The sequence below is a fragment of the Bidens hawaiensis genome, unplaced genomic scaffold, assembly GCF_021521415.1.
Source record: "Bidens hawaiensis isolate Kalapana, Puna unplaced genomic scaffold, B.hawaiensis_p1.1 tig00019689_1, whole genome shotgun sequence".
Classification (NCBI taxonomy): domain Eukaryota; kingdom Viridiplantae; phylum Streptophyta; class Magnoliopsida; order Asterales; family Asteraceae; genus Bidens; species Bidens hawaiensis.
Genome location: NW_027492991.1, coordinates 288,107 through 357,798, shown reverse-complemented (window position 1 = coordinate 357,798; position 69,692 = coordinate 288,107). Strand labels below are relative to the sequence as shown.

Below are 69,692 nucleotides of genomic sequence, written 5' to 3'. Positions count from 1 at the left end.
TGTCGGAGACTACATACTGCGTAACAACGAGGCTTCGAACCAAGAGCGAACAGGAAAGCTGGCCCCGGTCTGGGAAGGGCCATACATTATCAAAGAAGTTTTGGGAAAGGGCACATACCGGCTCGAAAGGCTCGATGGCACCCCCATCCCAAGAACATGGAATGGAGTTCAATTACGCAAATGTTACATGTAGATCAATTCCAAACTTGTAAAGAAAAGGCCTAGAGCCACTTCTAATGGAAATGATTCTCCCTTATCACATTGTGTTGATAGCCTTACCTTTATACTTATGAACTTTCCACACTGATATGCCGGTATTCACCGCATAAATAAGTGTGCAAAGAAGTAAGTCGTTGCGTGTGGAAGGCGGCAAAACCCGCATAAACATAAAAACGGCAAAAATTTCTAAGGAAAAGATGAGAAAAACCTTCACGCAGGTCAGATATAGGTAAAGTTTGGCCATCCTAAGTGAAAGTGACGGTTTTACCCGCACAATCATGATAGGGGAAGCAAAACTTTAACTTATTATCTACCACGTTGAAAGGTTAACCCATCCAAAGTACTTAGGAAATTGCTAAGTTAAACTAGAATATGCATGAGCAAAACATATAAGGTTTACAAGGCAAGGCATTAATAAAATATTTATATTCCATAAAAATTCAAGTATTACAAGAATGGCTGGGCACATACCCGCATACAAGAATATAAATCTATACAAAAATAATAAGAATATATTCCAACGGTGGAAATGGATCTAAAGGATCAAGCTTCAGGACCACTCCCACTTGAACCCGCACCATCAGTTGAGTGTGGCGGTTCAAGGAAAGCCTTGAGAATAGCTAGCCCATCATCAGCAGCAGCAATCTCATTCACCTTCTCCACCACCGGATGTGGGAATGCAGCATACTGGTTCACTGCTTGGTCATAAGCAGCTTCAGTATCCACGTCATATAGAGGGAAGTTGGAAGGCGGGATGCCCTTCTCAACAAACCCTAGACCAAGCAGGAAGCCAGCCTTTTCCCCATCCTCATGAGAAGCGTTGAGGGCTGCGCTCATGGCATCGTCATAAGATGTGTTCGTGAGAACCCGATGCACAACCTACAAAACAGAAATATATCAAAAACTTCTAAGTGTAAGGAAAAGCGTAAAGAAATTATGAAGATGCGCATACCCGCGACAACGCTTCTCGAAAAAGCCATTCCTTGGTGACCAGAGCTTCCTGGAGGGCAGCTTGAGCTTCATCACGGGCGCGTTCGGCTTCGTTTTTAGTAAGGTTGGCAAGCAACACATCTTTAGCTGCAGCCTCTTCAACGCCCTTCAGCTTACGCTCAGTGTGGTCAAGCATGCCCCTCTGGTCCAAGATCTCTTGGAGCTTCTTGTCGTCTTCTATGGCCAAGGCATCATGAGCCTGCTGGAACTTCTCTAATTTGGCTTTAAGTTCTTCAACTTCAGTGCGTAGAGGCTCAGCAACAGCTTCAGCCTTGGTGGCCCTCTCAGTTGCGTTTCGTGCAGTTTCCTTAGCCAACCGAAGCTGTTCGTTAACAGCTTGGGTAGCCTTGGAACGGGCCTCGAGCCAGGCCTGAACTTCAACCTCGAGGGCCTTGAAGGCCTTCTCCTTTTCCGCAGCAATGGCGGCAAACCTCTTATTCTCCTCCCGGATAGCCCGCGCCTGAGCCACTTCCAGGCTACGCGCCGTCTTTAACTTGTCGTTTTCACGACAAAGCAACTCGACGCGCGGCTGCATCCGAGCAGGGAGAATCCGAAGCTCATTCATCAGCCTACCCTCCTGGTAGCTAGACATGGCTTCCCCCAGCGCACCACTTGGGGCGGCGTGGCGTGCCCACTCGACACAATCCGCAGCAGTCCGGAGGGTCGTTCCCCGGCGGATACTCCACCGAGGAGCGTACACCTCGTTGGAATCACGAACTGCAATAAAACAAAAAACAGTTAAAAAAATGATAAAAGGGATATAAGGCCAAGATAACCCCACGCACCCGTAGGGTCGACAACAGGCCGGTAGCCACCAAACCCATCACCTGAACCTAAGGGATATCCATCCAAAAGGTCAAGGAGACGGGAAGGAGGCAAAGATTGGCTAGAAGCCCCAACCCTGAACATACCTGAAGGACCGGCCGTAGTCACCGGCGCCGGAGGAGGCATGGTGGAGGCCGCCGCGGTAGAAACCAACGGAGGTGAACTCACTGGAGGTGAACTCACAACCGTGGCCGTCGCTGCGGAAGAACCCGCAGGAAAAACCACCACCGGCTCAGTGAAGGATTCCGTGAAGATGGCACTGACAGCCGGCGGGGATGATGTTACAGTTGGAACAGTTGCCTCAACGGGATGAGCAACTGAACCAATACTGCAAACAGGCGTAGCCGCCTGGGTCATCGCCTCGGGTAGGTTGACCAAACCTACCGTCATGGGTCCAGAGCTGCTCATTCCCGCTCCACTCTGGAATGCGGTTGCATCCACGCCTACATGAAGACACGATATTTAAATATAATGGCGGAAAGATATGCAGTTAAAGTAAATGAAATTTATACTTACGAGTTTTCTTGAGCTTGAAGGTTCGGACAGGCGAGGACGAACCCGATGGAGCCGGCCTCTTCATGCCGGTCACCGTCGTCGTACTGGGCTGCTCGGAGGTGACAGCTATCTCAACCTCCGAAACAGTGGTCTCACCATCACCAGGGTTCCCCACCGCCTCCTCGCTTTCGGTCTCCGAGTCAGACCGGTTCCCCTGATCGGCAGTGGAGGCAACCTTCGCCTTAACCTTCCCACCAGCAGCCTTCTTCTTCCTCGCGAAAAAAGGACCATCTGCGGATTCCTCATCAGAAGATGACAAAATTAGAGGAATTCCAGCAGAGGTTTGAGCATTGAGAGGGCGAGGGTTAAAGAATCCCTTACCTGGCCGCGTGGCGCTCAGAATCTCGTGGCCCGGCGGGTAGAACTCCACAAACCGATCCGCCGTTTGATCCAGGATGGGCAACTCGTTCTCGTCAAGATCACGAGTACCCAACCGAGCGGGACCACCGCTCTCCCGCGGCTGCAGAAGAGACTGCAAGTTGTTTCCCTCTGAAAATAAAAAGAAAGAAATTGTTAGAACAAAAACCCTAAATTAGCAAATAATATGAAGCATACTGTAAGGGATATAGTTCAAACCGTATTCGAGGACGATGGGAATCTGTGGCGCCTCTGCCCCAGCATCTTTCCACACCCGGCTCATACCGAGCATCACCATCCCAGACTCCGCAAAGCGGTAAACCGGAGTCTGGATCCGGGAGATCTTGGTAAACCATTCCGCCTCCTGTTAGTTGAAGGCGTGAAGGTTGGGGAGTGCTCTCCCGTTCTTGAATGTCATCGCAATAGGGACGACACGGGCAGAGATATAAAAGAACTCCCGCTTCCAAGACTGAAGACTGCGCTCGGTAGCACAGATTTTCAAACCCTTGATCCGAGTGACCAAGGTGTACCAGCCTTGGATGCACCTCCAGTAGAAGGTCATCAGGCGGTCGACGCAGGGCTCCACACCCAGAATGAGGCACACCCATTCAAAATGGCGGATCTTGGCGATCGCCATTGGGTATACCTCCGTCAAGTGCACACCGTGTTTCTCCAAAACACGGTATACAAACTTCGTCAATGGGAACCTGAGATTCCCATAGATGAAGAATGCAGCATATACCCCTATCTTGCCTTTGGGGGCATCGTACACCGTCTGGTGAGGCTCAGGAAACTCAGGCTCGAAGGACTCGAGCATGAACTTCTTGACGATGTACAGATAAAGGTCGACGGAAAGAGCACACTGGCACTCGCCAGCAGTACTCTTATCGTCCTTATCAGACGTGGACGTCGGGTTCTCGGAATACACGTCGGACTCTTCAGCAGTAACTTCAGGATCGTGAATGGAAGACATGTTTTAGATGTAAAGAAGGAACGATTTCAGGAGAATGCTCGACAAAAGTTAGAGTATTCGCCGGAAATCACTTAGAAGAAGAAGAAGTGAAAGTGAGTTGAGATGCATCCTCTCCCCCCTTTATATACTCATCGCAATGAATGCGATGAATTTAATGCGTGGGAGAGAGAGAAAAGCGCAGGAACAATGAGACGACGACACGTGGAAAGCAAGCTGGCAACAGCTGTCGACAGAACGCGTGCCGTAAAATTCGCGCCCACGCGCCCTAAAACTCGCGCCCACGCGCCTGAAAAAACGTCTGGATTGACCATATACTGTCACGTCGCCATAACTTCCTGCACGTCCTGAAACTGTCAGAAGAAACCGTCGGAAGACGCTAACGTCCCTTCAACAGTTTGGACTGTTCTTATCCTTTCACCAACTCTTCTAATTTCAAACAGATTCAAAAAAGATTCAAAAATAAGATGGAATATACCCCCTCACCTTGGGAAGCAAAAAACCATAAGACAAGCGCGGGTACAGTGTCAAGGCGAAACCCTTCACATACTTAGCACTTGCAGGGAATTGAAGCCAAGAAGGATCTTATGGGCCATGCTTGCGGAAAGGGTAATAACACCTTCGCATGGCGGGAACGTTGAGAACCAGCTTGTGTGAAACTTCAAGGCGGAATTGGTGGTTTAACATAACTGATCACTATGTCCAAAACTACAAAAACCTCGTGAAGAGCCTACACAAATAAAACTCAACGCTCCCGACTTGCGAAGAGGTTAAACACCTACCCGCATCATAACCAAAGATCAGGCAGAAAAGTCGGGAATTTCTGCAAGTGACATTAGGAAAACTGCGGGAAGAATCCCCACGGAAAACCTTAAAAAACAAAAACCTCTTTAAAAACCCCTTGCTTAAAGTCCAAATGTTCACCTCATTAACAATTCATGAGAAGAACAAAGGACTGGGGGGACTTGAAGAGGTAGGTCCCCGCAAAGCCCAGTTGGACCCGCAAGACACAACTTGATGAGGTACGTCTGCGCAAAGACCAACTGGTTCCGCAGGACCCACCATGCTCAGAGAGATGAAGACCTTACACGCAGTAAGCCAGCTGTTCACGCAGGAAAGCCTCCCTTGGTACAGGACCCGGCCTGTTTCCGCAGCTATGGGTACAAGCCAAGAAGGAAGGCTACCCGCACTAACAGTAAGGCTACACGCATAAGGCACTAACTCTTATACTTCAGCAATATCACCTGAAGAAGGAATGAGTAAGGCGGGAATATTCCCGCCCAAAAGAGCTAGTCCGTACGCTTCTGGAAGATCTTTTGTACTATACCTGCCAAGGTATGGACAAAATAGACAAGATCTGACCAAAGCAGCCCATGAACCAATCACAGGGTGACAGCTCACTGACAATAGTACGAGGAGGAGCACGCTCCAGTACAAAATGTCACTATCAGCCGCTGCCTACCCACCAACTCCCATCGTGGCACGTACATAGCCTGTAGTTGGTGGAAAAGGAATATTATACAGCTGGCCGTACCTGCTTGGAAACCTACCTTCGGCTATAAATACTCCAACACCTTGGAACGGTATCATCATCATATATCATCTGATATTATCTTATCTTCTCTAGCTATTTCTCTTAATATACACTTATATTCAGAGCAACCTAGTCTGATTCTCACGCCGGAGGGTGGTCACAAGGAGGAACCCCCCCCCCTTCTCAGTGACGAGCTCACGGTGTCTGTTTTGCAGGACATCAGAAGAATAACCATCTTTGCCGGACCTAACCCTCGTGGGAAACATCTATTTAACCCTAAGATTATCCGTAATCTGCCGGGGTCACTTAGTGTTTCTTCAGTGGGGTTTCGTACGCTGCAAGTTCTTTTTTGTCTGCTGATTTTGATTCCGAGGTTGTTTTGGAATTGAATGATAATGTGGTGGAAGAAGAAGGGGTTTCGGGTTCGAGGCGTGAGTATGCGTTGGTTTCGGAATGGATGTTTTATCGGGCGCTTAAATGGTTAGCAGCTTATATTATTGATTTAATTGATTCGGGGTTTATTTATTATGCTAAACTTGCTACGCACTAGTCGGGCGGTGGGGTAGGGATTAGTGATTATCGAGATTAATCGGATTGGAATTGATATGCAATTGATATACCAAATTTTGTATATCAAATTTTTTATTTTGACCGATTTTGACCAAATAGCGATTAATCGGCATCTAGTCGGGATTTTTAAAATAATGCATGTACTTGGTTGCATTAGTATTAGCAAATATAACTAAATTTGAAAAAATGAATTAGGGTTTATATTATTGTCAACGGTTACAGTCTGTTATTTGATTGTGTGATGATTGGTATTGCTGTTTATAAAGATTATGTTTTTTTGCAGGCATTATGATTTGGAGAAAGTTGATAATTTAGTATCTATAAAAGATAACAATAAGGCGGACTTGTTTTCTTTACAAGTCAAGCTTTCGATTTCTGAAACAAACAATTCATTGGTTGTTAGGATTAGCGAAAAGGTATAAACTTGTGTGCTATTTTCCCCTCAAGATTAAAAACATTTAATAGTTTCGATATGTGTTGTTCAGGAAAATGAAGTTGGAGCCTTTAATAAATCTTGCAATATATTTATAGTCAACACTGGTTCCGTGAGTGATTTTTAAACTTTTTTTTTTTAATTTATTTTCTTCCTAATGTGTAACCGCCATTTGAGCTTTTATTGAATGATTCCATGTGTTTTGCAGTTGAAGATTTGGGATTTTTCAGGGCAAATTACGAAGCTTTTTGTACAAGGTAGAATGTTACCTGAAAATCTTGGACTAGTGAACGATGAGGTAGTTCTGTGTAAATATTACTTGCCTATTGTTTTGATATTTATAGAACGAGATTTTAAAACTTTTAGTAAGTTAATGCAGATTTCTTTGGAGTTACAAATATATGGTTTATCTAATGATATCATCGTCAAAGAAAATGGGATGGAAGTCGACTCGGAAACTGAACTGAAGGTGAATGGCCACACTGACAAAGTCAAACTCGGTCAACCACAACTTACTGGTAGCTTCAATGAAGCTTGGGTTTGACCGGATTATACAATCTCGGAAACACGTGTTTTATGAATAGTGCAATCCAATGTTTGGTGCATACTCCACATCTTGTTGATTATTTTCTAGGGGATTTCAGAAAAGATCTAAATTGGGAATGAATGTATGTATTTTACATTTTGTTTATGATTATGTTTATTATTGAAGGTGTATGAAATTACCTTTTTGTCCAGGGTAAGCTTGCTTTAGCGTTTGGAGACCTGCTTAGACAAAATTATGGACACCTGGTGTTACTTTCAGATCAAGATTAATCGATTTTGCACCTCAATTTGACTGTTATAATCAGCATGATTCTCAAGTTGGTGATCTCAATTTTTTTAATTACGATACTTGTTAGTATTATTTTTTAATCGACATTTACTTTAAATACAGGAATTTCTTGCTTTCTTGTTGGATGGACTTCATGAAGATTTAAATCGTGTAAAAATTAAACCGTATAATGAGATAAAAGACGTGGATGGAATTTCAGATCAAGAAGTAGCGGATGAACACTGGAAAAACCATTTAGCTCGCAACGATTCCGTAATAGTTGACATGTGCCAGGTCAGCACACTAAAAGAATCTATCAAGATTTAAACTTTAGTCTTTATTATATATTATTATCTTTATTTAAGTTATTTTACAGGGGCAGTATCGATCAACTTTGATATGTCCACTTTGCAAGAAACATTCGGTTACATTTGATCCATTTCTATATCTATCTCTACCTTTACCTTCCTCAACAATGAGGACTATGACGTTGACCACTGACGGGTCAACTCCACCAGTTCCGGTAACCGTCACTGTCCCAAAGTTTGGGAAGTTTAAGGATCTTATTCAGGCTTTGAGCATCGCCTGTTCTTTGCGAGATGATGAAACTTTGCTTGTGGCTGAGGTATGTGTCGTTAAATTTTATTCATAGTTACAAAAACTATATTAGTAAAGTATTAATTTTGATGTCTGGCAGATATACAATAATCGCATTCTTCATTTCTTGGATAAACCGGGTGATTCTCTAGAGCTCGTTAGAGATCACGATCTGATAGTTGCTTATAGGCTACCGAAGGATCAAGATTCGTTACCATTGCTCGTGTTTACACATTGCCATTATGAAGGGTAAGTTTTCAGTAATCATGTTTTTTAAACTTATAATATTCTTAACGCGATAAGTTATTGGGCTTCAGGTCAGACAGTCAAACGGGCTCACCTTCAAAAAGGTTTGGTATTCCTCTAGTGGCACGGATTCCCGAGTGTAGTAACGGGTTCGACGTACAAAACAAATTTCTTCAATTATTAAATCCACTTATCGTGCCCGAAGAATCTTCTTCAGACTCTTTGGATGATTGTTCGGTAAACATTACCGATCAAGACACCAAAATAGATGACGTGGCGGATGATGTGGCGATTGTTGATGAAAACTTACACTTCTCACTGGAAAAACAAGGGGTATATTCGGCAAGATCAAAGGTTGTGATGGATGAACCGATATTAATCCCAGAAACGCGTAAAGTTTCGGTTACCGTGTCGTGGCCCGATGAAATGTTGAAATGGTACGATACTCGTATTTTAAACCTTTTACCAGAAACGGGTGGGCTTCCGATGTCTACAAACGACCCGCCAGAATCAGTTTCTTTATATAAATGTCTTGAAGCTTTCTTGAAGGAAGAACCATTGGGACCTGAAGACATGTGGTATGTTATTAACTTATTATGTTATATGCAAATTTCATATTTTTAATATTAAATGATTTAATGTTGAAAATTCAGGTACTGTCCTAAATGCAAAGAACATCGACAAGCTAGCAAAAAGTTGGATCTTTGGAGATTACCAGAAGTTCTGATTATTCATTTAAAAAGATTTTCGTACAACCGTTTTTTGAAAGACAAGTTGGAGACTTTTGTTGACTTTCCGATTGTTGACTTTGATCTTTCGAACTACACCGTTCACAAAGATTGTGAGACGTCCATTCATTACAAATTGTATGCAGTGAGTAACCATTATGGTGGCATGGGTGGGGGCCACTACACTGCTTTTGCCCAAGTAAGTAATTAGAAAGTGATATAAAGGGTAAAATGGTCATTTGATAAACGTTTAACACGAGTTTTTTTGTGTTTGTTTGTTGATGCAGTGTGGTGAGAAGTGGTATGAGTTTAATGATAGTCAGGTTTTCCCCATTAGTGAAGACCAAATCAAGACATCTGCAGCTTATGTTCTGTTTTACAAGAGGGTTTGACTTAAAAAGGTCAAACGTTATGGCCCAATGTTGATTTGGGGCTATTTATACTTTTACATCTGATGATACAAATAGGTTATGAGAGGCTGTAAATTGTGACTTTGATTTAGACTTATTTTAAGTTTTTGACAGTGGCCACCTCAACTCAACTTCACCTTCTTTTAGTTTTTGTACTCATTTTGTTTTCTTTTTCTTTTTATATTCATGATTTCATTCCTTATTGTTCTTAGTAGATTTTGGGGTTTCATAAACCGTTAAAACCGATGACTGTACCGTCCAAATCAAACCACATTTGGTCATTTTGAGATTTATACGGTTTGACAGTTCATCTGAAGATGCCGGTCAGACATTGAATGTTTTTTTTGTAATGAAACCAAGTCAACGTGTGTCACAAGGTATGAGAGATTTTAGTCACGCATTTTGAACAGACAAAATAATAATAATAATAATAATAATAATAATAATAATAATAATAATAATAATAATAATAATAATGTATTGTAGTTTACTATTGGACATACCTAGAAACATTACAACGTGCTTAGAAAAAATCAATCTAAAATCCAATTTGAACTGAAGGGCCAATCTTGTAAATACCCAAAAGTTATATCTTTTACAAATTTACATGATATCCATAATAGGCCACTCCCAGTCAATAAACATAACCTCTCTTCAGTTCATTTATAAAACATTAAATTCCAATGCTACCACAGTTTTATTTATAAAGCAAACACCCTGTATAAATTCATGTATAGAATGTTAAAACCAATCATCTTTCAAGCAGGTAGTGGTCCAGAACCGAAATTGAGACAGCAAAATCTATGTTTTTTTCTCTTTTTCTGTGTCAAACAACTTTCACCACTGTCCTTAACTTCTACATTATTAACATCATTGTTTTCGGCTAATGTTGATGGTACACCCTCATTTATGGCAACAAACGAGAAGGAACTCTGGTGGGTCCCACGTGAACTCGACGTGTCATCTTCTTTTTCTTTGTGTCTGAATAAACCAAAAAAAAATGTGACATGTTAGCATCACGTTATAAAATGATAACTTTTCCAAACTTCTTGGAGATTTTATGTACCTTGAGCGACGGCTTGAAAAACTGTTTCTTGATTCTTGTGAGTTTCTTATCTCGTTTACGAAATGTTTAGAGCCGTTTGATTTGTTGTCTTCAAGATCAGTAAACACGTCGTTGATGAACCAAGAGAAAGATAATGAACTTGGATTGAATCCAAATTCTCTAAAGACGGAAATGACCTTTTCAAGTGTTCCTAAAGCTTGACTCACTTCAGGACTTATAATAATTTCCTTTTTACCGACGATAAATAATCTGTCATTATTATTGTTGTTGTCGTCATCATCTTCATGTGAACTTTCAGTTTCTTCAATTTCTTCAATTTCACTAACTGACCTATGATCTTTGACTTCTTTTTTGTTTGAGGTACAATGCTTTTCCGGTTGACCAATGTTGACTGTTTCTTGTTCCGAAACCTCACCAAGAATCTTGATTTCTTTTGGAAATTTATCATTTTGTAAATTGTTTTCAGAGTAGAGTGCCTCGCGAATTAGACCATAAAATGGGTCCTCTAAAACTTTGTCGAAATCTGCATCGCCATCGGTCACAGAGGCCACTTTCTGTTGTTTAATGTACAATTAGCATAAAAGAAATGCATTTTGACCTTTAAGGTTAAACCAGATTCTTTTTAAATACAATACTGGTAATGTGTTTTTTTACAAGCTTGTATGTAATAGCAAATTATGAAAAAACAGTTCTAGAACTGAATTATTCTGAGCTTGGAAATAATGCATTTGACCATAAAAAGTCAAATGTATGATGTGTGTGCTATTAGCATGAAAGAAATGCATTTTGACCTTTGAGGTCAAATCAAATAGTTTTTTAATACAAAACTGAGACATGTTTGTATGTAATTCATTTCGTTTAGCGAATCACGACAAAAGGGTTCTAAAATATGCCATTTTTTAGCTCAGAAATAACACTTGACCAAAAAAAAGTCAAATGTATAATGAGTGTGCATGCTTTCTGTTTTGAAGTGACCAAGATGTACACCTTTTTATAGAGCTTGAAGCCGCTACCTATAAGTTGTCTTGAAACAAAGTTGATAATCGCCGGGGGAACAAAATCAAGTTTTACATCGATGTTTGCAATCGCCCTGCAAATATTGAACTTATTAAACTTTTCTAAAAGTTCCTCAAATAAATTATTTTTTTCCACAATTAAAAAAATCTTTTACCTGAAGTAGCTTCGGTTGGCACTCACTTTTTGTAAAGCAAGGCCTCCCACAACATCGATCCTTGTCACATTTTCCACATCGGGTATGCCGTCTCTCGTGAATCCGTGGGTGCTCATATCGATGTTTTCTGTCTCAGGAATCTGACACAAGGTCGTCATCGTCTTACTTTTCATTCCCAAAAGGGTATTTTAGACTTTTCACATGTACCCAAATAAGGAATATGTATAGACAACATACTGAAAATTTTTCTTGAAAAAAGTTTGAATTTTTTATAAAGAGGCTAAATCTTGAAAGTTTTCTTGAAAAAAGGTAAATTTTAGACAGGACCATCTTACTTCTTGTTCCCAAAAGGATATTTTAGACATTTCACATAAACAACATATTTAAAATTTCCTTGAAAAAAAGATTAAAAATTTTCAAAAAGATATATAATCTTGAAAGTTTTATTAGGGAAAGATAAAAATTTTAGACACGAGACCGTCCTTACTTCTGATTCCCGAAAGGGTATTTATGATGTTTCACATATACCCAATCAAACAAAATGTATAGGCAACATATTGAAACTTTTCTTAAATAAAAATATAATTTTTGAAAAATATACTAAATATTGAAAGTTTTCATGAAAAAGATTGAATTGCACAATAATTAGTTTTATCATTTTTTACCGTGTTCAAAAGAACTATAATCAGATCATCTTGGAAGTAGTCGAGGCTAACAAAATGAACTAGCGCCTCTCTTGCGGATACGGGCCATGAAAGCTTCATCCTTTCTTCCACATGTGTAAAAATGTAGATATCAACATCCATAATAACACTCTTATACAAGGTTTAATCATTGATGTGATTTAACAAATTACAAACCTCACTAAAGATATTTGTTCGCCCATCCTAACCTTCTTCACACATTCCGAAGAAATAATCCTAAATGTTGGGATATTAAATTGCGGCCACCTGTAATAAACAATAATCATAACGGTACTTTTAAAAAGTGCAGCGGGTTGGGTACTTGGGTTGATTTGCACACACTTTTTGCCATTTCTGAAACATGTTTGTTACAACTTTTGAAATAATTCAGAAGGTCGATAAGTCAAGAATTTCCTAACCATTTTTGGAAAAGTCCGGCCTCCCACGATAAGCACATGCCTGTATTCAAACATATTATTTAAACGAAAACGTGTGAACAAACGCAAAAAATAATATTGATTGAACTTACAAACATCTAGAGGCCCGTCGACATATCCTTCCACAAGTAATGTATGAAAGGGGGTACCACTTGGTCCCTCCCTATACATAACACGAAAATCTTGATTATCATGTTTTATCTATAAAACACAATTAACAAGCATAAGCACCATATAAATATTATTACAAACAAACTAGGAATATTAAATGGATGAAACAAATCACGAAAAATATATACATAATTGTGTGACATACTTTCCAACCACTATGTGGTGTTTCATTAGTTGTTGACCCTTCAACCGCGTTCCCGGAAGCACTTCTAAGCATGCTTAGAGAATTAGCAACTTCCTTTGTTCTTTTCTGAACCAAATTATCCAAAATCTCTGCGAGATCCAAAATATCGTAATTAATATATATATTAGAAATCATAATCATAATAAAAATCAAAACTTTATGCTGCATTATATCAAGAAATGGAAAATTTTTAAATTAAGAAACTAAACAACCTTGATCTTCACATTGTCTTGACTCTGACATTTGACTTTCAACCAGGACTTTTAAGGACTCCACATTAACAAGATCATGAGACATTAAAGTTTTGTCAAGTTTATCTCGGTACTGACGTATATCCTCTTTTTCATCCTCCATTTCTAAAATTCACAGCTCCAATATAACCAACCTGCTCCTCTTTAAAACTCTACAGTTTAAACAATAACTAACCTTGAAATCATCAAGAAAACTCATGTGATACCACATTCATGAAATATGAACCAAAAAAGTATAAATTTTGTGTCTTTAATCAGACCCATATGCCAAAATCCATAATTTCAATCAATCAACACAAGGGTCATCCTAAAAATGACAAGAAATCAAGAAATAATAAAATGATTAAAATTCAATATATCCAATTAGCAAAGTTTAAATTTTTAATCAATGTATACCCTTATAAAGCTAAATAACACAATACCCATAATCTGTAATCTCAAAAATCATCCAAAAAAGTGAAAAAAAAAGCATGAGAAAACGAACTTACAGATTGGGTTTGTTCAGATAAACTGTAAGCAGGCAAATCAGAAGGTTTTTATGAGGAAACAAGATTGAAAATCTCAAAAAAAGAGTGAATTATTTGGGCAGATGAAAAGGAGACAAGATTGATGGAGTTTAGATTGCCAAGATGGATGGGTTATTATTTTCTTGAATTAATCGATGATGATCAGATGGTTGAATTGGTAATGGTTTGAATAATAATAATAATAGTAATAGTAATAGAATGCGTGCTTGTCAACTTAGAGAATATGGGATTGTGGCTGGTTACAGTTAATATTCGCAGCTGTTATAAAACACAACCCCATATATTCAAATAGTTATGACTTGTGAGCCGTTGTTTACTATTTATATCAGTCAATAAAAGAATCTCCAAAAATGTTTTTTTTTTATTTTTTATTTTTTATTTTTTACATAAGATGTAATAATACATTGTTATTAAGTTATATTATTAAATATGTAATTTGTGGTGTGCAAATCATTTATTTCATATTTATATACAAGTCAAACAAGAAACTTTTATGTGGTTGATCTTGATATTTTTCTGTGCTGGGTATGTTCAAGTTGACTAATTGTAACGTTTTATTTAAAATAGATTTAACGTCGTGTTGAAACCTATTAAACTAGTGTCTAATGTATAACGGTGCTTTCAAATTGACTAGGCTTGACGCGTTAATAGTCTGTGTTGTGTGAACATATTGATTAGTACAAACTTTTGCAACGAAGTATATGAAATAGATGAACAAGATATAATGTCTATAGCTCTCATAAAGTGTACACACTTTCTGATAACTTACCAAAAAAAGAAAAAGAAAATCACCATTTATTTGTTATACAGTATGATATTTTGCAAACTTTGAAAAAATTTATATCGAATTCACAATAATTTTAGTGGATATGATTGAACATAAAAGGTCACATTTGACTTATTTTATTGAAAAAAAGTTGCTCCTATTTAATGATTATGGGTGGTGAAATTATTAGATATAATAAATTGATTTAATTATTGATCAGATGAAATGATTATGTGTAGGCTACACCTATTTACTTCGAGTCCCACATTTGTAAATAAATGGAGTATTTGAGAAAAGAATTTTAAAGGCAGATAAATATGTCATTTTTAGCTAGGTTTAATACTTATTTTCGTGTATATTTGGGAAAAGTATAAATTTTGCTTAAGCTTTTACAATTATGATATATTGATTTATGCTGACCAAATTAAATAATCACACGACCAAATTAATACAAAAATTATATATCATTTTAAGTGAATACAATAATACTCGTGTAATTTTGTTACATACTTATTTTTTTTTTGTTAAACGGTCAATCATTCAAATAGATTACTGGCTAAATTCACCACATCGAGATACATCAAGTATGATCACAGAAAATTCATCTAATTCTTTTGTTAAAAACGGTTAGCCTTGAGCTCCACATATTAACTGAGCTTTAGTTTACTATATGTTCAATATTAGATCCAGGTTCGTTTATTAGACAAAACTTCAATCTAAGCTTGATTTCTGACTTGAGCCTATTTAATCTCTGTCCGTTTTAAACTTTTAACAAGTTTATTCTTGAGTAGATCACGAGCGGGCAAGTATGAAGCCACCCGAAGTTAGATAATAGCCAGTTGCGTGGATTTTTATAGGAATAATCATGTTTTAGGTTTTACCCGAATCACGCAAACTCTTACGTGTAAATGAGAATAACTATAGAGGCGTATAATTCAAATAAACGAATATTTCATTATATTTCATCATCGCTTAAAATCACGGGCCAATGACGAAACTCATCCTAACAAATACATTGCAATATTGTCCATTGACGAAAGCAGTTGTTTAACAAAACTTAGGATATGTCGTGTGCTACACAACAGAAAGTTTGGTCATGCAAATCATGTGTGCCATTCATTCATATTACTTTCCTTATACGTAATACCTTTATTTTTTCAACTTTCCTTATTTTTCTAAATCAGTATAGCTTTGTTAAAATTATAATTAACCTTATCTGTAATCAATTCTTATCATTTTTAACAACCCAAAGTTAAAAAATATACTCTACTCGAAGTCTCAAACCACATGATGAACAAACCTCGCAGAGGTCTTGAGTTCAAATCCAACTTTTACTGGTTTTTTTTGTCATTAACCCCTTACATGTCACCTGTTATATAGTATCAGTGGGGTTATTATAAAGGTTGCGGGCGGTATGCAAATTGACATAGGGTCTGCATGGTAAAATCTACAGAACATACAATCTTAAATGGGCATATCGGTGCTTCGATATCTCATAATCTCGACACCCAAATAGTCCAGAGGGCCAGGAACCGCAACATGAGGCTTTCCAACAACAACGCGAACAGCAGTGATTTGTGAGTGATTGTTTAAGGTTGCTGTTGCAATCAGCTGAGCCACCGATTCTAGTAGGTTTTGAGATGGACCCTCTACAACGCTTTTCGCAATGCTGTGACCCAACAAATGAAACATAAATTACTTCACTTTATTATAGACAATAACCGCTTTTAAAATACCCTTTAAACCTTGCAAAGTAAAAGCACAATTGCAATTTGGTCAAATCTAAAGTCAATAACTAAAATATAGAGAGTGGTAAATAAAGGAAGATCGGAAAAGGTGGAGAGCTCGAGCTAGCTCGTTTCAAGCTCTGCTTCAAAAACTAGAGCTCACTTCATGAATAGTTTTTCAAGCTCAAGCTCGGCTCATTTACTATTTATTAATTTATATAGGTTTATAACTATTTTATAAATATAAGTTAAAATTTTTATATATAACATCAGCATATATATTATTTAGTCATTTTTATCATAATTTATATATTATTATAGTTGTTATTATTATTTAAATATATACATTTAATATATTAAAGAATCATACAAATAATAGGCTCGTTTATTAAATAAGCTTATTTTCAAGAGCTCGAGCACTTGCCTAGTTTACACCCCACCAAAATTTTGGGTTTATTGAGTTTTCGAAAACGGTTCGGTTTTGCCATATGGGCTTGAAAATGGCATCAACAGTATTACCCATTAACTAATTTTCAAGCCAAAATAATATGTGCCTGTTACCTGATTTTCAGTTTGAAAGGACACAAAAAGACCTACAAAGTATGTGTGTTTCTTGCAAGTTTCTGCCTAAAACTAAACGTTTTACGGATTACCCCATTGCAGATTCCATGTATCCCAAGGCATTGACACGATAGAGATACTTTTTAAAATATTCATCCAACATTGATTATAGAGAAAATTGCTAAATGAGTCCATGTGGTCTTTCTACGGAGTCACAATTAGTCCCTGCTAAGAATTATGAACTTCTTACATCCCCATGGTTTACAAACTGAACTATATGAGTCCCCCAGTCTAAAAGTACATTAAGTTTTCCATCCAATTAAGGGTAGTTATGTAATATTGCCCTAAAACTATTTACCCTAAAATTATTTACCTGATCAATCAATATTACATCTTTTTCATAGCCGTTCTTCAATATTACAGTCAATATTACATCGACGATCCAAAAAATCCCGGCGACCACTAACTGAATCCGGTTCATTACTTCAGCTGTGTTCCGATGGATTTTGCAGCCCCGGTCGTTGATGTGACGGATTTAAGACAAATAGGTGTTCCGATAGCGAGAAAAACAAAACCTCTGACTCTAAAACCTTCAACCGAATACAACTTTGAACTGATCGTAGGTGTAGAGAACTGATCGTGGCTGTAAGGGTTTGAGGGTGAGAGAAGAAGAATTAGGGTAGAGGACTATTGGAGTGGAGCGTGGAAGAAAAGGGGCAAGAAGATCGTGGCTGCTGTAGGATTGCTTGACGGGGCTGTGAACAAGAATGGTTGTTAGGGTTCCATATTTGAACAACCAGATAGATCAGTGGACAAGAAAGGGGCAAAATTTATTTGTTATAATCAGTCAAGGGTAGGAGAGTAATTTCATGCTTATTTGGATGGAAAACTTAACAGATGTTAGACTGAGGGACTCATATAGTTCAGTTTGTAAACCATGGGGATGTAAGAAGTTCATAATTCTTAGCAGGGACTAATTGTGACTCCGTAGAAAGACCACAGGGACTCATTTGGCAATTTTCTCTTGATTATAATTACACATTGCTCAAAATTTCTGATGTTTACGTGACTAAAAGTTCATATATGATTGAAAAAGAAAGTTGTACAACAATAATACTTTGGTTGGGATTTTGGTGTAATGAACTCTTAATTTAACTCGGGTACTTTTTTAACTTTAAAAAAATATTATGCGGATAAATGTGGCAAATTAGCTGGTATTGACTTTGAAGTTGACTTGAAATTAAAAAAGTCAAAGAAAGTATTACCGGTAAATGTCGGCGTAGCTGACTGTATCAGACATGCTGTCAGATTGACCAGGTGTCCTAAGATCCATCCAAGCATCTACATCAACCAAGAACTTTTGACCAAGTTTTTTTTCCTCTTGTTTCACTCCATGATAACCATGAAAAATTAGCCCCCTTAGTACCAATTTGTCTCCTAACTTTAACAAATCTGACGCCATTGCTCTCACAGAAACCTGCACCAATGTTCAAGTTGTTTATGCATACGTTGTTCCTATGTTCAATGGTGCATTATATGTGTGTACTAAGAATAACTAGAGTACTAGACATTTAGTCACACAGTCATAAAAGATTATAAAGCTGCTATCCATGTGGCCCATCTTAATTATATATTAGGTTCCATTAGTAATCAGTTTTGATATTCGCTAGCTAACCAAGCAAATGGAGAGAAGTCACATAAATGAAACTATAACTAACAAATAAAAATAACCTGGACTAGCTAAGTACAGATCTAAGTTATAATATTTATGAGTTAGACACTTAAATGAACAGAAACACATTAGTATTGTGTAAACTTTAGCACACGTCAAAATGATCGAGTTGAGCTACCCACAAACACTTCTATTGAATGTTATTAAAAACTAATGTGCCGAATATGATAACAAAAGTATATTAAGTCAAAAAGAATATAAACTTTTTTGCTAAAGCAATTTACATAAGCTTTATGCATTTCAAGACCATTCTGGATGACTTGCAGCCTGCTTGACCAGATTGACTCACTTCCTTTGTTAGTTATATCTTTTAGCATGCTAAGTAATCAAAGAACAAATTCCAAACGGTTTTGTATTTCACACAACTTGCATTGTACAAGCGTGTATATGTATAGCGAGGAACCAACTACTTAGTAAGCTAAGCTCTAAGCCCATTGAGCTACATATGACATAAACGAAACATATAATCTAACAATAAGCATATAACATGAAGTATTTCTTATTAACATGAGTAAGCACTAGCCCCTGATTCATCGACTATAACCCCCATATTCAAAAATCTAACAGAAACATCAAGCACAGCAGACGGTCACCACCGATTGCATCTCAATTATCAAGTACAAGAAAGATAAACTTACAATTAGAACGGTAATCAAAATCAATAACAGGAAATGATGTGTTAGTTAATATAAACTAACTAACCCTAGGACCACTACTAACAAAAATATCAATAAACCTAAGGAGATAGTGATATGACAAATCAATCAGCAACCACATCTTGGATTCAGTTAATAATATACTAATGATTTCATTGGAGACTTTTATCGAACACCTGGTGCTCACAGCAGTAATATGCTAACAACTTACAAACTGAACACGAAAAATAGCAAATGAGTCGCGAAGAACTTGCAAATTAACCGAAGATAGGAACGTACCAGAAGAAAAGAAAGTGTCGCCTCTCGATTTGAGGCGTCAATAGAAACAGTGGAGACTAGTGATAAAAGCTACTATTTTCCTTGATTTACCATATGGATATTGTTATTTTTCACCGTGCTAAACTGACCTCTGTCCTGCAAGGGTCATGCCACAAGACTCGTGTTGATATTGACACGAAAGATATGACCCGTACATAGCTAGGTTAAATTTTTTAGAATATAAATAAATTACTTGGTCTAGCTAGTCATGTGACACCTTATTAAACGTTAATGATAGATTTCTGGTCATTAAACACGTGATTAAATATTTACCAACGTCAGTCCTACAAAGGTCATATCACAAGGCTCGCCTAGCCTATATGACTACCTAAAAATTTTGATAAAATCATTTAGGGTCATTTGACACATGATTAGAAGTTTTGATAATTAAATTTTACATGATTATAGGATAATTTGAATAGTCGAACCCTTCCGGTCATTATCACATCATATTTTAAAACTTCATGATAATTCATGGATATTATTAGGGGTGTATGAAGACTATGGAGATTTAAAACCAACCAATTGCAACATGCACAATTCATTCATTTTAACCGGTTCGGGTAATGAAACCTATGGAGAATGATAGTGGTGTCTTGGAGATCATTGCGTATCCACTCGATTGACCAACCCGATCGTTCCCCCGATACCCTTGTATGTGTTAAGACTTAAGAGATAATCTCTAACCCTTACACATTTATATTTGTGTAACATAAGAATTATCAACTTAGATTTCTTATATTTATTATTGTTACAAATTAATATGTGTTTACTAAGTTCCAGAGAAGTTATATCTATTATAATTTCACAAAACCTTTTACAAGTTAGTACCAGATACATAGGTGTATTGCAAAGAGTTCAATAAAATGTAACTTTATCCTACAAAGTGTTTGGACAACTACAAGCATTACTTAGGTCGTGACTTGATGGTTTCTAGCCTATTTCTATCCTATTAAACCTAACCTTGTCACTTTTATCCAAGCAGTCCAACTCTCGAACATGGGATTGTATAAGGCATGCTCATAATCATAATGCAACGTAAGAATAATAAATAGTTAGCATACACTATATCAACACCCATAAATGAACGCTGCCAAATGAAAAGGCAACTGCATATTGATGTAATATTCCCGCTCATGTTGCGGAAAATGCAATACACAAAACCAAATTTGGTTTGCCAAAGTTTATATAACATTAATTATTCACTACATGACGAATGAGTAATGTCATGTATCTTTATGTAATTATAATGTTTTTCTGAAAACATATCATACAAAAATAAGAGGCTATTGGGAACTTTTGTCCTTAAGATCAAGGACAATGAAATCGACTACATCTCGTAACATCACTTGCATGATTTCTTTTACAAACAAACCGTTACATCAATCCTAGAGAAATCTGATATGTTTGAAAGTGAGACCACATTTGTGATCCCTTTGTATGTTTTCAGTTGACTTATGACTTAGCGATACTCTTGCTATCTAATCTTAATGCCATTAATAGTAAACTCAAGGATCTTGTTGTATGTCCACCTCCCAAATGCTAAGAAAAGCAAATGCACAAACTGTGTTGTCCATGTGGTGATGATAAGTTCATGTCATATACGTATTGAATTCCTATGATGATGATGATGATGATGATGATGCACTTAGGACGTGATTTTTGATCTGAAATAATATGGGTGTCGGCCTTCCCATGTGGCACCTCACTTACGCCTTAACACTGCTACGGATGTTGCCCACAAGGGGCATTTTTTGCCTCTTTTTTCATCTGGTTGTTTCCTCCACGACTGCATTTGGGCACAAAGAAAATAGGCCCCACCATATATTCAACCAACCTCAATTACCCACGTCACCCCACTTCTTTAAATTAATGTATTATTTATATATATAATTAAAAAGTTATCCAAATATTACAGGGAGTTTTAATCATCACGCATAAAACTTGAAATAGTCTCATGCCTAGGTGGCATAAAAAATGTTTTTAGACTGTCCACGTCCTGATAAAAGAATAGAAAGGTGTAGCATTTTTTGAAATTAGGGATGAGATCGGTACAATACTCGTACAGAAAATTAGTAAATGAGTACCCGTACCGAATTTTATAGTAGGGGTACGAGTACTATGGGTACAATACTCGCTTTGGTACCACTTTATTCTTTTTTAAAACAAATCTTCACTAAACTAGGTATTGGTACGGGTACGATACTGACAATCAATTATCAATAATACCAACCCGTAATACCACTATCAAAACTGTAATAACATAACCAAAACATAATGCCAAAATTAAAAATGAAACAAATCAACCATAATATAAAATTCATATATAATCGACTAGAACTAGGGATGAGATTTTTCTATCGATCGATCGGAAGATTGGAAGACACAAGACAATTAGATTTTGAATAGCCCACTTGAAACATTGAACCTTGAACCGCCTTATGATAAAAAAAACATGGGCAGTTAAGTCATGAATGTTAAAAACCCAATAAAAACCCCTACAAATTTTAAACGGTAACCAGTTACCCATAATACCCGTACCAAATACTGAACAAGTGCATTATCATCCGTGCTTATAATTAGGGTTGTCATTTTTATCCGAAACTCAACCCGAAAACCCGTGAAAGATTCGGGTCAAGATTTAAAACTTTGAAACCTTTCATAGAACCCGAAACCCGACAAACGAACCCAAAGAACACCCCAGCTTGAAACTGCGAAGTAGAAACTAGAACCTGCATCATCTCTTACCGCTTTTGGCATGTAGAAGACCTGCTTTGCTTTACAATCAATTTCACAAAATGTGGAAAACACCAATTAGAACACCATTATCAACCTTCACTCGCAAAACCCTAACTCTTAACTCAATCAATTACCCTCCAATTGCTCCAACAATCCATCCATCAATCACAAAATCAACCTCATTTCTCTACTCTCTACACCTTCAACACCACCGAACAACCTAGGGTTTCCAAAAACCCCCAATTCCATTCCATTCGGACCTCCGAACTCACCGGAACCAGTTACGGCTTCTGTTCTTCAGTACCCGTTAACCAAACCAGCTGCTGCTGGAATTGTAACGCTCAGAAGCCGTTTTTGATCTGTCAATCATGTGGAAGCGTTCAGCCTGTTGATCATTCAGTTGATTACTTCATGATTTTTGGTTTGTGAGTGTTGTTTTGAAACCCTAGTTATAAAATATGTTAGGGTTTTGTGTTTTTTTAATTGTGATTGATTATGGTTTTATGTAACAGAGAGAGGAGGTTTGATATTGAAGATGGGAGTTTAGAGGGGATGTATAAAAACTGGCAGAAGAAGCTGCATCCTGATTTGGTGCATACAAAGTCTAAGGTTTGTGAGTGTTTGATTATTAATATAGTGTTAATTGAATTTATGTTTTTGTTAGTAGCTTAGTTCATATGAGTGTTGTTATGTAGGAAGAAAGAGAGTATGCTGCTGACCAGTCTGCTAAGGTTATTGATGAAGAGAAGTCACGAAAAAAACTAACAAATAAAAATAGCCTGGACTAGCTAAGTTCAAATCTAAGTTATAATATTTATGAGTTATACACTTAAATGAACAAAAACACATTAGTATTGTGTAAACTTTAGTACACATCAAATGATCGAGTTGAGCTACCCACAAACACTTCTATTTAATGTTATTAGAAACTAATGTGTCGAATAGGATAACAAAAGTATATTAAGACAATAATCACCTGTATTTTTAGTAAAGCGGTTTAGAAGGCTTTATGCATTTCAAGACATTCCGGATGATTTGCAGCCTGTTTGACCAGATTGACTCACTTCCTTTTTAGTTAAATCTGTTAGCATGATAAGTGTAATCAGAGAACAAATTCTGAATGGTTTTGTATTTCACACAACTTACACTGTACAAGCGTGTATATGTGCGAGGAACCAACTATTTCTAAGCTAAACCCTAAGCCCATTGAGCTACATATGACAAAAACGAAACATATAATCTAACAATAAGCATATAACATAAATTAATATATATATTAAAAAGAGGATTCAATCCTCCTCACTATTTTACTATTCATTATTTTAATATTTTATACTAAATCACTAGCCATAATCCATAAATAAAAATGAGGGTTTTTATTTCCTTTATTTTATTTTTTGTTTAACTAACTAAAATATTTAACAAACAATATTTTTAACACTAAACTTGAACAAGTATCGGTTTTATATGTTTTTTTTGCCGGTTAAACAATTTTCTTAAACTGTACTTTATATATTTTATAATTCGTCTTTACAATGACCAAAACGTTTTTCATGATTTAAACATATCCCATTGTCACATGGTTTTATATTTCGCGTTTCAACGTTTGATACCTCACCTTTAAAATATTTTTGGCTTACTAATTTTATGTTTACGAATTTGTGTTGGTACCGCTGATATTAACTGAATTAGTGTTGGTTCACAGCTGTAACGTGCCAGTTTTTTGGTTCTACATATGATAATTTGTTGTATTTTGACATTGACTGATTTATTTCTTTTGTTTTTGATGTCGTAACTTGATACAGACTGACTTCGCATCAATATGCATCGAGTTTATGGTTTAACGTTTTTTCTTATGTTTTTTTGTTCGATTTAACGGTCCCGTCGCGAAGCGCGGGGACCTAAATCCTAGTTATTTATTTATAATATGACTAAGCACTAGGCACTGATTCGTCGACTATAATCAGTCTCATGCCCACGTATTCAACTAAGTAAAAGAAACATCAAGTTGACTAATTATAACATTCCAACTATTTCTAAGCTAAACCCTAAGCCTATTGAGCTACATATGACAAAAACGAAACATATAATCTAATAACAATAAGCACAAAACATAAAGTGTTCCTTTATAATAATATAATTTAACTTAAATGGATATACTCTTTCTCGACTAAGCACTAGGCACTGAGATTCATTGACTAAAATCAGTCTAATGCCCTCATTTTCAAAAAATCTAACAGAAACATCAAGCACAGCAGGACGGTCTTCGATGGAATCTCAATTATCAAGTAAAATTAAGACAAACTTACAACTAGAACGGTAATTAAAATAACAGAAAATGATGTGTTAGTTAATATAAACAATACACATCAAGCTCATTGAATTGAATACAGAGTTCAAAGTTCAAACCCTAGGAGCAGTACTAACACAGTATCAATAAACCTAAGGAGATAGTGATATAATAATTAATAAGTCATTCAGCAACCACAGCTTGGATTCAGTTAGTAATATACTAATGCTTTCATTGGAGACTTTTTATCAAACACCTGGTGTTCACAGCATCAACATAAACATAAATGATGCAGATCTATTCAGAAACAAGTAACACGCTAACAACTTACAAATTGAACACGGAAAGTAGCATACGAATCGCGAAGAACTTGCAAATAATCTGAAATGGAACGTACCAGAAAGTATCGCCTCTCGATTTGAGGCGTCAATAGAAACACTGGAGACTACCGATAAAAGCTATTTTCTTTCCTTGATATTTTTCACCGTGCTAAAAATTAACTGACATCAGTCCTACAAGGGTCATGCCACAAGACTCGTGTTGATATTCACAAAATTATCGCTAGGTTAAACTTATAATATAAATTGTTTGTCCACGTTATTAAAAGTTAATGATTTGATTTCTTTGTATGTTTTTAGTTAACTTATGACAAAATATAGTGTTTTCCTGAATGCAAATCCTACAAAAATAAGAGGCAATTGGAAAAACTTATCCTTAAGATAAAGGACAATGAAATCAACTACGGGCTGTTTGGTTCATTCAGATCTGAATGAGTCAAATCTGAATTCTGTCTCATTCAGCAACAACACCAAATCTGAATGATTCAGGCCTAAGTTTAACCATTCAGATGTTTTTCTGTTTGGAACCAAACAGTCTGAAGTCTGAATGAATCAGATGTTTACATCTGAATGATTCCATTCAGATATAAACAAATAGCTCTTACATCTCATAACACCACTTGCATGATTTCTTTTACAAACAAGCCATTACATTAATTCTATAGATTTTTTATATGTTTGAAAGAGACCACATTTGTTATCCCTTTGTATGTTTTTAGTTAACTTGTGACTTAATACTTTTGTTATATAATCTTAATGTTATTAGTACCTAATAGTAACCTCAAGTATTTTGTTGTATGTCCACCTCCCAAATGTAAAAAAGCAAATGCACAAGTAGTGTTGTCCGTGTGGTGATGATTAGTTCATGTCCTATACCTATTGAATTCTTATGTTTGTGACGATGATGGTAATATGGGAACAAAAGTTGATACACAAATTGTGATTCCGCTTAGCACACAATATTTAGCCTGAAATAATAAGAGTGTTGTCCTTCCCATATGGCACCTCACTAACGTCTAAACACCACTACGGATGTTGCCCACAAAGGGCATTTTTGCCTCTTTTTTCCACGCTTTCATTTGGCGCAAAGAAGATAGGTCCCATAATTTATTCAACCAACCTCCGTTACCCACGTCACCTCACTTTATTTAACTTATTTATTTATTTATATAATTAAAAAGTTATCTAATTATTACAATGAGTTTGAATAATCACACATAAAACTTGAGATAGCCCCATGTCTAAGTGGCATAAAAAACGTTTTTAGCCCGTCCACACTTTGATAAAAGAATAGAAAGGTGTAGCATTTCTTGAAATTAGGAATAAGATCAGTATAATACTCATACTTGTACCCTAAAGTACTTGTACCGAAAATCAGTAAATCTAGGTACTCATACCGAATTTTATGGTAGGGTACGGTACAGTACTCACTTTGGTACCACTTTGTTCTTTAAAAAAAATATCCACTAAACTTGGTATTCAATTATCTAGAATACCAAAACCGTAATAACATAACCAAAACAAAATACTAAAATAAAAAATGAAACAAATCAACCATAATATTAAATCCATTTATAATCGAATGGAACTAGGGATCATATTTTTCTCGATGGGAAGATTGGAAGATACAAGGCAATTAGATTTTGGATAGCCCGCTTGAAACCTTGAACTGCCTGATGATAAAAGCATGGGTAGTTAAATCATAAATGTTAAAAACCGAATAAAAGTCTCTACATGTTTTAAACGGTAAACAGGTACCAGGTATTTGTAATACCCGTATCTAAAATAAGTAAATATCCATATCCATACAGAATAGACGGATACGAGTACATATACAGAGAATGGTATAAGAATAGATAGATACGGGTACAAATACTAGAACCAAAAGCTCTTAGTCTGTGTTCCCGAGTCTCATTTAAAGTGAGGAGGGGAAGGAAATGAGAAGAAAATGGAAAGGAATCATGTTCCAGAGATTTTTTTAGAAGGGGAGGGGAGAGAAAATGCTAGAAAACTTAAGTCCATACCCATCCTTCCAAATTGGAGAGATTATGAGAGAAAATGTGTGTTTATAACATGATCCATATATTAACTCCTACATTTTCTTTCCTATTCTTTTATTAAACTCGAGAACATGAAACGGAGTGAAACAGTTTCTTCCACCTCTCTTTCCTTTCTTTTTCAGTTCTTCTTAAATACGGAAAGACAGTGTTACCGCTTTCGGCATGTAGAAGACCTGCTTTGCTTTAGATCAATCTCAGAAAATGTGGAAAGCCCTAATTAGAACACCATTATCAGCCTTCACTCGCAAAACCCTAACTCGATCAATTACCCTCCAATTACTCCAACAATCCATCCATCAATCACAAAATCAACCTCATTTCTCTACTCTCTACACCTTCAACACCAACCAACCACCTAGGGTTTCCAAAAACCCCCAATTCCATTCCATTCGGACCTCCGAACTCACCGGAAACAGTTACGGCATCTGTTCATCAGCACCTGTTAACCAAACCAGCTTTTGTTGGAAGTGTAATGCTCAGAAGCCGTTTCTGATATGTCAATCATGCGGAAGCGTTCAGCCTGTTGATCATTCAGTTGATTACTTCATGATTTTTGGTTTGTGAGTGTTGTTTTAAAACCCTAATTATAAATTTGTTTTTTTTTATTGTGATTGATTATGGTTTTATGTAACAGAGAGAGGAAGTTTGATATTGAAGATGGGAGTTTAGAGGGGATGTATAAAAACTGGCAGAAGAAGCTGCATCCTGATTTGGTGAATACAAAATCTAAGGTTTGTGAGTGTTTTATTATTAATATGGTATTGATTCAATTTCTAGTTTTGTTAGTTGATGTATATGCTGTTGATGAGTTGATGTTATGTAGGAGGAAAGAGAGTATGCTGCTGACCAGTCTGCTAAGGTTATTGATGCTTATACTACGCTGCGTAAACCGTTGTCAAGAGCGATTTATCTAGTAAGTGCGAGCATTATTTTCATGTCTTGTAGATCAAAATGGGGTGTAGAAAATAGTTATTGAATTTACTTGTGCTGTTTGAAGTTGTGATTATTATATATAATCAGCTGTTTTCAGTAGTTTGAGTTTAGGAAAGTTCTGATTGTTTATGATGAATATACATTTGTGATACAACTTGTGGTCTTGTACCATAACTCTATTAACATTTCTATATTTAAGATATATGGTGTGACAGACTATACAAGTAATCGTTTTGTTATTACAAACATTCTTACAGTCAGTGGCGAAGCTTGGGCATATACGTCGAGGGGGCCGACCTCAATATGTATAAAAAATTTCATAAACTAGAGGGGGCGGGCTCAAAATTTCGGTCGGAAACGGGTAAATTTACACTATGTATAACAATTTTCGGCCGAAAAAGGATAAATTTACACTACCGAGTGAAAAAAACGGAGGGTCCGGGCTCAAACTTTTGGTCGGAAACGAGTAAATTTACACTGTATAAAAATTTTCGGCCGAAAAAGGATAAATTTACACCATCAAGTGAAAAAACAGAGGGCGCCGGGGCCACACCTGGCCCCAACTAAGCTACGCCTCTGCTTACTGTCAATACTTGCTATTTGTACATTTTTTGAAATATTTTGGTGTTTATGAGTTGTGTTTCTACCATCTCAGATGAGGCTTGAAGGTGTTGAAGTAGATGAAGAACAAACTGTCTCAGAACCGGAATTGTTAGGCGAGGTATTATATTCTCATCGTGGGGCTTTTTTTTTGTATCATCACATCAAGCCCATAGTCAAATTTACATTTTTTTCTCAAACCATACTGATTATACATTATTCTTGCAGATCATGGAAATTAGGGAAGCTGTGGAAGAAGCCGCTGATTCTCAAGCACTAAAAAAGATCCAATCGCAGGTACGATAGACACGCTTATGCATCCAAATTTGTGTAAAAAGAATGAAAAAGATTGGTTCTTGGGGTTAAAGATGATTAATTTGTGATGGCTAAGTAACTAGTGAATATGTTGTGAAACTGTATTTCTTGCAGATGGAAGAAAAACTGAGGCATTGGTCCAACTGCTTTGCAAATGCTTTTGGAAGTAAAAATTTTGATGAAGCCGTAAAATCAATACAGAGAATGACATATTATCATCGTGTGAACGAAGAGATTGTTAGGAAGCTATGAACCTGTTACACCTTGACATGTAACTTCCATTTTAATTTATTTTTTATATTCTTGATTTATATAAACCAATTGAAGGCAATAACATGGATGTTGTAGCCTGTTGCTGGAAGTGATTTAAGTGAATAAAGAAAATGTTTGTGTAATTCTTTTTGGTTTAGACTTATTGTTTGGGAAGTTGGTCACTTGTTTGGTTGGTTATTTAATTATTCTTTATTTGGTTATTAAATTAAGCTATTTATACAAGGGATTATAATTGCAAATTTAAGCCTAGTCAAATTTAAGCTAGGACTCAGATACGTTTCTTAAATGATGTCACTGTTAGGTTTAACCTTGTTTAAGCTTGGCTTAATATAAATTTTTAGAGAGTCGATCCCAAGTAGCAAACGAGTGCCTTTACTTGTTTACATCCAACTTTTTAGAGACATTTGGGTCTTTCCACCGTCTTGAAACACTATTTAGTTTTTACACTTCAAAAGTACATGATTAAAGTAGTATATGTGGTAAGATATCCTCAATACGTAGTTAGGCGCAAGACTCTTTCTCCGGTTAATGCCATACCGTTTGCCATTATAAGCCGTGACTAAGCATAAAATGCTGCAAACAAGGGCAATGTCGAACCCCATCATGCACCTTAAGTTATGTAATGTCCAATTTATGTACTCAAGGACTTAAAAAGGAAAAGTTTTGAAAAAGAGGATTTGAAGGTTCAAAAACTCAACACGCTTCGTGTAAACCCCGATCTATGGCCTTACAAGCAATTGGAAGTATGATATGTATTATCTACTAATCTCGAATCAAAATCCAGTGGTACCCAATACTTCATGTTCATTGTGGGAACTTCTTTACGAATGCACATTAGATATATCGGTGATGCTTTAAAAAGAAAAAAAGGATTAAAAGACGTACAACACAAGCATAACAATCAAATTTTATTTCTGATTTGACGATTACAAACTAGAGTGGCTGGCTTCAAAATGACTTTCCCTCTAGCAAATATAGGGAAACTGGAAATATACCCAATAATGACTTCTTTCAATTAGATGTGGACAACTCACATAGGATACGTCTTAAGCCGGTGAATTGCCTAGATGTTTCACGTTTCCCTTCATAAATAAAGTAATGTCATGTTTCCAAAATCGACCATTCAAGCATATGTGGCTTGACCCAACTCATGCCAGAGTAAAAACTGACTACGGGCATGCCACTTAAGAATAATCACAATATAACACTCTCAAGTCTCAATTACCTAGCACAGAACATGGCAATCTAAATAGATAGCTGTGATCTGATACAACACATGATACTCCAGATCAACCACCATGATCCGATGCCATGAAAAATCTAACACAACTTATCCACTTACCCTGCGTAATCAATGTTCATATTGAGTAGGTAAAACACGAACAACATTGATGTATGGTAACAACTACCATTTATTACTATTAATACTATATAACAACCAGGTTTATGGCATTCAATCATCGTTTGTCCAGGATGTACAACTAGGGGTGGCAATATGAATAAGTTGGGTTGGATTGGGTGATGAGTCAAAATGAGTTCTATATAAAAAAGGGTTAGGATGGAGCTTGTTTTAGTTATTCTAAATTTCTAACTCGTAACCAAACGTCATTAGCATTTTCTCAACCCATCTTGACCTCCTTGAAAAATTCTTTTGATCCATCCGAACTCATTTCAATTTTAAAAGTTATTCGTATTGACCAAAACAACCCATTTGGATTTGTTTTGCCACCCCTATCAGCAGGGTTGCAAAAATCCCGACTAGGCGCAGATTAATCCCCACTTAATCGCTAGTCCTCACTTCAAGATTAATTTTGGGCTAATCGGTCAATTTCAAATCTGGCCAAAATTAGGATTAATCGGAGTTGATAAACCTTTTCCCCGATGAGGTTCCGACAAAAATCGACGGCTTTCGGCGAGATTCCAGCAAAAATCAGCGGTTTCTGACGAGATTCTAGCCAAAATCAGCCGTTTCTGACGAGATTCCAGCAAAAATCATTGGTTTCCAGCTAGATTCCAGCCAACATCTGACCAAAATGTGTTTGTGCATGTATAAAACTAAAAATTATACATCAAAGTCTGATTCAGATAATCCTGATTAATCGATAGTTTCCAACCCATCTTCCAACTAACGGCTAGCAATTTTTACAACATTGCATGTCAATACAACTATTTATCACCAACCATAAGAAGAGAAAAGTAAAACGATTTCAAAAATAAAAAAAAAACTTGAAGGGCCTGTTTAGAATAAACACAACATTAGGCCTTGAGCAAAAAGAAACACATTTCTTCCTCAATAAAAACCGACGTTTCTGGATTCCTTGAGAAGCAGCATCACCAAAAGAAGAAAGAAACCATGGGTTGGGTATGGCAAGACGATGACGATGATAATAATAATAATAATAAGGGTGAAATTAATGAATTTGAAGACGTAAGCCCTAGATCTGAAGCTCGGTGCTCCACGAGGAAGATAATTTCTTCGCAGTGCAGAACCGAAGAAGTGGAGCCTGGAAAATTCATCAAAAAGTGTGAGAAAACTGAGCAACTTCTTAACGACTGCGTTGGAAGGTAATCAATTTGTTGATTTGTAGTCTTAATTTGGTTTTCTGATCATGTTTTTGGTTTAATATGAATGTATGATAGTTATGGTTGCTAGGGTTTTTATCTGCTTACATTCTGCTATTAAATTAGGTCATTTTGTATTATCTGAACCGAATGTTCGTTCGTTAAGCTTTTGGTAGATAAGTGAATGGTTCGCGAATAACAAAATTTGTTGTGTTGGTTCGTTAAGGAAGTGAAATTGTCCGTGAATGGCTTACGAACACAAATGAACGAGAACAATGTTTTATTTGATTTGGCTAACCGAATGTGTCAAGGTTTTGGTCCGCCTACCAAGTTTGTGTTGCGTTTTTTTCTTCTTTTTTTAACATTCATATCCATGTTGATTTTATATATAAATGAATTACATACTGGTAATACTCATATTTATTATTCTTATAGTTGATAGTGTTGCTTAAATCTATTTGATGAGATTAGAAAAATCATTAAAAAATATTAAAAACCAAATATTAAACTTTTAATGAACAAACATTAACGAACACATTATCTAACGTTTACGAACACTAGTTAACAAGCATGGTCTCTGTTCATGTTCATTTAGTTAATTGAGAATTAACAGAATCCTTGTTCATGTTTGTTCATATATCAAGCGAACAAACATAACCGAACTTCCTGCCAAATGTTCGGTTCGTTTACAGCCCTAGTGACATTACAATTTACAGGATTTCGTCCCATTTTAAGAATTTGTATGATCATATCAAGTTAGCATTAGATAATAAATCATTGTTTCCATATGTTCAGGCAACCAGAGGTCATTCAATCCAACAAAGAATACACTGAAGAAGATGTAACCGATCAGATGAAAAACGGTTCTCTATCATCACAAGCTACACCGTTTGATTTCCCGGGACTAAGAAGTGATATTGAAGCAATTGAAAGAAACTTGTTTGGCAACATGAACCGGTTCTTTGAGGCTGCTGAAGATATGAAAAATGAGTTTTTCAATATGTTCGGGCCGCCTCATTTGTATGATAGAGATTTGAAGTCATCATCGCCTTCTTTTAAACAGGGTGTACCCATTGAACCGCCTTCGCCTCCACCTGCTAAGGTGATTGAACCCGAGATGAGTGATGGTCATGTTGACCTTTCGGGGTTGGCTCGAGATGTTTGAAGTAGTGTGAACAGGTTATGAAACAATCTTGATAGTTATTACTGAGGTAGAATAATGAACTTGGATATGAAATATATATGTTGGAAGGTTTGATTTTTGTTTATGAACCAATATATGTTTTGATGCAAAGTTTGAATAGTTTTAATTTTGTGAGTTGAATATTTTTGTAATAGATTAGGGCACTAGGCAATAGGCATAGTGTGCACTATTGGGCACTGGATTTTATCTATGGGTTGCTTTGGTGCATGGTGCAGAGGTGGGAAAACAAACCGAACCCGGAACCGGAACTAAAAAACCCCGGGTTTCGGGTTTTTTTTGTATCCGAGCCCGTACCCGACCCTACCATAGGGTATGCATTTCAGTACCAAAACCCGTACCCAGAACCGGAGCCGGTTTGTATTTGGTAATACCCGAAAACTCGAACCAATTCCATACCCGAACCGGGTTTTACAAATAGCTGATATTACCTGAAAATTACCAGGAAAAATAATCTTAAAAGGTGCAACCTCTTAAAAAATCCAATATATATCCGAAAAATACCTGAAAAAACTCGAAAATAGAGTTTTTTTAATACCCGAAAATAGGGTATTCAAATACCCGGTTTTACAATATTCGGTTCTATACCCGACCCGAACCCGATACATAGGCTATGGCTTTTAGAGACGATACCCGGACCCAAACCCAACACGGGTATTGCCAGTACTTGATTTTTCAATACCCAGTTCTATACCAGAAACCCGGGTATTTGAAAAACTTGATTTGTGCACATCTACTTTGGTTTATATGGGTCGATTTTAGGCATTTTGAGTTTTTAAAGTTGTTCGATATCGGTTTTGGGTTTTCTCATTTGAGCTTGAAACTTTTTGGTCCAAAGCCCAAAATACTGAAGTTAGGTCGTATGTGTTAATTGACAAATAATTGAATAATTTCATAAATTGCTTAAAATTCTAAATTAAAAAGGAAAGTAGACATTCTATTCGGACCTTTTTTTTTGTTTTAGTTATATGTAAAACTGAAGCCGACCTAAAAATATGTTTGTTTTAGGTTTTAATTTTTTTTTTTTTGGTAAATATTTTTATATTTTCATAGAAACATCCAAATGATTTACAATGAAGTGGCAGGTAAGCGAGCAACAAGCTGCGCCACAACCCCCTTTTAAATATAATCAAATTGTCGGTTTTTGTTTGAGTTAGGTTATTCAACATTTTGGTTTTGTATTAGTTTTTTTGATTTAATACACAATCAACCTTCTACTGATCTATCTACCGATAATATCTTCACCTGAGTGGACGACCCATTTAACCAAAATATGTTTTTGAGTTAGGCCTGTTTAACACGTGGTGTAACTGTGAAGCTTTTTTAGTGGAGTAACGTTTGATGGCCAAAAGTTAAAAGGTATAAAGCGTTTTTAGTCATATGATTCTTGAACCTCATATTGTGCAAATGAAGATTTCATCTATCTGAGTGACTAGACAACCCCTACGTTTTCCCCGCGTCAAGTTGACATTTGTTTCACAAACTAGACTAGACACATATCCAACTTTATTCATTTAAATAATTTTTAACCTAATCTTTTTCAAAGTTATTTTTAACGGGGAAATGTCTACTTAATTACTTTTTGATGTAAAAACAATTTTATATGATTTTGTTTTCTTGTTTCGTGTTTTCTTTATAAACCTAAACCTAAACCTAAACCTAAACCAAAACCAAAACCAAAACCAAACTAAATCTTTTTTATTCATAGAAAACCATAAACCGAACCTATGAGATATGGTTTTTTTTAGATTTCTGTTTCGGTAAATGATTTAAAGTATTATTTTGTCCTATATACCCAATTGTATGTATATGCATGTGTTATGGCTGTTACTTGTCGGTTAACATAATAAATACAAAAAGTTAATAAGAATAGTAAATTTGTCATCATTTTTCTAAAGGAGATAATATTAGAAAATAAAGTGTCATACAAGCATGTTGGCAAAATTTTGCGGCTTTAGCTTTTGAGTAAATACTATTCGACATTGAATTATTATACTTACACTATACTATTGAGTAATTGAAATTATCTCAAAAATTGGATTTAAATTTCCAAAGTCGAATTATTTAGGATTTGATATTCAATGGGTTGGATATATAAAGATAGTCGAATTATAGACCGATTTAGTTTAGAATCTTAATTTTTGTTATTATCAATAGGTAAATTAAAGATAGTCACTTAGTCACTTAGGTTCTCATAAGTCTTTCCTTACCGTTAATCATTACAAGCATAATCTTATTTTTTAGTGACAAATATCTCTACAAAAAAAAATTAAAATAAAATAAAAAAGCTATATCATATTATGAAGTATTTAAGGTAAAGAAAAATGTATACTGTTTTTAGAGAATTAATTTATGGAAATACGTGATAATTATATAGAAGTACAATAAATTTATGGTAAGTTTATATACACATATACAAGAATTAAATATAAACATTATTTTGTTGAAAGAAACCATTGTAACAAATACAAGAAGAGAAATCTGCATTTTGTCTCCCTGGTTTATATCCACAATCGATGGGTTTGTCCCTGAAAAAGATTTTGTGAAATTTGGGCCCCTATGTTTCTCCGACGGGTTCCTCTGACTCCTACCGTCAGTTGATTGTTGGTATTTTAGTAATAATACCAACATATTATGGGTATTTTAGTAATCATCTTCTAATAAATAATAAATATAATAATAATAGTAATAATAATAACAATATAAGACAAATTTCAAAATGTAATCATCTGATCAGCAGCTCATATTATAATATAATAATTCCATGTTGTATAATAATAATAATGGTAGCACATCATTAGCAGCTAATATTAAATTGTGATGATATATTATCATCATATATCATCTCATCATCATCATATATCCCTCTTAATCTCATAGTAGCTCATCTTTAAAACATCAGCTCATCTTTATCATCATCAACCTCAAACATACTTGATGTTCTTCATTATCATCAACCTCAAACCCTAGATTTCATCAATCAAACCCTCAAATCTCTCAAATCTCACCACCAATCGCTACAACAATTCAACCACCGCACCCATAAATCATTCCGATCAAAACCCCTAACCTCCGGCACAACGCCACGGCCACGGCAGCCACCGCCGCCATGGATTCCGACCATCTCGTTTTTCCGGTCATGTGTCTTTTGGTGCTTTTATAACAGAGCAAGTGGAACTGTGGAAGAGTATGCTATGTATTGCAATAATCGATCACTACCCGGTTAACACACTGGTTTTCCACAGCCACCGCCTCCATGGATTCCGGCCATCTCGTTTTTCCGGTCATGTGTCTTTTGGTGCTTTTATAACAGAGCAAGTGGAACTGTGGAAGAGTATGCTATGTATTGCAATAATCGATCACTACCCGGTCAATACACTGGTTTTCCATAGCCATCGCCACCATGGATTCCGGTCATCTCGTTTTTCCGGTCATGTGTCTTTTGCTGATTTTATAACAGAGCAAGTGGAACTGTGGAAGAGTATGCTATGTATTGCAATAATCGATCACTACCTGGTCAACACACTGATTTTCTACATCAAAACTTGCAAAATCTTATAAATAAAACTGAAATCATGATGGACATATAAACCATAGAAATTAGAGAGATAATATTACCAGTGATGAACTGAGGACAATTTGATGAAGACAACAAAATGCTGTTTTAATATCAAGATTATTATTATAAGTTGTGTTAATTAATTTTCTGAAATTAAAACTTAGGAACCCTAATTATAATTGGGGAAGATGAAGTTATAAAAGTGATAATATATAGTTTAGGTTGTATAACTATACCAAACACTAACTTAGTTCAACTGGTTGTTTTGGTGGATTGATAAACCGGAGGTCTTGGGTTCGAATCTCGGCATTCACATGGTTTTGGGTGATTAATTTTAAAATGAATTAAAGGCTTAGGGGTAAAAACGTAATTTCAACATTTTTTAACAGGTCAACGCTTGGTCAACTGACGGAAGGGCACAGACTGCCCCGCCAAAATTTCACAGTGGCAGAACCTTCGCAAAATCTTTTTCAGGGACAAACCCATCGATTGTGGATATAAACCAGGAAGGCAAAATGCAGATTTCTCATACAAGAATTTGGCTGTCTACGGCAACGGCCGGCCGGCCAGCCAGCGGCTGACTTAGCTGGACATCTAACACAAATTTTTATCGTTAATTGTATAGATAGATTCTGTTTTAAAATATTAATAAATGGTTATTAGTTGTGGATTATATCTAGGAAGTGTTATGAGTGTTTGTCTTTACTACTATTATAATAATTTTATTTCGATTTGTATGTATTTTCTTATAATTCGATTAGCAGCCGTTTGTCAAGCACCCATGTCGTGAAAGTGCACCTCCACTTTGTAAGTCAACTTTCTATTTATTAATTTTATTTTTATTAAATTGATTTATAAATAGTTATAAACTTATAATCAATTTCGAATTCGATACTATAGTATATATCGCCTTCAAAGATACTTAGATACATAATAAATTATAATTAGTAGAAATTTATAGAAATATATATACAAAAAAGGTAATAAATAACTGACATGTAATATAGAGATTGAGATACACATGTAATATACAGATTAAGGGCTATAGTTATAAGTATTGTTTAAAGTTACAAAATGTGATTAAAGTTAGGGGCAAAACTGTAAGTATGCTTAATGATTTGAAACGTGATATTTAACCTTTAAAAAGACTATGTTGTCCTTTTAACCATGTTTCGTTAGGTTGTAACTTATGTATTAAATTTTGTATTTTACTTAAAAACAAGTGTCTTATCTATCTCTCCCTTATTATATATACTATAGATATAGATTTAAAATTTGATATGTTATGTTAAATTCTTTAAACATATTTATTTCTTTTACATTTAGAAAAACAATTTTTTTTTTCTTTAATCTTTTTTTTGTAAACGTAATTGGTGATTTTCCATTGGCATTTATCTTAAGACATCATTAATATGTCAAGATTTTTTCACGTAAGGAAACTTTTTATAAAGTTATGATTTTGAAATAATATAGAGATTTTATTCACTAAAATCATGCTATAAAATCCTTTAGAAACATATTAAAATTTTATAATATTCCCCTCTAAAAATGTATCTCTCCAAATAATAACTTTTAGACGTTAAAATAATAATAATCAGAAAATAGAAAGACTTTACGTTATTTCTAACATGATTGGATTTGTTATTCAAAAGTGGGTTTTCAACAGCTTATTGCATGTTTATCCGCTGCTTTATTGTAATGTAATTAATATTACTAAAAATAAAACGACCTTTTCGTCTTTTGGAAGATATGTGTGCCTAACGCGTTTGAAAACCATCGTCTATATCCGCGACTCCACTCGGCTCATTACTGTCATCCTCTGTATCTATATATATTAACATACATTCAAATGGAGAAACATTCAAACTCACCAAAAGTCTTCTTTTTTCTCTTTAAAGAAACCTATACTAACTTACAATTTGTCTGTCCATCATACCCACCAATCTCATCTTCTATCCTTGGTTCTGTCTGATTTGCACACCAAGTGTCTGTTTAAATGCCTAAAAGAACTGCTTTGTTCACTTGTCATTGAAAGTTGCTTTGTGGGTGGTGAAATTGGATAACAATAACATGGGGAATGTATGTGTAGGATCATGCTACTCAAAAGATGGATTCTTTCAGACGGTTTCGCACCCGTACTGGTGGTCTCGGTCACCCGATTTGATCGATTACAAGAACAAAGAGTTTAACAAACAACCACAGTCAATAGACCAAGATCCCAAACCACCAATCCCAATTCAAAAACCACCTCCACAGTTAATAATTATACCTCAAAACAACACTAAACCATTTCAAGAAACAAACCAAGATGTCAAACAATCTGAAAAGATTGTAGTTTCAGTTTCACATGTGAAAAAGCCGTATAATGTTAAGAGAATGTTGAGTGCAGGGTTGGAAGCCGACACCGTTTTGAAAACCAAAACCGGGCATTTAAAAGAGTACTACAACTTGGGTCCGAAGTTAGGTCATGGTCAGTTTGGGACAACCTTTTTATGCACGGAGAAAACCACAGGCAAACAGTTTGCCTGCAAATCAATCGCTAAACGGAAACTATTAACCGAAGAGGATGTAGAAGATGTAAGACGAGAAATCGAAATAATGCATCATTTATCTGGACATCCGAACGTGGTCTCGATTCGAGGGGCGTATGAAGACTCGGTTGCGGTTCATTTGGTTATGGAACTTTGTTCTGGTGGTGAATTGTTTGATAGGATTACGAAAAAGGGTCATTATTCGGAACGGAAAGCAGCTGATCTGATTAGAACTATTGTTGGTGTGATTGAAGCTTGTCATTCTTTAGGTGTTATGCATCGTGATCTTAAACCCGAGAATTTTCTTTTTGTTGATGATGATGAAGATTCGCCTCTCAAAACTATCGATTTTGGGCTGTCGGTTTTCTTTAAACCAGGTACTTTTGTTTTTGTCTTTTTGATCATACATTTATGAATTGTTATCACTGATGTGCATGAAACTGTAAAAACCGACAGTTTGGTTTTATATATTCGTAAAAACCGAACTTTCGGAAATGTTGAGGGTTCATATGTAGTTAAAACCTAAAGTAGCGAACCAAATTCATGGATGTTCATTTTTAATTCAGAATGTTAGGTGGTTCATAAGGATTTAATAAATAAAGCAACCCAAATATTTTAGCCTAGATGTAAGATAATCAACTAATCATTAATTGACAAAAAGATTTAGCTCCAAATTCATTATTTTGAGCCAATCTTTTTGGCCCCAAAAATTCAAGCCCAAATGATAAAACCTAAAAATACACAAACTGAACTTTTTTAAAATCTCATAAAACCGAATTTTCGTTTTGAGTTGGAAACTGACCCAAACTGAAGAAAAGGGGAACCGGATGGTTTTCAAACACTCAAGAACCGAATTTTTGGTTCGGTTTGGCTCAAAACTGAATAAAAAAACCCAAAAACTAAATTTTTTGATTTGAGCCCAAAACCGACCCATACTCACCCCTAGAACTTATTGGTTCAGTTTTATCTGATGAATTACTAAATTTTTGGTGTAAATTTCAGGGGAAACTTTTACTGATGTTGTTGGAAGTCCTTACTATGTTGCACCCGAAGTTTTGCTAAAAAACTATGGTTTAGAAGCCGATATTTGGAGCGCGGGTGTAATTCTTTACATTCTTCTTTGTGGGGTGCCCCCATTTTGGGGAGGTGAGTCAAGAAACTATAATAAGTATGTAAAATTTAAAAAAGTTTCACTTGGGTCATCACAATTTACAATCTTTATTTCATTTACAGAGCCTGAGAATGAAATCTTTGAAGAGGTTTTGAGGGGTAAACTTGACTTTTCCTCTGATCCATGGCCTAGTATTTCTGAAAGTGCTAAAGATTTAGTTAGGCAAATGCTTATTAGAAACCCTAGAAAGCGGATCACAGCTCATGGAGTTCTTTGTAAGTCTTAATGTCCCATTATTTATAATCGTTTCGAGTTTACATTTTATTATGTTTGTCTGATTAATATTCTTGTCATCATAGGTCACCCTTGGATCAGTGAAGATGGTGTTGCTCCAGACAAACCGCTTGATTCAGCAGTCTTGACCCGGTTGACTCAGTTTTCTGCCATGAACAAGTTCAAGAAAATGGCTCTTCGGGTACTTATTTCAAAAAATAAGATGATTGTCTGACAATCTCACTGAAAAATGTCATTTTTTACCCTTACATGTCTCATATTCTCAACAGGTTATCGCATCAAAACTCTCAGAAGAAGAAATCGCGGGACTAAAACAAATGTTCAAGATTATAGATACAGATAATAGTGGTTATATCACATTTGAAGAACTTAAAGCCGGACTTAAACGTTTCGGTTCCAATCTTAACGAGTCTGAAATTTATGATCTAATGCAATCGGTAAGATTTCCTTTCAAAATTTTCAGTTTTTATTTTTCTTGTTTCATTTCATTGATTTTTGATGGACTACAAATGAATTGCAGGCGGATATTGATAATAGTGGTACTATTGACTATGAAGAATTTGTAGCTGCAACTTTACATATTAATAAAGTCGATAAGCAAGATTACTTGTTTGCCGCTTTTTCATATTTTGATAAAGATGATAGTGGTTATATCACTCTTGATGAACTCCAACAAGCATGCAAAGAATTTGGAGTAGATGATGTTCATTTGGAAGAGATTATAAAAGAAGCTGACCAAAATAATGTATGTTCTGACTTCTGGTCACCAATATATCATTTATATGATTCAGTTAAGACCTTTTTTTAAAACTTTTTGTGTTGTTGACTTGCAGGATGGTCGAATAGATTATAATGAGTTTGTAGCAATGATGCACAATGGGAGTACTCCCAAGAAACAATTGAAGGATGAATTTAGTGTCGGGTTAAGGGAATCGGTGCCAGTTTGTTGATATGATTCGTTTTCATTCTCTTTATTTTTTCATCTAAATGTAGATGATTGCATTCTTAACAATAGATGTTAGATTTTTCCTCTTGGAATGTCAAAAATACTAAGATTTTAGCTTTAAAGCAACCGTAAATAAAAGCACATTTAGAGCATTCTCAACCCATTCTCAAAAGTTGTCAAACCCATATAATTTAGGGTAATTTTTAAGAAAACTATCAAAATCACCTCTACAATTCATTTCCTATTATATGGATGAGTTATATGGCAACTAAAGTAAATCTCTAAATATAGGGACTTATTTTTGATCCATACCATATAATATATCACATATATTCCAATCACCATTTACTATATAATAAGACAAAAGAGAAAATAATAATAAAGAATTAATTTATGGATATGAATAGGGAACAGAATGTGGAAGAATTTTGAAAAATGATAGATAAATTTATGGAATAGTGTTTTTTAGCTAAATTATAGAAAAAATATATGGAATGAGATGTGAATGCTTAGTACGTAATAAATTTGATATAAATGTTTTAAGTATTTTACTCGCTTTGGAATACATATTCACGAAGAGTTATGAACCATGGCCTCAAATACCTTTTTGGTGAACTAGTTTCCTCCTTTTGATATTCATTTATAGTTTTCTTTTATAATGTTAAAATTATTTTTAAAGCATCTGACTTTAGTCACTTTCAACACTATGAATTATTAACCTTTTATGTTATAGTCTCATCATGCTTTAATTAAGTTACATAATTGCTTTACATATCAATTTAAAAGTTCAATTTAGTTGGAAAAGTTACATATACGCTGTATATACAATTTGGACACATTTGTTCCACAATCTATAACAAGAGGGAAAAATTATGAGAGCATAAAGAATTTGTGTCCATGTGTTACAACTAAGGATGCTAAATGGGTCGTGATCGCGGGTTCGAGGGTCAAACCTAGCATGAACCCGTGAGTTTTATACAAGTTGTACATGACACGAACCCAAAATAGTCACACATAAACCTGAACACGACATGTGTATTTGTGGGCTTAGGGTGGAGGGGGCGCAAACCACAAACACCTGCCAGACCACCAAACACCGACTGACAACTCATTACCTCTCCATCCACTGATGGCCAATCACCTGAAAAAAATGCTATCTCTTCCTTGCACACACAAGCATGTCCCTCTCTCTCGTCTCATTTTTTAAGTTTATACCACCCCGAATTGATACCCAGAAAGCAAAATGGTGAGGGTGACAGACTAACAGCGGTGGACTACCCGCATGTGCCCCCGCCACCCATACACGAGCACAATCCATTTATTCTTAAAAAAAAAATATTCTTAATACTTTAATTTTCATATATAACTTACTAAAAAACGATTACAATAAAGTGACAGAGAAACGATTACAATATTCTTGTACATATTAATACATTAAAATTCTTAAATTTACATATTATTTTAATTTTTAGTGAAATAACTATAATTAAGCTATGTCAATTTACTTTTAGAATTTACAATTTTGACATAACTTATAATTTTTTTTAACTAACAAAAAAACCCATGAATTTTCAAAGTAAATGATGAATAAGCAACCACCATCATCACCCCATGCCTATATATGTTAATAACCGTAAATTGTAAGCCGTTGTTGATTTGACAGAAAATACGGTGCAAGTTGTGACAGCTCACATTGTAGTAGTCGTTGGGGCGCAAGACGTGGGCCCAATCATATCGCTTTGCTGTGCCACGTTGGCACCATCACCTCTCACGTTCCTCCTTAATTCTTTTCCATAAATAATAATAATACATGTATATTTCAACCATAATTCTTCTTCTGATCATCATCAATCATTCATCCATCCATCCAGGTACACCGTTATTCACCGTAACCGTTTTATTAGATCTTTGTGATTACTTATGTTACGTTTACTTATTATATTTCAGTTATTTTATTTCACTGTTTACTCTTCAAGTTTCATAATAACCGTTTCTTCTTAATATTATATTTACTGACAAAACCTAGGCTAGTTTATATATAAGTTACTTCGATTCAGGTTTTATTTAATAGTTTCGGTTACAAATCATAATAACATAATTGTACTGAAAATTTATGTATTCCAACAGAGAAATGGAATCTGGAAATGAGGTTCGTTTAGAACCAGGAATCGAACCCGAAAACTCGGTTATTCATCATGGCAATGAAGGTGTGACAGATCCAGAAGATTTGAACAAAGTTGATGAACAAGTAGTTGATTCATCATCAGCAACAACACAAGTGAATCAACCTTCTGAGAATAATAATAATATTGTTGATAAGCCTAAAACTCAAAATAAGGTTTCAACTAAAGGGAGTGCTGCTTTGAAGAACACTAAAATGAGTAAAAGCAGTCCTAATATCGGCACATTTGGTCGAACTCAGAGACCGGGCTTATCTCAGAGTTTATCTTTCCCTGCAAAGACCCGATTGCTTGACTCGACTAAACCAGTTGTGGAACCTACATTAACCACGTCTCGATCACACCCTGCGAGTAGAAGAGGTTTGAAGCCGGTTAAAACATCGGTTATAGAAGATGATGGCACCAGTTCTACTGGCTCACCGTAATTTTGTTATCTTACTTTAATTCATTCATTGTTTAAAATCTTGTTTTTTTCATTGTTTGACTTGAATGTTGACTTGAATGTTGACCAGAATGACCACGACCCCTGGCGGCCGACGTAGGACCAGTACCGGTTTTACTTCGAGGTTGGATGAGCGGGCCGAAAGGCGAAAAGAGGTACATTTTTGTATTATAATAGTTTTTTGAAATACAAAAAACAACAGTTATTATTATTATTTTTTTATGTTGTAAATTTGATGTTTTTGTGACTAGTTTAATTCAAAGATAGAGGAGAAAGTTCATGCAAAAGAAGTGGAAAAGAGTAATCTGCAGGCAAAGTCAAAGGTCTGGTGGTTCTTAAAGTCAACCAAAGATTATCTTTAACTAGAGGCTAATTGTTATGTTTTAACTTTGTGAATATACAGGAAAGCCAGGAAAAAGAAATCAAGAAATTAAGAAAGAGTTTAACATTTAAAGCTACACCAATGCCAAACTTTTACAAAGAGCCACCTCCCAAACCTCAACTCAAAAAGGTATTTTTTGATCTTGTTAATACGCGTCTTGAAAGCGATTGCTCGTGTAATCGTGTTATGATTATTATTTACTGAACTGTGTTCTAAACACTCCCTCTTTTGTGTGTTTGTGTTTATATATAGATACCAACTACGCGTCCCAAATCACCAAAGTTGGGCAGAAGCAAGAGCTCGCTGAGCAAGACCTCTGAACCAATAGAGGCAGCTGATAGCCCGCGAGCCGAGAGAGACCAAACAATGTCACCTAGGGTCAACTCCACGAGCCGTGACAAAGGTTCAAGCTTGCACAACAGAAAATCTTTGACCAAAATGTCGGAAGTCAAAACTAAGTCAAAAGAAAAGGTTGTAAAACCGGAAGTCAAAGAGGAGAAACAAAGTCATGAAGTTGATGCAGTGCAGGAAAGCGGGGTTGAATCGAGTTCGGTCGATCAGGATACGACGCCTCAGCATATTGTTGTTGGGAGTTAAATTTTTTTTTTCAGGTGTATGTAACTGGGAGGTGGTTGGTTTTGTTTTGATGTTTTAAAGGGTTACTATGCAGTGAATTTACTGTGAAAAATGAAGCTGTTTGTTTTAATGGAATTTGAAGATGTTACTTTGCATGCATCAAATTTTATAATCAACAATCACCAATATTTCTTTTTTTTTTTAAACCTTCAAATTTGTAATCTTGTGATTGGTAAAATTGAATTGGTGTATAAAAATTATTAAAATTATGAGTTTCAAATGTACCAAACCTACAATACCTAATGCTATGAGTAGAATATTTATAACAAAATCAATAATTTTAATTTTGTAGTTTTTTGCTTTTAAATTATAAAAACTGGATAAAAGCAACTGCATAAAGATGAGTATATCACACAATGACACAATTACCATGCACATTTAACCCTAAAAGAACAAACCAAAAGACAAATATTTTTTGCTCATTGAACGAATGTTTTTACGAATGCACAGCGATCGTCGTCTCTGACAAGTTAAATTATTTGGTGTACAAAATGATTTATATATTTGCATAATAATTTGCTCCAAAAAACTCACTTGGACTAGTAGTAATTACATTACTCATAGTAACACTACCCAAAATTAATCAACAAAATGAAATTTAAAAAAAAATTGTGTAGGAAACATCCTTGAATGCAAACTGCAGCATCCATCAGAAAGCATTTCATTTATCTGCAAGATATATCTGGACACCTGCAAGCATTAAAATACATTTAATTCCATATTTATCTACAATAAAAGATTGTTTTAAAGAAAAAACAAACCCAAATAGAAAAAAAACATCACACAAAAGGTAATTTACCCAAATGAGTGCATTCTGTGAATTAAAAAAGTTAAGTTCTGGTTTTGACGTTTTAAGTTCAAAACACGAGCCAAACCGTTATATATGGTTTTTTATTACTGGAAACCGGAAATAGACCATTACTAATAGCTTGATTCCGCTTTGGTTCACGGTTTAGGCTCATTGCGCTTTAAATCTTGAATACAAGTTATACAAAAAAAAAGAAATAAAATAAAAAAATGTAAATATATATTTGACAAAAATTATATAAAAAATCATAATAGAAGCACAACTCAAACTGCTCTTTTTAGCTTCAGACTATTACAAAAGAAATATGTGCAAGTAAAACTATACTTAATATATAATAGGAAAGACTTAAAAGAGTTGAATATATAATATGTTGTCAAAATTTACTGTACGGTCCGGTTTTATCTTTACGACTAATTTTCAGCATAAATCATTAACCAAACTGTTCACTATGGTCCGAAAGTTAACAACAAAAGCCGACCAAAAATCAAAACCAACGTACGGTTTGGACAATTTAATGGTTTTGAACATAACTGTTAAACATTCCTGCATGCATGTAGGCATATAAACAAGCCAAGCTACCTGGTAAAAGCTTGTAAACTAAGACATTTCTACCATGTATTATTACATAAGTGAAAACTTTTGCACACTAAGACATTTCTACCGATACAGGAAGATAAACTAGACGCAAATTATTCCAGACATTATTATTGCTATAGATATATAACTTGATGTTATGTGGTTGCTCACCTTTTAGTCTGCAGCAATATGGCTATTCTTTTTATGCATTTTGTTGCAATTATATAAAATACATTTATCTATCAATAACAGCTTGTAAATTGAGAATCTTTCCCCAATGCTCCAAGAACCGAACACGCCACTTCCAGTAACCTCCCTGCAATTTGCAAACAACAGCATGTAAAAATGGAGTACAATGTACTAGTTATAATGCACAATGTACAACTTGTCATACAATGGTATTGTCGGCAAAAAGATTTACCAACTAGACTATGTTAGAAAAAGATGACAAGAACAAAAGGAAGCAAAGGGCCCCTAGTAGAAAATATCAAGGATCAGTGACAGTTAATGTTTTTGTCCTAGAGTACAAGCATCAGTGCATGTGGTACAACATGGTGATGCATGATTACAGGTCATACAGAAACAGGTTGTTGTCAAAGGAGATACTGCAACCTGTTCTGTGGTAGAGATTGAAGAACATGGATTCCAGCTGGATTTATGGAGACAACATTATGACCAACTTTAACCAGTGAGATATTTAGCAGATTTCCTTAGTTTATGAAAACAAATAAAAAATAAAACATGTCTCTAAGACAATATTATAGAGAAAAAAACATGTGTTAATCTCTTGATTTTCTCTTCAATTAAAAAAAAAGATTTAAAATAAATATACGACGGGTCAACCAAACCTGTTAGGTTGGCGGATTGACCCAAATTTTTATATTCTTCAAAATTATAAATTTGTATAAAAACTTTTAAATTATCAAAAATATAATAGATATGTAACAAAATAGTTCAAAAATTAATATAAAAAAAAAGGTTAACGGCTAGTGTGGTTTACACAGCGGGGTATCAAGTTCCAACCGCCAACGGGAATGTTAAATACCAAACCAAACGGTATGAGTATAACTATCAAACCAACCAAACCATATGAATCGCTTCAGTTTGGCCGGGTTACATGATCGGTTCCAAGTTCCAAACTATTGGCTAGACCATTAAGCACCTATTAACCATTCCACCTAACCCTGTAGTATAAACTTACTTAACCTAACCGGCTAACCTAAACTAAACAAAATGACATATTACACTTCAACTAATATATAGACCCAACAATCCTAAGGTAAATTGTGCTTTGTTCATAGTTATAACTCGCAACTAAAAGATAATTTGTAAACATTAAACAGGTTATTAAATAAAATCATACAAATACAAATTTATTCAACACACCTCTTTTTTGCTTAACCACAACCTTCGCCGGGGGCGCGACATCAACAACATCACCAGCCGGCTTCGGCTTCTCCTCCACCGGAAACAAAACCCCATCAATCCCCTGCACCGATATTCTCCCATCCGTATAAATATCCGGATCAAACAAATACGCCGACTCCTCCCCCGACCCAAACTTAACCGACCCGTCCGCCTCCTCCGCCACAACCTTATGCGGCAACCTTAACGTATCATAACTAACCTTACCAAACCGCCTAACCGAATTATACATACTCTCCTCCGTCTGATACTCCGGTATCAAATGATAATACATTATCTGCTCCGGCGCACCGGGGTCACTAAGCTGATCAGTCGTTAACTTCGCCATCGCCTCATCGTTCGGGGCCAACACCGTTAAAACATAACCCTCGGATACTAACTTCCCCATCTCCGTCGCTAACGCCGTTAAGTTAACTAATATATCCGCTAATTCATTATAACCACCATAATGTAATAGGGTTTGGATAAAGTCCTTCACCTGACTCTCGCCGTCGAAGTGGCGGTGTACTCCGCCGGGTCCCGGTGCCGGCGCCGGAGCTAGCGACGGACCCGGCGCTAATGCATCGTAAACAGGTAACGCCGGCGGAGCACCAGCCGGAACCGGAGCCGGTTTTTTCAACCGGTTCGCTCTCGGATCCACCACCGGAGCACCTTCCGGCAACACGGCGGAGATTGACGTTAAGCTTCTTCTCCGGTTAAACTCTTCTTGTACTAATTTAGGCACTAATAACCTTTCAATCCCATGGATCAACCCGTCGTGTCGGACCACGTCATCGGGTCGGGTCAGTTTAGCTAAACCGCCGACAACTTTCTCGCCGGAGCTTTCTCCGGTTAACTGTAACCGGTTATCTTCTTCCTCTGAACAAAGTGTCTCATAATGGGCAAACCCGGACCCGGGCCAATGATCCGACCCGACCCGGAACGGAATGACGTGAAAAAGCAGGAGATTCTGAAGCAATTTGAGATTACCGGGTTCGAGTAAGAACCGTTTGAAATCCGGATCTAGGTGTTTATCGAGGGCTTCATTAACGGGTGCGAAAATGGTGATGTTGTGTTTGGAAACAGCTTCTTCTAGGGTTTGTAATAATAAAGCTTTCTCAACGAGTTCTGATAACTCGGTGTAGTGTGAGTCGAGTAAAGCTACGAGTACCGAGTTGGAATTGATGGGTGTGGAAGTAGAAGAAGCGTTAAGGGGTGTTATTGGAATGAGAATGAAGATCAAGAACAAGATCCCCAATGCACCATAGATCTGGGTGTCCATGGTGTGTTAAATCTGGTGAGAAGAAGATGGGTGAGAGTGTTGAGGTTAAAGAGAAGTGGGTTTGTGTTGCTTTTGAGTATTGTGTGGTTTCTCTCTCTAGAAATGAAGAGGTGTGTGTTTCTCTCTCTAGGTTTTGGTTATGGCGGAATGAAGGGGTAACGAGAGAAGAAGGGTGAAACGGCGTGATGTGGTGTCGTTTTAAGACAAAGGCCCGTGAAGAGAGAACATGTTCAAAAGATATACTGACGCCGACTCCACTTGGTCATGTTATTACATTAATACGTGAACAAAATTAATATATATGGTAATAAAATAATACTGCGCTTTATATATTTTTTATTTAATAAAAAGGTTACTTTTTAATTTGTTTTGTTAGTCAATAAGTTTTTACTATTTTGGTCAGGCTATTTATTTTCTTCTATAAAGTATTATTACACGTTGTTCAAAGAATAAAAGAGACGTTGAAGATTGTTTAAAAGTACAATAATGTACTACAGTTTAATTATGTTTTAAGCTATTTTTATACAATAATGTTGATGATTGATGGATTGATGATGATTTTGAAGATTACTTGTGTTAGAGGCTTAGGGCTAGGTTGATGATGTGTGAGGATGATTTTGCCCTTTTGGGATGATACCAGTACCGATCTTGAAAATCCTAAATATTTAGTACCGGTACCGAAATGTTCGATTCGATACTAGTATATTGTGTACCATTCGGGAAATACCAATACGGTATCAAAAACTCAAAACTTGATACCAATTGTACTGACTGTATAGTTAGAGCTTACATACGCATATGCTTGTTTGTATATATAGTCATCTACTTGTTTGCTTTGCTAAGGCTTTTTATTAACTCTTTCTGACACAAGGACGCATAGTTGCTTTTTGAAAGTGGTTTTGAGGCAAATTGGGTTGTAAACTATCTAAGTCACTTGTGAGCTATTGAGATCGAATAGCTAAAAGCTTGAATCAACCGAGGTTAAACAAACTTAAGCTTTGTTTAGCTCAACTGAGCTTGTGATATTAAACAAGCTTATTATTCATAGAACTATTATTTAAATACTAGTTTTATGTTTGCATATTACATATACAGTTATGAGAAAATTAATTAATACATTATAAGAAATAAATAAAATATAAAAAAAATAAATTATAATTATTAATAGGTAATGCCCGAATCACGTTTTAAAACTACTCACAAACAAAACTCGAGCTTTATAACAAAAACAACTAAGCTAAATTATAAAAATATAGCTTTAAATGGGTCAAACTCAAGTTTATACATCATCAGAAAGACACACAACAAATGTACTTGTTTATAGCAAATATTAAACAACCTCAAGTCTGTTGTCCCATCATGAATCATTGGTGGGAGTGTGCCTTTTGTCTATTTCTATATTTGGTTGCTGGTATTATAAAATAAAGAAATGTTACTGAATGTTTGAAGTTTTATATTCAAGCCTATTTTCAACAAAACTGTATTCATCATAAACACTACCTATGACCAAAATCAACTCGTACCAGTTAACCCAAACACGTTCAGACTAAAACCAAGCCCAGAAAAGCATATACATGTTTCAACACCAATAGATTAGCCGAGTTGCTAAATTTATGGGTCACAAGTAGAAAATTTTCATCAATCCAACAGAAGTTTTGTCGGGCTATACTGCCACTAATATAGCCCGACAAAACTAATGGTTATATAGTTCATAGAGATTTAATAATACGATAAAACATTTCAGATGCTGGCCAGTGATACGAATCCAAACCAAAATACCAAGAGATTTACAAGCAGAACGTAAAGTTTTACAAGCGTCCACCAGATAACGTAATGCAGAAACGGGTCTCAGACAATCTGCAATAGAAAAAAATAGAAAACATCAACAAAACAGAAACACCATGATGAGAAAAAATAAATTAATACGACCCGTTTGACTACCAAAGTCAAAATGCATATATAATCAAGAAAGATCGAAGCACTCACCTTTATTGGTCAAACATTAATACCAGCTGTCTCAACACGATTATGGTTACGTTCTCGCGCATCTGAAACCCGTCGGACTAAATTACTCGATTCATCATCATCCTCGTGATCCCCGTCATCATGATCTTGAATATTATTTTGTTGGACATTAAGGCGATTGATCATGCTAGACATATTAGTAATTCCACCATTAACTTCTCTTCTTGCTTCCGACCCGATATTTGACATAGTTGGACTTTTGTTAAAAAGTTTATCTTTCCACCCGCGTGTACTCTTCGAGAGTGATTCTTTATATCTTTAATAAAAATATAAACTTGATTTAGAATTCAGACATATTTTCAGATCAAACAGGTTAAAGAACTTAAATACCTCGTTGAGAAGGCACTGAATCTTGATTTCCATGTATCCGAAGCTGCTTGTGAGTCTGATGTACCCGCCCGATCTTGATCGGGCAGTGAAGATAAACTACTCGAGCTTCTGTACATAAAAGTAACAATTTTTAATATTTAAAAAGAACCACGAAAGTAAAGGATGCGAAATTACATATATACCCCTAGAAACTTATTAAGAACCTAAGCATGTATAATTATTAGCACACACAAGTATTGAACAATTGTGAAATACCTATGAACAATCGAAGTCAAATGTTGACTATTTGACCCGTTAGCGGTTCCAGATGAGGTGATATGTTGGATCGTTGCACCCCCACGAGCTGTAAATAAGGCCGGTACCCTAACAGAGTCAACAGCAGCCGCTTCAACTTGCTCTTGAACGGGACCGCCAGAAGGTCCCCTAGGGTTAGCTGAAAACACCAAGAACTGCGGACGGCTTTGACCTGTTGACTCACGGTTCCTTGACCCGTCCCTTCGACCCATGTGTTGGTGGGTCCTACCCATGGCAGCTGCAGCTGCCAAATGTTGGATGATTCGGTCCTCAAGTTCACTACCGTTAACACCAACCGGCAACTGAAATCTAAAGTCAATCATTCAAAGTCAAAGTCAAAACTTTAATATCAAAAGACAACTATGTAGTTTACAAAGTGGCAATGTGGCATACATGTTGTAGCTCAAAATCACCAAGAGTCGGGTGATGAAATATTGTCGAATTTCTTGTTGGGTTGAGCCTGACCCGTCTTTCGTGTTCAACCGCACCCAATAATTCTTGACTGCAAATGTTACACGCGTTAGCATGCCAAAACATGTGCACACAATGTGAAAAGCTAAATATAGATAAAAATAAATATACAAAGGCTAATTTCATATTTAGGCTAATTTCTTGCCAACACATAGGACAATTAGAGCTTCTTTGACACCTGTTATCGACAACATATCAAAACCGTCACATATTATGTTTTATCCAATTTCATATTTAAAATTCTTTAAAGAATATGTTGTACCATTCAAGTATGCATTGAAGATGAAACTCATGCTTGCAGCCAGTGACCTAAAATTACATAAATTAACATGAATTGTGTATTCGCTATTTAAATCAAGAAACATGAATATAATAATAAAATTAATACAGTTTTTGGATCATTATCACAGAAAGCTTCAAGGCAAATGCTACAAGAATCATCACAAGCTTCTTGAATCCCTCCTTCCACAAAAGCTGCAGGTGAAGTCAAATGACTTTCATTCTTTCCATCTGTCATTTTTGGAACCTAACACCACAAAATCCAATTAAATTATAAAACTTTAATAATAATCTTAATATTAACCATTAAGTTATACAAATTCCAAATTTTCCCAAATGCAATTTGAATTTATTACAATTATAAACCCTTAAACTCAATAATTATGTGCAACTGGTATCAAAAGCCTTCACCTTTATACATAATTTGATAATTATATAATTCATAGTCAATCCCATCTCCAATTCTAAAACAATAAAACTGAAAAAGACTCAATGACACCATAAATTATGTTAAAAACACACCAAAAGATTAACAATAATAGCAAAACAACACATATAACAAATACCCATCTGAAAAAACACAATAAAACAAGAAAATCTTGAAACAAAATTGTATGATGAATTCTTAAAAAACCCCAAAAAAGATAAAATATATATATATATATATATATATATATATATATATGAGATGAGTTTTATGTTGAAACTGTGAATTTACCTCCATGGGAAAAGAAGAAATGTTGTGATGAAGAAGCCTAAAAGCTTTGGGTTGAAATAAAGATGAAATTTTTATTTATGATTTCCTAAAAAGATTATAATCAAGATTTGTGGAAACCATGAAAGATTTGAGAGGGAAGATAGCGTTTGGTTTGGTTTGGTTTGGTTTGGAGGGTTTGAGGAGATGGAAGATGGAATGGAAGGAAGTACCACTTTACCTTTTGATTCTTCCAATAACATTGGTCCACTTTCTTTTTAGTTATATCATTATTATAAAAAGAAAAGAAAATTAGGGTTGCTTAAAATATCTCACCAGAAAACCAATTAACGAGGGGCGAAAGTTTACGGATTTTATTCGGTTTTCGCACATCAGGAGGAACGATGTTATGGTAATTCAGGAGTCGACCTTAGACATAACCCATTAATGATAGGTTTATACGTGAGATTTTTTGTCGTTTTAAAAAAGTATATAATTGGACTAAATAAGTTTGAGGTGTGTTCATGTATGTGTGAGTTACTTGTGATTGGATTCCGTTAAAAGCGGAATTTAGATGAGCTTTAGTTGAACCTCGAGTTTAAAATATGTTTGTTTAATAAACGAGATCGAGACTCAACTTCATTTATCGAGCTTGAGATGGCTCTCAAGTCTAAACGAGTGTAATTTTTATAAGTTTGTACTTTATATGTTTAATATATTTATCTTATAATTATTATTTTATATAATATATGATAAAAATACTAATAGTATATATTATGTCATATAAGCATTTTAATAATTAAAATATAAAATATAAACAAGTTATAATTAAACTAAAAAAGTATATAAATTACTCACTAGTATTAAACTAGTAGAGATCGAGTTTGAAAACTATTCACTAGCTAAGCTTAAGCATAACAAGTTTGGCTCAACTCAACTCGTTTACTCCCTCCTAGTAGTATAATATTATCAGAAAAATAGTAGGTGTAACACCCCGACCAAAGGCGGATTATACATCGGGGCGCCACATATTGTTTCATTACTCGTGACACTATTGGGTGTCAATATTTAATAAATACATTCATTCGCGCACGCGCAAAGTAAACATAAGATAACATAATCATCATAAATCAATATATTATAAATCATAATATTCGAACAGCAATAACTTGTCTTGATACATTTTAATCTAGGTCCAAAATAAAGAAACTTCCTAGGTTATCTCGAGCTCCAAAACAGCTACTGCAAACCTGAACATGTGTTAAAATAAACGTCAAACACTTGCGTGTTGGTGAGAAATCAAGTTTAATACAATACATAGATAACAATAAATCTGCGCGCAACATGTGTATGTCTGGTTTTCAACAAGGGTGTAATCTGATCGGGACCAACTCTAAGATTCATAGACTGCCAGTGCTCACAATTGAGCTCACAAACAAGACAAACTGTGCATGTGCAAACAAAAGAGAAAATTGTAACACCCCGACCAAAGGCGGATTATACATCGGGGCGCCACATATTGTTTCATTACTCGTGACACTATTGGGTGTCAATATTTAATAAATACATTCATTCGCGCACGCGCAAGTAAACATAAGATAACATAAATCATCATAAAGCAATATATTATAAATCATAATATTCGAACAGTAAAAACTTGTCTTGATACATTTTAATCTAGGTCCAAAATAAAGAAAACTTCCTATGTGTCCACAAGCTCCAAAACAGCTACTGCAAACCTGAACATGTGTTAAAATAAACGTCAAACACTTGCGTGTTGGTGAGAAATCAAGTTTAATAGTTAATACATAGATAACAATAAATCTGCGCGCAACATGTGTATGTCTGGTTTTCAACAAGGGTGTAATCTGATCGGGACCAACTCTAAGATTCATAAGACTGCCAGTGCTCACAATTGAGCTCACAAACAAGACAAACTGTGCATGTGTAAACAAAAGAGAAAATCATAAACGATAGTTCTCCCGTGTTCATCTAATGGTACCATGAGAACTGCGGAATAGACCGACAAGACGGTTAATGATCCACACATACAAATAAACAGCCAAGTCTACGTCCTCAACACATGGGATACTGCGCGACTAAAGTTCATAAACAAGTTTAAGACTCTAAGTTTGTATGAACACATGAACATCCCAAAACATTAAAAGCAAAAAGGGATTAGGTACGAGATTACTCACTTGATAAACGATGCGGTGTAAGATAAAGCAAGAACCAACTTTAAACAAGCACAAGTTAACCTATAATTAAAGATTTATTGTTTTAATGATTGGTTTTAAGTCTTGATTTTAAGTTAGCATAATTAATAAGTAAATTATATATAATATATATATATTACCGGAAGAGCAGGACAGAACAGGGAGGAAGACGGAGGCAGAGAGGAAGGCGGCAGAGAGAGCAAGGAGGAGGTTAAATTAAGTGTTTTGTGTGTGTAGTGTTAGGAAAAATAATACTATTATTTATAGGGAAACCCTAGGAGACACAATCCCTAGAAAAGGGGAAAAAGATCTCAAAAAGCAAAAGATTCCAAAAGCAAAAGATATCAAAAGATATGGCAGCTGCAGGGGGCAAGATAAAGCTGTCAGGGAACAGTAAAAAGGCATGGGCGGTTCAGATAAAGGTACTGGTCAAGCATGGAAAAAGCAGATCTCAAAAGATAATGTCAGTCACTTTTTCTGTCAACCAATGGGGTTGGTGCGCATGCTGCGCCGAAAGTAACTTTTCAGACATAAGCAGATTAGGTCAACAGCACAGAAGATAAGACAACACAAAAGCAAACGGCTAGATTAAACAGAAGAAAACTCAAAGGGTTCAGCGCGAGAAAGCTCGAGCGCGAAGGCAGACACAGAAGGTCAAGAGAGCGCGAGCGCGAAGGCAGACAGAACCAACCTTAACGCGTCGCGGAAAGAAATACATTTCTAAGCGCGCCGCGGGAAGAATCACATTTCTAAGCGCGCCGCGGGAGGAACTAAAATTCCTAGCGCGCCGCGGGAAGAACTATAATTCTTCGCGCGTCGAGGGATGAACTACGATTCTTAGCGCGCTGCGAGAAGAACTACAAATCCTTAGCGCGTCGCGGGAAGAACTACCGTTCTTAGCGCGCTGCGAGAAGAATTACAATTCTTAGCGCGCTGCGAGAAGAGTTCGTCTCGCGTATCGCTGAAACAGGTGGTCTTCACGCAGGATTCCTTGTAAGGGGTCTGGCGCGTGAAGCTGCGCAGACAACCTTAGGCGGGAAGGAACAAAGGACAAGCAAGGAGTTAGAAGAAAGAGGGAAACAAGGCTTAAGGGCGGGACGGCGACAAGAGGGAAAAGAAGGCGGAAAGAGAGAAGGAGAGGGACGGGACGGCGGAAAGAAAAAGAGAGAAAGAGGCGGGAAGGAAAATATATATTATTATTAAAAGTAAAATATAAGTATAAATAAATATTAAATCATAAAAGAAAGAGATCGGATAAGAGAAACGGGTACCTGGGTCGGGTCGGATCGGGGCAGATGTTACAGTCTCCCCTACTTTAAGAAATTTCGTCCCGAAATTTATCTCGAAGTAGGTTGCGCAGAGAACAGGTGCGGGTACTTGATCTTCATTTGATCTTCCCTTTCCCATGTAAACTCGGCTCCGCGCTTGGACTCCCAGCGAACTTTAACAATAGGGATACGACTGCGCTTGGTTTGCTTTACCTCGCGATCCATAATCTCAACAGGCTTCTCAACGAAATGCATAGTTTCATCAACTTGAACTTCATCAAGTGGAATGTGAAGGTTCTCGTCAGCTAAACACTTCTTGAGATTGGATACATGGAACGTTGGATGCACATTACTGAGCGCGGGCGGCAGGTCAAGTCTGTAGGCAACTTTTCCCACACGCGCGAGAATCTTGAATGGTCCAACATATCGAGGAGCAAGCTTACCTTTCTTCCCAAAGCGGACAACACCTTTCCAAGGCGACACTTTGAGGAGAACAAGATCACCAACTTGAAATTCGAGAGGCTTCCGCCTACGATCTGCGTAACTCTTCTGTCGGCTTCTGGCAGTCAGCAGATGATCACGGATCTTGGCGATTTTATCGGTTGTCTCTTGAACAAGTTCGGGTCCTGTGATTTGAGTTTCACCCACTTCGCTCCAACAGATCGGGGAGCGGCACTTACGACCGTAAAGTGCTTCAAATGGGGCCATACCGATACTGGAATGATAGCTGTTATTATAAGAGAACTCAATCAAAGGCAGGTGTGAATCCCAATTACCTCCAAAATCAAGAACACAAGATCGGAGCATATCCTCAAGAGTTTGAATAGTTCGCTCAGACTGACCGTCAGTCTGAGGATGATATGCCGTACTCATGTCCAAGCGAGTTCCTAGCGCAGATTGGAGAGATTTCCAAAAGCGAGATATAAAACGGCCATCGCGATCGGATATGATGCTCAAAGGAGTACCATGGCGGCAGACAATTTCCTTGACATAAAGCTGCGCGAGTTGCTCAACACGGTAGTTTTCACGAATGGGCAGAAAGTGAGCAGACTTAATCAAACGATCCACTATTACCCAAATGCTATCATGTTTGCTTGCTGTCAAAGGTAACTTGGTAATAAAGTCCATCGCTACACATTCCCATTTCCACGTAGGAATTTCTGGTTGTTCGAGCAAACCAGATGGGCGTTGGTGTTCAGCTTTTACTTTAGAACAAGTCAGACATTTAGCTACGAACACAGCAATATCCTTTTTCATACCGGGCCACCAATAAGTAATGCGCAAATCCTTGTACATCTTATCAGCGCCGGGATGAATGGAATATCGAGATTTGTGCGCTTCACTCAGGATATCAGCGCGAAGATTCTCATCAAAGGGAATCCAGATGCGATTGAGATAGCAGAGAATTCCACCCAGATTAGGGACAAAATGCGCTTCCGCGCCACACGCTAACTCGGCGCGAAGGTTACCATTACTGATGGATGCGCGCTGCGCGTCACGAATGCGCGATTCAAGGTTGCTTTGGATTGGCGCAAAGTGAAGATGCGTGCGCGGCAAGATACAGTTAAGCTGGCAGGGTTTTCGGCTGAGCGCATCGGCTACCACATTAGCCTTACCAGGATGATACCGGATCTCACAATCGTAATCGCTGATGAGTTCGTTCCATCGGCGTTGTCTCATGTTGAGTTCCTTTTGATCAAAGATATGCTGAAGGCTTTTATGGTCAGTGTAAAGGATACACTTAGTACCATAAAGGTAGTGTCTCCAGATCTTCAAGGCAAAAACAACTGCACCAAGTTCGAGGTCGTGATTTGTATAATTCTTTTCATGAACCTTAAGTTGCCTTGATGCGTAAGCGATAACCTTGCCTCGTTGCATAAGAACACATCCGAGACCTTGGTTGGAGGCATCGCAGTACACGACAAAATCATCATTACCCTCAGGTAGCGCAAGAACAGGAGCTTCACACAACAAACGCTTGAGCGTCAGAAAGGCTTCTTCTTGCTTCGAGCCCCAAATATACGGTTTACCTTTGTGCGTTAGAGCTGCTAAGGGCAAAGCGATCTTCGAGAAGTTCGAAATGAAACGCCGGTAATAACCAGCTAAGCCCAGAAAGGAACGGATCTCAGAAGGAGAGGATGGCGTAATCCAGTTCTTGATTGCTTCAATTTTGGATGGGTCGACATGAATACCCATCTTGTTAACAACATGACCAAGAAACTGTACTTCATCAGACCAGAATTCACACTTGGAAAGCTTAGCATAGAGCTGCTCGGCTCTAAGCTTTTGCAATACCAATCGGAGATGTTGCTCATGCTCGGCCTTGGTCTTAGAATACACCAGAACATCATCGATAAACACGATCACGAATTTATCCAAGAAAGGCCTACACACCCGATTCATTAGATCCATGAAAACGGCGGGTGCGTTGGTTAAACCGAAGGACATGACCAAGAATTCAAAATGGCCATAACGAGTTCGAAAAGCAGTCTTCGGAACATCTTCATCGCGGATGCGCAACTGGTGATAGCCAGAGCGGAGATCAATCTTAGAAAAACAAGAGGCACCTTGGAGTTGATCAAAGAGGTCGTCAATACGCGGTAAGGGATACCGGTTTTTAATGGTGAGTTTGTTCAACTCGCGGTAATCAATACACATGCGAAACGATCCATCTTTCTTTTTAACGAACAACACCGGAGCACCCCAGGGCGAAGAGCTAGGGCGGATAAATCCTTTAGCTGTCAACTCTTGAAGTTGGCTTGCCAATTCTTGCATCTCAGCGGGTGCAAGACGATAAGGAGATTTAGCTACGGGGGAAGCACCAGGGACAAGATCAATACGAAACTCGACTTCACGAGCGGGAGGGATACCAGGAAGATCATCAGGAAAAACTTCAGGGAAATCACGCACAACAGGGATATCGCGAAGCTTCTTCTTTCCTTCATCGGGTTTAACCATATGGGCTAGAAATGCAATACACTTCTTTCGCATGAGTCTTTGGGCTTCGGCGCAGGACATAAGTTTAAGACCGCGGGAGGGTTTTTCGCCGTAGATATGAAGATCTCCATTTTCTCGAGGTATGCAAATCAACTTCTTGGCGCAAATAACTTCGGCGCGATTCTTCGAGAGCCAGTCCATACCAATGATAACATCAAAACTTCCAAGAGGCATGGGGATGAGGTCGATCAGAAAATCGTTTTCGTTAAGGTTAAGCGTGCAATCTTTAATCACCGAGTTAATTAAAACAGTTTCACCGTTGGCCAATTCAACTGAAAAATTCTCTTTTAAGTTATCGCGCGGTCGCGCAAGCTTCTGCTCGAAGGCGCGAGAGATAAAACTTCGATCGGCGCCAGTATCAAAAAGTACAGAAGCATAAAATCCGTTAAGCAAAAATGTACCATTAACTACGTCATTATTCGCTTGCGCTTGGTGCGCGGTTATGTTAAAAGCTCGTCCACGCGTCACTTGGTTTGAAATCTGGTTCACCGGATTTGCTTGCGTAATTTGAACTTGTAGCCTTGGGCACGCGTTCCGGAAATGACTGGGATCACCGCAGTTAAAGCACGATCTGGGTCGTGGGTTTTGGTAGGTTGGTTGTGGGTTCTGCGGGTAGACTGGTGGTGTTGGCGCAATTGGATTGGCGGGAAGGACTCTACAGTTTTCTGCAAGGTGACCAGCGCGGCCACATCGGTTACAAAGTCGACACGGGGTTTGGGTTGGGTGGTGAAATCTACAGGTTGGGCAAAAGGGATGGTTTCCTGTGTAAGGTTTCTTAGGTGGCGGGGCAGGGAGTGCGGGATTGGTTAAGGCATAGTTGTGGACTACAGGTGTTGGGTAGGCTGACAGAGGGTTAGGCGCATAAACTGGGGGTTGGTAGGTGGGTTGCTGGACAATGGGCGGGTTGGTAAGCGCATAGGCTTTGCGCCTGCGCTTGAGGTTGTTACGGTTTGAGGGTTCAGGTTTGGTTTCTGTTGGTTCAGGGACAGTCTTGGTGGGTTTGGTCTTTTCTGTTCCTCGCAGGAACAGGGTTCCTGCTCTGACATGGTTGTCGCTGAGCACAGCGGCCAACTCGATGGCGTCAGAAAGGATTACTGGGTTTCTGGCCCATACAGAATCTTGAATTTCCATGGGGAGACCCCCAAGGAATTTCTCTATGGCTCGGCGGGAAGGGGTAACAAGGTGAGGGACCAGCAAACTTAGTTCATGGAAACGCGTCGCGTACTCGCGCGCTTCGCCACTGTATTGCTTAAGGTTCCAAAATTCCTCCTCCAGGCGCTTTACTTCGTTGGGAGGGCAGAATTCTCGCGTTAAGAGATCCTTAAATTCCTCCCAGAGTATGCTGGAAGCAGCTTCTGCGCCACGCGCATGGGCTACTCCATTCCACCATGTAAGCGCTCTAGATTCCAGGACACTGGAAGCATATAGGGTTCGTCGGTCTGAGGGGCATTGGGTGTGGAGGAAAGTGTTTTCAATTTTCTCAAGCCACTGGAGCATCACGGTGGCTCCTTCAAGACCTGTGAACTTTGGAGGGTTACCCGCATTGAAGGACTTAATGTTGTAACCGGAGGTGTTGGTATTGTTTTGGCTCAAAGCTTGGGCTATTGCGGCGGCCATTTCCTGGGAACGTTGCTGCGAACGTCTGCGCGAGGCTTCTTTCCTCTGATGTCGGCGAGATAGCGGAGGCATTCTATAAAAATTTTAATTTTAGTTAATATCTTGATTTTAGCGCAAAGTTTTAATCTTATAAAGCTTGGTTTCGCGGAGTCAGTTACTGTCAAAAGTTAAAGTAAAATAAATGACCCTAAATGCAGACTTAATAAAGGTAACGAATTCGAATCAAGAATCGACAATTCATGTATCACCATGACTTTCCGAATTCCCAATTTAAAATATACGAGCAAACGAGTATTGGAGATTGACGATTCATGTATCACCATGACTTTTCAATCTTCAATATAAAACATACAAGAAAATGAGTATTGGAGGTTGACAATTCATGTATCACCATGACTTTTCAAGTCTCCAACCTCAGAACATAATCGTAAATGGAAATTGAAAATCAACTATTCATGTATCACCATGACTTTTCGGATTTTCAAATCCAACAAACGAGTATGTAAGTAAAATCAATAAAAATCGAAATTCAACAAAAATCGAAATATCGCGGAATAAAACATAAAATCATATACTGCGCAAGCGCGAGCATATTCATAAATAACGAGTAATTAACAATAAGCGCGCAAACATGAGATTTCTCTCATGCGCGAGAAGGGACTCTTAGGTATTCTAGGCTGTTACGTCTAACCACCTATCCTAAAGTCAACGAGCTCTGATACCAATCTGTAACACCCCGACCAAAGGCGGATTATACATCGGGGCGCCACATATTGTTTCATTACTCGTGACACTATTGGGTGTCAATATTTAATAAATACATTCATTCGCGCACGCGCAAAGTAAACATAAGATAACATAATCATCATAAATCAATATATTATAAATCATAATATTCGAACAACAATAACTTGTCTTGATACATTTTAATCTAGGTCCAAAATAAAGAAACTTCCTAGGTTATCTCGAGCTCCAAAACAGCTACTGCAAACCTGAACATGTGTTAAAATAAACGTCAAACACTTGCGTGTTGGTGAGAAATCAAGTTTAATACAATACATAGATAACAATAAATCTGCGCGCAACATGTGTATGTCTGGTTTTCAACAAGGGTGTAATCTGATCGGGACCAACTCTAAGATTCATAGACTGCCAGTGCTCACAATTGAGCTCACAAACAAGACAAACTGTGCATGTGCGAACAAAAGAGAAAATCATAAACGATAGTTCTCCCGTGTTCATCTAATGGTACCATGAGAACTGCGGAATAGACCGACAAGACGGTTAATGATCCACACATACAAATAAACAGCCAAGTCTACGTCCTCAACACATGGGATACTGCGCGACTAAAGTTCATAAACAGTTTAAGACTCTAAGTTTGTATGAACACATGAACATCCCAAAACGTTAAAAATAAAAAGGGATTAGGTACGAGATTACTCACTTGATAATCGATGCGGTGTAAGATAAAGCAAGAACCAACTTTAAACAAGCACAAGTTAACCTATAAATAAGATTATTGTTTTAATGATTTGTTTTAAGTCTTGATTATAAGTTTGCTTAAGTAAATTATTATATATAATATATATATTACCGGAAAAGCAGGACAGAACAGGGAGGAAGACGGAGGCAGAGAGGGAGGCGGCAGAGAGAGCAAGGAGAACAGGAGAGATTAAGTGTTTTGTGTGTGTAGTGTTAGGAAAAATAATACTATTATTTATAGAGAAACCCTAGGGAACACAATCCCTAGAAAAAGGGGAAAAGATCTCAAAAAGCAAAAGATTCCAAAAGCAAAAGATATCAAAAGATATGGCAGCTGCAGGGGGCAAGATAAAGCTGACAGGGAACAGTAAAAAGGCATGGGCGGTTCAGATAAAGGTACAGGTCAGGCATGGAAAAAGCAGATCTCCAAAGATAATGTCAGTCACTTTTTCTGCCAACCAATGGGGTTGGTGCGCACGCTGCGCCGAAAGTAACTATTCAGACATAAAGCAGATTAGGTCAACAGCACAAAAGATAAGACAACACAAAAGCAAACGGCTAGATTAAACAGAAGAAAACTCAAAGGGTTTAGCGCGAGAAGGCTCGAGCGCAAAGGCAGACACAGAAGGTCAAGAGAGCGCGAGCGCGAAGGCAGACGGAACCAACCTTAACGCGTCGCGGAAAGAACTACATTTCTAAGCGTGCCGCGGGAAGAATCACATTTCTTAGCGCGCCGCGGGAGGAACTATAATTCCTAGCGCGCCGCGGGAAGAACTATAATTCTTCGCGCGTCGAGGGATGAACTACGATTCTTAGCGCGCTGCGAGAAGAACTACAAATCCTTAGCGCGTCGCGGGAAGAACTACCGTTCTTAGCGCGCTGCGAGAAGAGTTCGTCTCGCGTATCGCTGAAACAGGTGGTCTTCACGCAGGCTTCCTTGTAAGGGGTCTGGCGCGTGGAGCTGCGCAGACAACCTTAGGCGGGAAGGAACAAAGGACAAGCAAAGAGTTAGAAGAAAGAGGGAAACAAGGCGTAAGGGCGGGACGGCGACAAGAGGGAAAAGAAGGCGGAAAGAGAGAAGGAGAGGGACGGGACGGCGGAAAGAAAGAGAGAGAAAGAGGCGGGAAGGAAAATATATTATTATTATTAAAAGTAAAATATAAGTATAAATATTAAATCGTAAAAGAAAGAAATCGGGTCAGAGAAACGGGTACCTGGGTCGGGTCGGATCGGGTCAGATGTTACAGTAGGCAACCATCAATGGTTAATGCATTTTCACCATTCAAATTTACATTAATAAAATTATTTATATTGATATCATATAAGTATACAACAATGTACCCTTACTAAAAATATCAATCTTTGTTGAAGTGATCAGACAAGTTTATCTTTTTTACTAAAACAAGTGGGTAAAAAAAGAATATTAACTTGAAATTTTACTAGCTACAATAATATCAACTTTTTGTGGAATTTAGATAAAGTTTGGCATTTATAAAGAAATACAATTAATTGTAAAAAAATCTTTAAAAATAACTTATGATGCAACTTATTGCTCATTTGCTCTTTGTTTTTATGTAAGGACCTCATATTTAGATAATTAAAATGATGATTACAATACATAAAAAACAATTATGACGCAGCTTATTGCTCGTTTACCCTATATCTTGACGTAAACATTTCATTTATAGATGATTAAAATGAAAATTCTAATAAAAAATACTTTAAATAAATTTTAGATGTTCAAAAGGAAAGTTTGATTGTTTCTTGTGATGAGTGGGTGGTGTTAATGTGATTTCATGGTTTTTGAAAAGTCAATGAGCATCAAATGGGGGGTCCCAAAGCAAAAGGTGGGATCCATATACTCTTTCTCTCAATAATCATAATAATTGTTATATATATTATTTTCTTTGTATTATATGTGTTTGACCGAATTCCAACCCATCAAATAAATCAAATAAATCTTTTAATTCGAAGTTTGAATCGTTGTTACATATTTTATATTTACATGTGTAAATGATGGGCTTATGGAGCATGTGGTCTGGGTTGTTAGTAATTGGGCCTATAAATATGGAGTATCTGGTACTAGAGGTGCACAAAGAACCTGTACCCGGAACCAGACCCGAAAAAAATACCCAGAACCGGTTTTTTTAATACCCGGGTATTCTATACCCTAAACCGGAACCGACCCTACCCGTAGGGTATGGATAGGGTATGCATTTTGAGTTCAATACCCGTACCCGGAACCGTACCCGATTTATACCCGCAAATACCCGAAACCAGTCATACCCTATACCCATACCCGGTTATACCCGATACCAATATTCTAATACCCGAAATAATACATGAGTTTTTATAGTATATTTTTATGTTTACTTCACAAGTTTTATGTTTAAGTTTTTTAAAAAATGCATATTATTAAGTAAATAGTTTGTACTTAAGTGGATTTACGGTTTTTGTAATATAGTTTAAATTTTTATAAATTACAAAGCAAAATTAATTTTAAACAAACTTAAAAATGTATAAAAAAATTATAAATTCAAAACCCGGTATTAATACCCGGTTCCAATACCCGAACCCGATCATACCCTACCCGGGTACATAGGGTTGAGTTTTCTCCCCAATACCTTACCCGAACCCTATCCGATTTCTCTCAATACCCGATTTTCTAATACCCGCTTATACCCGAACCCGGTTCATACCCGAACCCGGGTATTAAAAAAAACCCGATTTGTGAACCTCTATCTGGTACTTCGGTGGATCGGTCCACGAAAACTTATGTGGTGTTTATTAAATGAATAATGGTAAGTTTTGAAGTTAATTATAAAGATCTGACTTTGGGGTTGCACTTCAACATCAATAAAAATCAAACTCAAAACCTTAAAATATTTACGTTCTCTCATAATCCAACTTGAATTCGGATGAATCTGGTTTTTAAACAAGAAAAACATAAAGCCAATGAAATTAGAGATCTATTGTTGATGGAAACATTCACGACGAACTACACTACTCTTAAATTACATCAATTTCTTTGAACTAACATTTTGTCCAAGAATTAAACTTTGACCTTTTGTCAAAATCACTTAACCAACTATCTGGATGACAGATATTTATAAAGTTATTACTTTATTGTTATTATTATTTAATAGAAGATAGAAAGTTATTTACTAAGAGAGAGAGACGTGAAACAAAAATTTAGACTTACGTCTTAAGATGCTTTTTGGCTTTTTTTTTATCCCATCTAATGTTTTTATTTTTATTTCGACGACACAGGTATATAATTACCCGTTTAAAGCCCCACGTTAAGCTTTCTCCCTTGCGCAAATAAGGAACTCAATTTTTTTCAACAGTGTAAACTTAATATATATAATTCGAGAAAATGTTTATAGGTATATAAGATTTAGTACTACAAAATATTTTTTTCCATTGTTTATCAAAGGGATTACTCCATAGAATAGTAACCAACTTTGAAAGTTGTTCAATCAAGTCACTGATAAAAACTTTTGTTCCAATCAGATCACTGAACTTTCATTTTTGTTCCAATTCTAGATATTGCAGGTAATCTAGGTTTATTTTTAAATTTTTCAAAGTTTTTACTTTGCATAATAATTTTTAAAGGTTGCTAAAATTAGTAAAAATGCGAAATATTATTTTAAAATTCTGAAAATTTGCAAAAAAAAGTTCGGAAAATTAAGGTTCGGGTTAGAACAGGTCAAGGTCGGAACGGGTCAAAACGGGTTTCGGGTCAGTTTTTTTTGAACCAAGTATCAGCGCGTTTTCAACACGTTACAACTCGTTTTAACAGCAAAAGCTCGTTATGCGATTTTTTCAATTCGTTCCAGCACCTAACAGCTCGTTTAAGCGATTTTTTAGTTCATTTTAGCCCTTAAGAACTCGTTTAAGCGATTTTTCAGTTCGTTTCAGCACCTAACAGCTCGTTTAAGCAATTTTTCAGTTCGCTTCAGCACATAACAGCTCGAATAAGCGATTTTTCAGTTCGTTTTCGCACCTTACAGCACGTTTAAGCGGTTTTTCAGTTCGTTTAAGCACCTAACAGCTCGTTTAAGCAATTTTTCAATTCATTTCAGCACCTAACAGCTCATTTAAGTGATTTTTTAGTTCGTTTCAGCACCTAACAGCTCGGTTATGCGATTTTTCATTTTGTTTCAGCATCTAACAGCTCGTTTAAGCGATTTTTAGTTCGTTTCTCCACTTAACAGCTCGTTTAAGCGATTTTTCAGTTCGTTTCAGCACCTAACAACTCGTTTAAGCGATTAGGTGCTGAAACAAGCTGTTAGATGCTGAAACAAGCTGTTAAGTGCTGAAACGAACTAAAATATCGCTTAAACGATATGTTAGGTGCTGAAACGCTTAAACGAGTTGTTAGGTGCTGAAACGAACTGAAAAATCGCTTAAACAAGTTGTTAAGTGCTGAAACGAACTAAAAAACCGCTTAAACGAGATGTTAAGTGCTGAAACGAACTCAAAAAATCGCTTAAACGAGCTGTTAGGTGCTGAAACGAACTGAAAAATCGCTTAAACGAGCTGTTAGGTGCTGAAACGAACTAAAAAATCCCTTAAACGAGCTGTTAGGTGCTGAAACGAACTGAAAAATCGCATAAACGAGCTGTTAAGTGCTGAAACGAACTGAAAAAATCGCTTAAACGAGCTTTTACTGTTAAAACGAGTTGAAAACGCGCTGATTCGTTGGTTCAAAAAAAAGCTGACCCGAAACCCGTTTTGACCCGTTCCGACCTTGACCTGTTCTAACCCGAACCTTAATTTTCCGAACTTTTTTTGCAAATTTTCAGAATTTTAAAATAATATTTCGCATTTTTACTAATTTTAGCAACCTTTAAAAGTTATTATGCAAATTAAAAACGTTGAAAAATTAAAAAAAAAAAACCTAGATTACCTGCTATCCAGATAAAATATCTAGGATTGAAACAAAAATAAAAGTTCAGTGACTGGTTGGAACAAAAGCTTATCAGTGATCTGATTAGAACAACTTTTAAAGTTGGTTACTATTCTATGGAGTAATTTTTTTTATCAAACTTTGAGTTTTATTGTGTCTTGAAGATAAACCTGTTGTATAATCGTACTATGAAATGGATCCACATGTTACAAGTATGATTATTCATTTACCAAGTACAATTACACTTCAATTCTTAGGTTATAAAATTTATTAATCCACTTAAATCGAGGAATCATCAGAACTATTTTTGAAACAAATCAACATGTTAGTTGCGATTGTATATACATAATGGAATCACAATCTTCACAATCAAAATGTAATAATTGAACCATCGATTTCCCAATTAGCTCAATTTTCAGTTACAATTCGAATAATCGATTTTTCATCTATCCCGAACATAATACCACCTTCACATAATGCATTAACAACTTGTACATTATACACACCACATGGATTTTAGTATTTCACCCATGCATTAGTGTTTAAAAATGTCACAAAATTAACCGTTAACATACAAATTAAAATTAACATGTTAATTGTGATAATTAGGTAGTGTAATTATTATATATACACTTTTTGATTCTCACAATTAGCACGTTAATTTAATTTGTAATTGGAACAACACTCGATATCACTTCCGTTGACACGACGTCGTTCGACGGACTCCTCCAAAACCCGGTTTCCGAGAACTTATCCCACATTTCATTCTCAAACGCCACCACATCTTTATCCACCGCCACCGGCGCCATAAACGTCTCCACCGTCGCCGCCGTAAGCGCCCCAAGCTCCTCATCCACGTTCCGACCACCGCCATTAGAACGCATCATCAACCTCCGCCGCCGCCGTTTACGCATAGCATTCCGGCAAAGCCCGCCGGAACCTTGTACATCGTCAGCACCATGAAATCAACCACCGCGCACGGGACGCAGCAGCAGACCGCGGCCACCTCCGCCATGGCGCCGCCGACAACTTCACCGACGCGGTGGGTTCGACGGGTGGGGTGATTCTGCAGCAGTTGACGGCGGTCGTCCGGCGAACGGCGAGAGGTGATACATTGGGGCTTTGTCATGGTGAGGGTTGAATTGGAGATTGGTGGGTTTAATTTGATGGATCATGAACGGTGAAGGATTTGGTCTGTCGTCGGAGTTAGGGTTTGGGTTAATGATTCGACGACCGATTAATATGGTGGAACGTTGAATGGTGGTATAAAGGAATTAGACGGGAGTAATGGAAGGCCAGGGTTGGATGGTTACGTATTATATGGAATGAACTCAGATTATTATGGTTATATGGTTTGTTGTTATTATGATTATCAATATACTATATACGTACTTTTTTTTAAGTAACAATATTTAAACCTATAAATAAACCAACCATTTACTAGTTTTCTCTAAATATTTAAAATTTCATTCTAAAAATACGGTTTAGACTTTTTAAAATATTATGTCGTCTAATTTGTCTTCGTCAACCGGTAGTGATGACAAATTTTATGGTACGCGGTTGAAGAAGTCGTGGAATTTCTTGGTCTTGTTGTACACGAGGCATGCCGGTGTAAAGAAGTCATATGAGTTTCGATAAATAGTGATTGTGGAGCACTGGAGTTGCACACGAATGATCAATAAGAGAACATCATTGGTTGAGATCACATGAAGTTGTATGTTAATGATGTTTACGAATGTAAAGAGCAGAAGGGTAAGTTTAGAACATATCATTATTGACTTTTCTTTGTCACACCATTTTATATAAAAAAGGTAAATTAATAACTATTATAGGTGGTGTTATTATTTTGTTATAAAAATTATGCTATAGCATCAAAAATTTTATTTTCTTTAATTTAATATAATATTGTCATGGTTAAAATAGTGAGTTTTTTAAACGTTGATGCGGTGTGCATATATTTATATGTGTGAAATTATTAATTTGAATAATTATAAACACTACTTAATTATAAACACGAGTTGCGTCTTAATCATATTCATTGGCTTCGTGCCTTTTGTAGAATCAGATGCGTTTCTACATGTCACGCACATGTATGCATGCATGTATTCTATCTATGATAATTGTGTACTAGCTAGAACAAGGAT

General features: G+C 36.6%; 8 protein-coding genes and 2 pseudogenes across 12 annotated transcripts in view; 6 read left to right on the top strand and 4 right to left on the bottom strand.

Moving 5' to 3' along the window:
* Window positions 1-9,318, top strand: part of LOC143559020 (ubiquitin carboxyl-terminal hydrolase 8-like) — a 14,467-nt pseudogene extending 5,149 nt beyond the window's left edge. The window contains exons 2-12 of the transcript XR_013139848.1: window positions 5,772-5,930; window positions 6,304-6,436; window positions 6,506-6,565; window positions 6,662-6,751; window positions 6,833-7,316; window positions 7,391-7,561; window positions 7,644-7,892; window positions 7,965-8,113; window positions 8,182-8,688; window positions 8,764-9,037; window positions 9,126-9,318. The product of XR_013139848.1 is annotated as a ubiquitin carboxyl-terminal hydrolase 8-like (transcript). The remainder of the gene's footprint in view (window positions 1-5,771; window positions 5,931-6,303; window positions 6,437-6,505; window positions 6,566-6,661; window positions 6,752-6,832; window positions 7,317-7,390; window positions 7,562-7,643; window positions 7,893-7,964; window positions 8,114-8,181; window positions 8,689-8,763; window positions 9,038-9,125) is intronic.
* A 435-nt stretch (window positions 9,319-9,753) lies between these two features.
* LOC143559019 (uncharacterized) lies at window positions 9,754-13,648 on the bottom strand. The gene is made up of 11 exons (XM_077047728.1): window positions 13,387-13,648; window positions 13,173-13,345; window positions 12,922-13,049; window positions 12,698-12,806; window positions 12,588-12,627; window positions 12,346-12,435; window positions 12,151-12,250; window positions 11,486-11,625; window positions 11,302-11,404; window positions 10,315-10,868; window positions 9,754-10,229 (listed from the first exon to the last, which is right to left on the bottom strand). The coding sequence occupies exons 2-11, from the start codon at window positions 13,312-13,314 to the stop codon at window positions 10,007-10,009; spliced, it is 1,629 nt and encodes a 542-aa protein (XP_076903843.1). The 5' UTR covers window positions 13,315-13,345; window positions 13,387-13,648; the 3' UTR covers window positions 9,754-10,006.
* Window positions 13,649-15,814: 2,166 nt separating this feature from the next.
* LOC143559036 (dihydroneopterin aldolase 2-like) lies at window positions 15,815-25,063 on the bottom strand. Of its 2 annotated transcripts, none has more exons than XM_077047742.1 (3): window positions 24,925-25,063; window positions 18,058-18,269; window positions 15,815-16,173 (listed from the first exon to the last, which is right to left on the bottom strand). In XM_077047742.1, the coding sequence occupies exons 2-3, from the start codon at window positions 18,252-18,254 to the stop codon at window positions 15,969-15,971; spliced, it is 402 nt and encodes a 133-aa protein (XP_076903857.1). In that variant the 5' UTR covers window positions 18,255-18,269; window positions 24,925-25,063; the 3' UTR covers window positions 15,815-15,968. The 2 variants fall into 2 exon arrangements, with proteins under 2 accessions (XP_076903857.1, XP_076903858.1); XM_077047743.1 differs by having other exon boundaries at window positions 24,868-24,937.
* On the top strand, window positions 22,246-23,025 carry LOC143559018 (iron-sulfur cluster co-chaperone protein HscB homolog pseudogene; annotated as a pseudogene). Its single transcript, XR_013139846.1, has 3 exons — window positions 22,246-22,662; window positions 22,750-22,846; window positions 22,933-23,025. The product of XR_013139846.1 is annotated as an iron-sulfur cluster co-chaperone protein HscB homolog pseudogene (transcript).
* A 2,016-nt stretch (window positions 25,064-27,079) lies between the features above and the next one.
* Window positions 27,080-29,160, top strand: LOC143559035 (iron-sulfur cluster co-chaperone protein HscB homolog). The gene is made up of 6 exons (XM_077047741.1): window positions 27,080-27,485; window positions 27,560-27,656; window positions 27,749-27,838; window positions 28,514-28,579; window positions 28,687-28,755; window positions 28,888-29,160. Exons 1-6 carry the CDS (start codon window positions 27,127-27,129, stop codon window positions 29,023-29,025), a joined length of 819 nt encoding a protein of 272 aa, XP_076903856.1. The 5' UTR covers window positions 27,080-27,126; the 3' UTR covers window positions 29,026-29,160.
* Window positions 29,161-31,326: 2,166 nt separating this feature from the next.
* LOC143559010 (fra a 1-associated protein-like) lies at window positions 31,327-32,926 on the top strand. Its single transcript, XM_077047723.1, has 2 exons — window positions 31,327-31,611; window positions 32,404-32,926. Exons 1-2 carry the CDS (start codon window positions 31,400-31,402, stop codon window positions 32,771-32,773), a joined length of 582 nt encoding a protein of 193 aa, XP_076903838.1. The 5' UTR covers window positions 31,327-31,399; the 3' UTR covers window positions 32,774-32,926.
* A 5,247-nt stretch (window positions 32,927-38,173) lies between these two features.
* LOC143559034 (calcium-dependent protein kinase 26-like) lies at window positions 38,174-41,334 on the top strand. 2 transcript variants are annotated; one of them, XM_077047740.1, is made up of 7 exons: window positions 38,180-39,276; window positions 39,902-40,045; window positions 40,133-40,285; window positions 40,370-40,485; window positions 40,574-40,741; window positions 40,825-41,049; window positions 41,138-41,334. In XM_077047740.1, the coding sequence occupies exons 1-7, from the start codon at window positions 38,439-38,441 to the stop codon at window positions 41,252-41,254; spliced, it is 1,761 nt and encodes a 586-aa protein (XP_076903855.1). In that variant the 5' UTR covers window positions 38,180-38,438; the 3' UTR covers window positions 41,255-41,334. The 2 variants fall into 2 exon arrangements, with proteins under 2 accessions (XP_076903854.1, XP_076903855.1); XM_077047739.1 differs by having other exon boundaries at window positions 38,174-39,276; window positions 39,902-40,285.
* Window positions 41,335-43,380: 2,046 nt separating this feature from the next.
* LOC143559008 (uncharacterized) lies at window positions 43,381-44,878 on the top strand. Its single transcript, XM_077047722.1, has 5 exons — window positions 43,381-43,851; window positions 43,943-44,027; window positions 44,124-44,195; window positions 44,276-44,383; window positions 44,507-44,878. The coding sequence occupies exons 1-5, from the start codon at window positions 43,382-43,384 to the stop codon at window positions 44,849-44,851; spliced, it is 1,080 nt and encodes a 359-aa protein (XP_076903837.1). The 5' UTR covers window position 43,381; the 3' UTR covers window positions 44,852-44,878.
* Window positions 44,879-45,314: 436 nt separating this feature from the next.
* Window positions 45,315-49,218, bottom strand: LOC143559033 (fasciclin-like arabinogalactan protein 17). Its single transcript, XM_077047738.1, has 3 exons — window positions 47,661-49,218; window positions 46,446-46,590; window positions 45,315-45,580 (listed from the first exon to the last, which is right to left on the bottom strand). The coding sequence occupies exons 1-2, from the start codon at window positions 48,958-48,960 to the stop codon at window positions 46,517-46,519; spliced, it is 1,374 nt and encodes a 457-aa protein (XP_076903853.1). The 5' UTR covers window positions 48,961-49,218; the 3' UTR covers window positions 45,315-45,580; window positions 46,446-46,516.
* A 1,024-nt stretch (window positions 49,219-50,242) lies between these two features.
* Window positions 50,243-53,264, bottom strand: LOC143559007 (E3 ubiquitin-protein ligase RHF2A-like). The gene is made up of 9 exons (XM_077047721.1): window positions 53,078-53,264; window positions 52,469-52,606; window positions 52,343-52,389; window positions 52,209-52,258; window positions 52,003-52,124; window positions 51,571-51,911; window positions 51,316-51,423; window positions 50,947-51,241; window positions 50,243-50,817 (listed from the first exon to the last, which is right to left on the bottom strand). Exons 1-8 carry the CDS (start codon window positions 53,081-53,083, stop codon window positions 50,956-50,958), a joined length of 1,098 nt encoding a protein of 365 aa, XP_076903836.1. The 5' UTR covers window positions 53,084-53,264; the 3' UTR covers window positions 50,243-50,817; window positions 50,947-50,955.
* Between the last annotated feature and the right edge of the window lie 16,428 nt (window positions 53,265-69,692).

Bases quoted from the DNA above. Each gene is read 5' to 3' on its own strand.
- LOC143559019 (XM_077047728.1), bottom strand. From the start codon at position 13,314: ATGGAGGATGAAAAAGAGGATATACGTCAGTACCGAGATAAACTTGAC. The intron at 11,626-12,150 runs GTAAAAAATGAT...ACCTTGTGTCAG, and splicing joins TTATAGTTCTTTTGAACACG to ATTCCTGAGACAGAAAACAT. The intron at 10,869-11,301 runs GTGTACATCTTG...ATTAAACAACAG, and splicing joins GCTTCAAGCTCTATAAAAAG to AAAGTGGCCTCTGTGACCGA.
- LOC143559036 (XM_077047742.1), bottom strand. From the start codon at position 18,254: ATGGCGTCAGATTTGTTAAAGTTAGGAGACAAATTGGTACTAAGGGGG. The intron at 16,174-18,057 runs GTAATACTTTCT...GTTGGGTCACAG, and splicing joins AGCTACGCCGACATTTACCG to CATTGCGAAAAGCGTTGTAG.
- LOC143559035 (XM_077047741.1), top strand. From the start codon at position 27,127: ATGTGGAAAGCCCTAATTAGAACACCATTATCAGCCTTCACTCGCAAA. The intron at 27,486-27,559 runs GTGAGTGTTGTT...TTTATGTAACAG, and splicing joins TACTTCATGATTTTTGGTTT to AGAGAGGAAGTTTGATATTG. The intron at 27,657-27,748 runs GTTTGTGAGTGT...GATGTTATGTAG, and splicing joins TGGTGAATACAAAATCTAAG to GAGGAAAGAGAGTATGCTGC.
- LOC143559010 (XM_077047723.1), top strand. From the start codon at position 31,400: ATGGGTTGGGTATGGCAAGACGATGACGATGATAATAATAATAATAAT. The intron at 31,612-32,403 runs GTAATCAATTTG...CCATATGTTCAG, and splicing joins CTTAACGACTGCGTTGGAAG to GCAACCAGAGGTCATTCAAT.
- LOC143559034 (XM_077047739.1), top strand. From the start codon at position 38,439: ATGGGGAATGTATGTGTAGGATCATGCTACTCAAAAGATGGATTCTTT. The intron at 40,286-40,369 runs GTAAGTCTTAAT...TTGTCATCATAG, and splicing joins CACAGCTCATGGAGTTCTTT to GTCACCCTTGGATCAGTGAA. The intron at 41,050-41,137 runs GTATGTTCTGAC...GTTGACTTGCAG, and splicing joins AAGAAGCTGACCAAAATAAT to GATGGTCGAATAGATTATAA.
- LOC143559008 (XM_077047722.1), top strand. From the start codon at position 43,382: ATGGAATCTGGAAATGAGGTTCGTTTAGAACCAGGAATCGAACCCGAA. The intron at 43,852-43,942 runs GTAATTTTGTTA...AATGTTGACCAG, and splicing joins ACCAGTTCTACTGGCTCACC to AATGACCACGACCCCTGGCG. The intron at 44,028-44,123 runs GTACATTTTTGT...TTTTGTGACTAG, and splicing joins GGGCCGAAAGGCGAAAAGAG to TTTAATTCAAAGATAGAGGA.
- LOC143559033 (XM_077047738.1), bottom strand. From the start codon at position 48,960: ATGGACACCCAGATCTATGGTGCATTGGGGATCTTGTTCTTGATCTTC. The intron at 46,591-47,660 runs GTGTGTTGAATA...TGCAAATTGCAG, and splicing joins TGTGGTTAAGCAAAAAAGAG to GGAGGTTACTGGAAGTGGCG.
- LOC143559007 (XM_077047721.1), bottom strand. The intron at 52,390-52,468 runs GTATTAATTTTA...ATGTAATTTTAG, and splicing joins GTGATAATGATCCAAAAACT to GTCACTGGCTGCAAGCATGA. The intron at 51,912-52,002 runs GTATGCCACATT...TTTAGATTTCAG, and splicing joins GTGATTTTGAGCTACAACAT to TTGCCGGTTGGTGTTAACGG.